This window comes from Erinaceus europaeus, chromosome 2, assembly GCF_950295315.1.
Source record: "Erinaceus europaeus chromosome 2, mEriEur2.1, whole genome shotgun sequence".
Taxonomy (NCBI): Eukaryota; Metazoa; Chordata; class Mammalia; order Eulipotyphla; family Erinaceidae; genus Erinaceus; species Erinaceus europaeus.
The window spans coordinates 99,826,184-99,895,768 of NC_080163.1; the positions used below are offsets into that span (position 1 = coordinate 99,826,184).

General features: G+C 37.3%; 1 pseudogene; it reads right to left on the reverse strand.

Annotated features, from left to right (window-relative positions):
• Window positions 1-39,482: 39,482 nt before the first annotated feature.
• LOC132537121 (small nucleolar RNA U3) lies at window positions 39,483-39,560 on the reverse strand (annotated as a pseudogene).
• Window positions 39,561-69,585: the final 30,025 nt, after the last annotated feature.

The following is a 69,585-nucleotide window of genomic DNA, read 5'->3' on the forward strand; positions in this document are numbered from 1 at the left end:
CTCAGGTTCAGTGCCCCAGTCCCCATCTACAGGGAGGAAGTTTCACAAGTGGTGAAACAGTATTGCAGGTATCTCTCTTTTTCCTTCTTAATCTCCCTTGTCCTCTCAATTTCTCTCTGTTCCAATTCAATAAAATAAAAATAAATAAAATACACATGTAAAAATATTTTTTAACAATTTGATGAGTAAAAGATACTACAGTGGTTTTACTTTGGATTTCTTCAAAGACTACTGAGTTTGTACATCTTTCTATGTTTGCTGACCCTTTAGTTTTCATTTTCTTGGATTCTTTGTTTATAGCCTTCAAGAATTTTCCTTTTTTCTATTTTTTTCCACTTTTGTTTTCTCTTGCTGCCAGGACCTTATTCTGGCATGATTCCATTGATCTCCATTTATTTTATATTTATCCTTATTAATTTCAGTTAGAAAAAGAGGGAGATCGTGGTCTGGTAGATGTCGCAGTGGATAAAGTACTGGATTCTCATGCATGAGGTCCTGAGTTCAATCCTGGCAGTGCATGTACCAGAGTGATGTCTGGTTCTCTCTCTCTCTGTCTCCCTCATATCTTTCTCATGAATAAATAAAAATATTAAAAAAAGAAAAAAAGAGAGATGGAGATATATAGGAAAGATATTCGTAGATATTCATATTTATGCATGGTGCTCCTGTGTGGTTCAAGGGCTCCAGTCTGGGCTCTATTGCCTGGCAAAATATGTATTCTACTAGATGAGCTCTCTCTGCCCCCAATAACTTTTTGATTATTATTTATTTATTTATTATTTATGTATAAAAAGGAAACATTGACAAAAACCATAGGAAAAGAGGGGTGCAACTCCACACAATTCCCACCGCCAGAACTTTGTATCTCTTCCCCTCCCCTGATAGCTTTAGAGACACAGTGAGAAAAAGAGAGTGCAAGAGCACTGCTCAGGTCTGACTTAAGGTGGTGCTTTGGATTGACTTCGGGACCTCAGACTCTCAAGCATAAAAGTGTTTTGCTTAACAGTTTATTCTTTCTCCAGACTTCATCTACTCTCCTGATTTTGTTATGCTACTTTAAAACTGATTGTTGAGAGTCTTTATACTACTTATCATTTGTCAAATACACATGATACAATTTTTAAAATAAATTGTTTTTTATTTAATAGATCTATTTACTGATAGCATGACAACATTATCCTATGTTTTACTTTTAAAGCTTTGTTATTTCACAGCTGAGTCTTTGAAAATAGTTTTATTTACTGATTTCAGAGCATGTTGTGAATTATAAGATATCTCGGGTATAATTTCACACTCAGACATGGCAAGTGTAAGCCACGGTACCCACCACCAAAGTACTTTGACTCATACTACCTTTTTCTGGGTGGATGATTATTAGATTTTGCATCTCATTTTATTTTGTTGTATTTCATGCCATTTTATTCTCTACATGATTTTAGATATTAGGTCAAGTGAGACCTTTTTTGATATGACAAGTGACTGCGACATTTGAATTTTGTTTGTGGGAAATGACAGTGCTTAGAGAAGTACATAGAGAAATCAAACCGTGTGGGATAGAACCTTAGTGAGGCTAACAGTGCCATTTTATTAGATGGCAAAACAAAACAAAACTAACAAAAACAAACAAGAAAAACTTGCTTATTTTAAGCAACATATTTTTTTCACTTTCCCTAGTTTTCTTTCTTTCTTTCTTTCTTTTTTTTGCAATTTGAGGCAAAATACTCTATTCTCCTCATTTCATCTCAGCCCTTCCATCTTCAAATCAACACTGATTTGATAAGACAACTTTAAAATATATTCTCTGATTCTGGAGACAGAGACTGGAAAGCTGGTATATTATATTTAGGAAAATATATTTATAACACTTATTCTTTGAAACTGATACACCTTTCTACTGTCATTGGGACAAGTATTTGTATTTTAGAAACAAACTCCTCTATACTGCAAAAGTATCTTCTATCTTATTTTTAAAATAAAAAATGCCTATTCTTCTTTAACAAATATTAACCGTCTCAAGAAGAAAAAAATGGACTGGGTCATTTATCTGATCCTTATTACTGTTATTTTAAATAAATATGTTTGTTTTGAGTCTCAAAAAAAATGCCTATTCAATGTATCAACTAGTTGAGAGTCAGAAAGTTTAGTTCCATCCTTTGAAACTAGTTAGTTTATCTAACTGAATTTTAATTTTTATTTATTTTTTGTGAGCAATCAGGAGCTATTTTTAAATATTATTTAACTTTAACCTATGAATTTTCACTAAGACAATATGTAAATCCAAAACCTACAATATCTTAGTATTTAGAAACTGTTTAGGGAAAGCACATTTCTTGTATCCTGAATATCTGTAAATGTCACCCAGTTTAGCAGGCACATCTAAAATTAAGAAGCAATCAAATGACTGTTTTTTCTCCACATTCACTGTGACTAAGAGGGAGTATTTTCATCTTCACAATAAGAGGAAATCTTATTTCTTTGGAAAAGATATCCACTGTTATCTCTACTAGCATTGCTTAATGAGAACTTTTTTTTTTTATATTTCAAGGATATTTTTTCATAATTTCACATATATCAAGGATAAATAACATGACATAAAATTAATCATATGAGTTTCTTTTTTTTTTTGCCTAAGTGAATTATATTATTTTTCTAACAGTAATTAATATTCACTTTATACAAAAAATGCAATTAAATGTGTACTTTTGTCTCTGGGGAGGTAATATAGTGGTAGAACCCATAATTTGCATATAGAAAGTTCTGAGTTCAGAAGGGGGGAGAGATTATTTTATTTATTTATTTATTTTTTCTCCTCTCCACCCACCTCCAGAGTCTTTTACTTTGGTGCAACATGCCAATTCCAGTTCAGGTTCTACTTGTGTTTTTCCTTTTTTTTTTTTTTAATTTTTTTTTTTTTTAAGAAAGGATTAATTAACAAAACCATAGGGTAGGAGGGGTACAACTCCACACAATTCCCACCGCCCAATCTCCATATCCCACCCCCTCCCCCGATAGCTTTCCCATTCTCTATCCCTCTGGGAGCATGGACCCAGGGTCATTGAGGGTTGCAGAAGGTAGAAGGTCTGGCTTCTGTAATTGCTTCCTCGCTGAACATGGGCGTTGACTGGTCGGTCCATACTCCCAGTCTGCCTCTCTCTTTCCCTAGTAGGATGGGTCTCTGGGGAAGCTGAGCTCCAGGACACATTGGTGGTGTCTTCAATCCAGGGAAGTCTGGCTGGCATCCTGATGACACCTGGAACCTGGTGACTGAAAAGAGAGTTAACATACAAAGCCAAACAAATTGTTGAGCAATCATGGACCCAAAGCTTGGAAAAGTGGAGAGGAAGTATTAGGGAGGTACTCACTGCAAACTCTAGTATACTTCTGCTTTCTTACTTTGGTGCCATACTCCAGACTCAGTCAATTTCTGCTTTGCGTTTCTACTTCTTCTTCCTTTTTTTTTTTTTTTTTTACATGCATAACATGTATGTATGGAGTATTACACCAAAGTAAAAGACTCTGGGGTGGGTGGGTGGGTGGGGAGAATACAGGTCCATGAAAAATGATGAATGAAATAGTGGGGGTTGTATTGCTAAATGGGAATCTGGGGAATGTTATGCATGTAATGAGAACTTTTAATAGCAAATTTAGTTTTAAAATAAGGATAAGTTGATGATATGCAGAATTGTTCTTGTTTTTAAAACCTCTGAGTAATATGATGAAGTTTAAAAAGCAACATCTATAATAATAATAATAATAATAATAACAATAACAAATAAAGCAATATGATCAGCAAAGCTTGAAAATTTCTCAGCAATCTATCTATGGAGTATTTGTAAAGGTCCCATCTTCATGCCCCATTATAGACTTAGAATTTGTGACTAATTGCATTCACTATCTGAATTTGCTGACATGACTCTCCTCTCTCTCTCTCTCTCTCTCTCCCTCTCCCTCTCTCTCTCTCTCTCTCTCTCTCACCACAGCACCAAATTTTCTTTCAGTGTGGTGGGGCTTGGGCTTGAACTTGGGTCACTTGCATAGCATAACAGCACACTATTGAAATGAATTATTTCACTGATACCTTTCCCTCCCCTCCACTTTCTACAAATTCTAGAGGAATCTGAAAACTTTTGTCTTTTAATACTCAAAAGAAAAGGTATGTTCAGATGCTGGATATTTTTTATCAGCAGAGTGTTTTTTTTTGTAGTGAATAGAATTAATAGGTTTAAAAAACTAAGATAACAGAAACAATTTCTTGGTTGAATGAATTTATATGAAAATGATAATAATTAACAGTTTCTTCTAAATGTTTTCTTCAAAATGGATAACAGTCAGACATTAATTATTGACATAGTCATAAGTAATGGTAAACACTTTTGCCTGATTTAACAGTAGAAAAAAATCTCAAATAGAATAGAACTGTTTTTTTCTTTTTATTTGTGATTTAATATTGATTTATAAAATTATAAGGTAACAGGGATATAATTACACATTTTCCCTTAACCAGAGTTCTGTATCCCCTTTCCCTCTACTAGAAACTCTATCACTTCTCCCAAATTCACATATATGGGATGGCTATTATTTCTATCACTATATATCTATATTTATGTATTTCTTTTCTATTTTTCCTATGGTCCTGCCTTTTCTTTTTCTTCAAGTCACACCTACTACTTCTGAATGTCCCTCCTTTCTTCCTTTCTTCCTTCCTTCCTTTCTTTCTTTCTTTCTTTCTTTCTTTCTTTCTTTCTTTCTTTCTTTCTTCCTTTCCTCCCCTCTTCCCTCTTCAGGTCCAGATACAGCTGGAGTTCAGAGACCTCTGGTCCTCTTCCCCTAACACTTACTGGGAGAATGCATCAAAATTCTTTAAGCAGTGCAGAAAAAACTATTTAATGTATATCCAGATTATATTTTGGGTAAGAAATTCAAATGAGGGAGTTGGGCTGTAGCGCAGCGGGTTAAGCGCAGATGGCGCAAAGCACAAGGACTGGCATAAGTATCCCGGTTCGAACCCCGGCTCCCCACCTGCAGGGGAGTCCCTTCGCAGACGGTGAAGCAGGTCTGCAGGTGTCTATCTTTCTCTCCTCCTCTATGTCTTCCCCTCCTCTCTCCATTTCTCTCTGTCCTATCCAACAACGACAACAACAATAATAACTACAACAATAAAACAACAAGGGCAACAAAAGGGAATAAATAAATAAATAAATATTAAAAAAAAAGAAATTCAAATGAGAGAAAATATGTAGACAAGCATGGATAAAGTGAATTCCAGAAACAGTAATATAATAAAAAAGTAATTGAACATTTTAAAATAGCCATAGGTAATATGTAAGATGAGATAAAAGAAAGTATATAGAAAAGATCAGTAAATCATTGGTTAAATTGAAAGTAACAAGACATTTGTTTGCTCTGTGATGTAACATGGTTGAAGAAGTCACTCTCAATACTTTAAGGTAATAATGTGATTTCCTGATTAGTATATTTATATCTTCAAACTTTCCTACAAACATTTATTTTTTTCATGTTCAAAGAAAAGAGGTGAAAAATTTTGAGTTCTCTTTGATAGTTCCCTTTTACAAACAGGATTAGCAATATACATTGTCAAAAGTGATAATATATTTGTGCCTCAATATTTTTTTCTTCTTCAATTGAAAGTTCATCTGAAAATGTCTATTAGTTAAACATTTTCAGAAGTTCATTTAGTTTTTATTTGCCTGATAGCTATTTCTGTAAACACTTTATTAGGAGTAATATAGGTTAAATGAAGAATTCCAGAAATAAGGACATCGGATTTCTGACCTTGGTTCACCTACTCGAAGCCTACTTGCGTGAATCCAAATGCCTACTATGAACCTTCATTGAACTGAATGGAGGCAAAATAGCCAGGCTTGCTAACCTCATCTGTGTCTTAGTGGGGCAAAATTTAATAGTAGGTGTTCAGTCATGTGCTGGGAAAACTGAAAGACACTGTAAAAAGCTAGAATTTTGCTATTGTTAGACATTCTAGTACCCCACTGCCACGTTAAGCTGTCTAAGTTATTTTTCAGTATTTATCTTGAAGAATTAATAAGATCTGGTATAAGATTATGGAGATAGACAGAAGGTGAAAGTGTTTTGCAGAAAACTGAGAACTTCTCACATGTACCCAAAACTGCATGTTCTATTTATTGTAAATCATTAATTCCCCCAATAAAAAAAATAAGATCAGTATTGTTATGAAATTTAGAGGTTTGTGGGTAGAATTCCTTGTGTTTGTCAATTCTAGTTAGACAGTACTTTAATGAAATTAAAAAAATGTTTATTGAATAAGAGCAGCAATAATTAAATAACACACAGATTTCCACTATTTTTTACCTTTTTTCTGATTAGTTAACAGAAGGTATCTGCTGTGAATTATGAGAATTACTGTATAAACAGTGAAAATAATTATCATTATTATTTAGTATGTTCATATGTCTAATTTACGTTGTATTATCTCATTTAATTCTCATATTAGTAGCATGAAGTAATTACTCCATAATTATCCCTATTTCTTGGGCTCTAACGAGCTTCTATAACTGTGGAAGTACTTGCTACTACCTCTAATTAACCAGCAGAAACCTAAACATTTTAGGAGATATAGATGATTATTCATTGTTTTTTATTTCCTACCCTTATTTTATTGTTTTAGTTTTCCAAACACTCTCTTCATGAATAGGAAAGCTATACAGCTGCCATCAATCCCCATAAAAAAAAAAAAAAAGATAATTCTAAAGCTTGGCCCATCCAACTCAAACTTCTGAAGCAACTAATAAGATTGTTATTTGCATCTATTGAAATTTTAGGAATTATACTCACAGGAAGAGCTTAACAAAAGATAATATTCCCTGTAAGAAGTAATTACTAGTCAGCATGGGAATAAAAGATGTAAATTTGATTTCCTTTATATGGAGAACCAGAACTTAGTATTTGACAACAGCCTACAAAGCAGCCAGTATAAATATAACCAATATAAGCAAAATAAAAGAAAATAAGAGCAATACTTTTAAAGTTTAGGCATTCTTACATACTTGCACTCTTTTTTTTTTTTTGCCCAGAAGTAATCCCAGATAACACTGAACAAAAATGTCTTAAACCTAATGATAGACATTCTCCAAGAGTAATGATGATACTCAACATGTTTAAATGACTTTTTTTTTTCAAATGAACACATAGAAATGGCACCAATAATTTTAGAGTAACTATATCAGAACTTATGGGAAAAATGTTTCTCAGGGTCATTAGCATTTAAAAATTAAATATTCAAATGTAGGAATAGAGTAGGAGGTTCATTGATGGAGTTTCTGTCTTTTATAAAAGAGATGTTGGGCACACTGATGGGTGTAAGGATCCAGGTTTGAGTCCCCGCCTCCCCACCTGCAGAGGGGTCAATTCACAGGCAGTGAAGTACATCTGCAGGTGTCTATCTTTCTCTTGCTCTCTCTGTCTCCCCCTCCTCTCTCAATTTCTTTCTGTCCTATCCAACAACAACGACAGCAATAACAACAACAACGATAAACAATAAGGGAAACGAAAGGAGGGAAAAGTAGCCTCCAGGAGCAGTGGATTCATAGTGCACGCACTGAGCCCCAGCGATAAGGTAGAGCCTATCATAAATTAATAAACTTTTTTTAGAACCTTGGACCAAAGGTTCTAAAATTTAGTATGAAAAGATTTGACATAGTATATGTAACACCAATAAAAAAAAAAAGAGATGCTGGATTTGATCGTTAGTACCACATGAAAGTTATAGATAAATAGAATGAGGGTGGGGAGAAAGCATGGTGGTATAAACAACAGGCTTTGATGTTGAGGTGCTGGAGGCCACAGGTTTGATCCCCAGCACCACCATAAACCAGAGATGAGCAGTGTTCTGTTTAAAAAAAGAAGCAGATGAACTTCATGCACAGTGGAGTAGTAGTTTTTCTATCTATTTATCTTCATCATCATTATCATCTATTATCAGTCTGTCTGTGTCTATCTCACTCCCATAAAAAGCTGAATTAAAATATTTAGAATATAATTCAGAAGCCATAATGCATAGCATTTGATTTACATTATTTTTATTTTGGATCCTGAACTGAAAAAAAAATGCAGTGTTTATCTATCTCTATGTTGAAATATTTGTAATATTTTTTCTTTAAAAGTTTTAAATGGCTTTCACTGTATGCCAAAGCAGAAAGCACCCTTTAATTTTTTTTTGTTTTGTTTTCCATACAATAGTTTCTGGAATTATTCATAGAAAATTTATCATAAATTAAGCATTTGTAACATGAGAGCTATGGCTGTAACGCAAATTATTCTTTTTTTTTCCAAGAGAAAATATTGTTTATAGCATTAAATATAGATAAATCATACCATAATATTGTCAGTAATCTTATCATGACTCAGAGGACCAGAAAATGAAGCTACTCAGTGCAATTTGGGCTTTAGGAGATTATTATTGTTGAAAATGAAGGTTCTTTGTTTGGTTAGAAAGAGATGAGACCCTAGGTACTATCACTCCTCATTTATTATAATAACCTCATGCAATTCTTCATTCTACAATTCTGTTATATTGCTTGGGGAGGAGGGCTTGTAATTGAAGATGCAAAACAGGAGCAAACTCTTTTGTTTCCATCTGCCAATGAAGCCAAGGTAGAGAGTTTCATACATTAATAAACATTTTTTAGAACCTTGGACCAAAAGTTCTAAAATTTAGTATGAAAAGAATTGGCATAGTATATCTAACACCAATTAAAAATAAGCCTTTGGAGGGGTGGGAGTGGGTGGGAGTGATGGGTCATAGTCTTTTGGTGGTGGGAATGGTGTTTATGTACACTCCTAGTAAAATGTAGTCATATAAATCACTAGTTAATTAATATGAGAGGGGGAAAATCAATTGTATGTCTTGAAGTTTTTTAAAACACAGACTGAGTCTTTTTAATATATAGGCTGTGTATTTGATATGCGGACTCTCTCAAAAGCCTAGACCAAGTATATCAGAAGCAACCACTAGCACAGCTATATACAAGATACTGGGTACTGTACAGCAAACCTTAACAAAAGGACTTTTCAAAGTTAACCCAATTACCAAATAATGTGATGATAACATTAACTATCGATTGTCTTTTTGAACCCTAAGACAGCAGAAACCTCACATCTCCACTAGAGAGCCTCTACTTCCCCCAGTCCTGGAACCCTTGGATAGGGCCCACTTTCCCGTATGCCTCTCCCAATCCATATCAAATAATATTGCATCTGCCGATCACAACCTAATCAACACAACGATTGCCACCTCAGCATGCTTCACTTCAGACTGTGTCCAGAGACTTCACGTGTGGAATGACAACCCTTCAGCTTCATTACTAGGGTGAGACCTTTCCTTTTATAGTATACTCTAGTTCCATCCCAGGTGGTTCACTTTGTAACAAAGTCCCAAAACCTAGATATACACCAGTTTCTGTGAGAGAGAGCATATCTTCACATGTATCCATAAACTACTGCAAAATATATACCTGAAAGCAGAAGTACACTAGAGTTTGCAGGGAGTACCTCCCTAACACTTCCTCTCCACTATTTCAAGCTTTGGGTCCATGATTGCTCAACAATTTGTTTGGCTTTGTATGTTAACTCTCTTTTCAGTCACCACGTTCCAGATGTCATCAGGATGCCGGCCAGGTTTCCCTGGACTGAAGACCCCACCAATATCACCTGGAGCTCTGCTTCCCCAGAGACCCACCCTACTAGAAAAGAGAGAGGCAGACTGGGAGTATGGACCGACCAGTTCAGCGGGGAAGCAATTACAGAAGCCAGACCTTCTACAACCCACAAGGACCCTGGGTCCATGCTCCCAGAGGGATAGAGAATGGGAAAGCTATCAGGGGAGGGGGTGGGATATGGAGATTGGGTGGTGGGAATTGTGTGGAGTTGTACCCCTCCTACCTTATGGTTTTGTTAATTTATCCTTTCTTAAATAAATAAAAAAATAGAAAAAATAAAAAAAAAAGAAATAAGCCTTTGAAAACATCTCATTGTGTAAGTCTTGATGTTTTCCAGCCTGATTATTACTTATCTTGGAATTTTCAGTTGGGATCCAAGCACAGATCTCTAATTATATCAGAAGTGACATTTTATATAAAGATAACATGAATTGATAGATTTGGGTTCTACTCCAGACTCTGATGTAAATTACCTTTTTACTTCATGCATGCTAGTTGGTCTCCATTTTTGTTGTTCTAAGACCTTAGTTTAATGAAGAGCTATGATGTGTTCACTCTGTGTCATTAGAGTAAACCAGCAGTATGGTTTTTCAGTCCATTAAATGACATTGTAGTTAGTATAGGGCTATGAAAAGAACAGCTGTAATGTGAATCATTATTTTCCTAGTAAAAATAATAATGATTAACTTTTAAAATGATTAAAGACAACTTAGTAATGGCCTAAGTATAAAATAGGACTAGAGATGTTTCTACTTAATATATACAGTAAAAGTTATTTCTAGATTGGAAAAAAAATGAATGTAGCAATTTCTGGTACACTGAGTGGGTTGCAGTGGAAACTTGGATTTTTGTAGTGACAGAATTATCTGCTGTCAAAAATTCCACCAAGTCCCCCCTCCCTAGTGCTCATACTAGTTTTCTGGAATCCAGCATTTGGTGCATATGAAACAAGTATTAGAACTACTGTTAGTTTTAAAATCTATAATGTCAGGAGTTATATATATATATATATATATACATATATATATAATTAATTTTAATATAGAAGCATGATTAGAATGTTCTGTACCAAGCATTTGGAAAATCATACTACTTGCACTTTATAGAAAGCAGGAAAATTTGTAATAATCTTTAGTTAAGGCAGAGTCTGTTGTGAAAGTTTTCAGAGAACACAGGGTAAGAGGCTGTTGGTGGGGGTTGAAGTGGGAGCTTAAATGGGGGAATAGAATAGACCAGATTATTATGGAATTAATTCATCCTTTTTGCTTAGTAAACTTCTGTCAACTAGACTTACAGATAGAGATAAAATGCAGGTACATAGGCCCTAATGATTAAATTGGGTCAAATTTTATTAGTCATGATGAGAACATTCTACCAGTGCGGGGGAAACTCTAAAAACAGGGTATAGTGCAATAGACCAATGGCATTTTAGCCCTTTGATTCTTGGACATGAGGCATTTCAGTTAGCAAGTCTCTCTGTTCTGAATTTTGTGCAGATTAGACTGGAATAAGATAAAGAAGAATTAACTTGAATGTTCTGCCTTTAAAAACATACAGACATCTTAGCGAGCATTTACTATCTTATTGCCATAATTTCAAAGTCTAGTTTTGGAATAGAATTAAAATCCAACCTCGACCCCATTTTTTCAGTGCCTCTTTGGAATGTTGATGAGCTGATTATTTTTGGAAGGAAACTTCTTATTCATTCTTTTTGTTTATTTATTTTATTAATTTTGGATAGAGACACAGAGAAATTGAGAGGGATGGGATAGAGGGCGAAAGAGAGGCACCTATAGTACTGTTTCACGGTATGTGAAGCTTCCCCCCAAACAGAAGGAGACTGGGGCCATAAATCCAAGTCCTTCCACATTGTATTACATGCAGTCTACCAGGAGCACCACCACCCAGCCCTGTGAGCTGATTTTCTTAACTAGAATTTCCTGTGATTCGTTAGATGAATTTAATGCAGGTAGGTAAGCTCATTTGGTAAGGAAAAGGTGCTAAAGAGACCTAGTTGGTTAATTTGGTTTCTGCCTCCCTGTGAGGAAGTAGAGTTCTATGCTTGTTCAGCAGCCACAGGTTGCAGGGACAGTGGAATGGTTATTTCCCATATATTGTGTTCCACAAAGGAATAAGGTGAGAAAGCATAGACTGACTAATCATGAAACTTCATCATCACTCCTGAGTAAGCAGTCAGACTTCGGAGTATGGGTCAAGACATGTATATAACCATCAATGCCTTTGAAATTCCAAACCTGGGGGTACTTTAAGTTCACTGTACTCAAAGTTGCTGATGGAGTCCAGAGTCTGTTAGAACATAAAAAGCATGTGGTTTGTATTTTAAAGACAGAAGACAGTGTATTTGTTTGAATACTTTTTCCTTTGAAATTTTTTCCTGTTAATGGGACTTTTACAATGGTAGAGCATGTGCAGACAAGGCACCTAGACAACTTCATCCTCCTGAATTAGCTGTAACAAGGCATGCAGTTATTTCTAGGTCCTCTAGCATGGGTCTTTCTAGATTCACAATCCAAAAAGGAATAAGTTACACATGAAGGCTACCATTATCTTACCTAGTTCAGTAACACTTAATATTCAGTAAAATTAAATAGACACAGTGGGGAATGGAAAAGCAAATGAATTTCACAATTTTAAGTAGTTTTTTTTTTTTTATAGTGAGAGACACAGATGAGTAAAAGATAATAGAAAGCAGACCATGGTCATAATTGAAATAAAGGTACAAGGTGCTGAGGTCACAGGGGAAGACATGATTAATTCCAACAGGAGAAACTGTAGAAGGTTTTCTGGGAAAGTATAAAAATTTAAAGAATGGGTACAATTAAATGCCTTTCGTTCTTTCCCTTCTTCTACCCCCTTTCCTTCCTCCCTTCCTTCATCCACGTCTTCAGTAAATATTTTTTGCTTTCCTAATATGTACCACTTTTGGTGGAAGGTGAAATACTAATGGATCATACAATTTTGTGGTGAAGACAGAATTTTACCCAAATTATAATAATATTTAATATTAACTGAGTAAGGGAAAATAACTCCTCACATGAAATTTATAGGAGGAACTAGACAAGGGTTTCAGTAAGTGCTTGATCTGAGATCTGAGAAAGAATATGTGCTGACTAGTGATACAGGAGCAAGTTGGTACTTGCACTCCAAATAGAGGAAAGGGAGTAAATCTTGATGAGTTCATGATGCAAGCTAATGGTAATAATAATTTTTTTCAAAGGTTAGGGTTAGAATGGAAGAAAAAAAGTTTGAAATACTGGTTTGTACATGGAGAGAAGATATTAGTTAAAAACACATTCTCTGAACAGGAGGAAACTCCAGTGGTGTGGTATCTTTCCTTTTTGTCTCTTTGTTGAATAAAAAAAAAGTGGTTCAGTTGTAGTGCACATTTGAGCTTGGATCTTATAAGCAACCAAAGATTCTAGGGTCAGATTGCCTATGTTCACTACTTAGTTCTACCAGCTACCACCTGTGTGATCTTATTATACCTAAAACTCATATGGTAAGAATTTAATTTAATTCATTTAACTTAAAATTGCTCCTTGACATATAGCAGATATAGTTGGGAATCTAATATAAATATGTTAGGATACTGTTGTAATTTAACTTAAAAAGTAGTTTGTGGCTGCAGCAGCACATAAAAGGAAGTAGAAAGAGAAAAATATTGGTAGAGTTACAGCAAAACAACTTCGGACTTACAAACTCTGCCTTTCTGCTCTTAATCAATTACAGGCTTCTTTGCAAGACTATTCCCAAAATCCTCCTCCTTCTACTTCCAACTCCACTTCTCCTTCCTCTTCCTCTTCTCAGACACAAACTGTTTCTGTCGTGCCTGAAACCCAAACGTTCTCCCATTTTTCTACTGGGCCTGTAGCTACCTTACAGACTTGCCCATACCTGGCTATGCATGGCTTTATAACAAAGAATAGGGGGAAAATGGCATGGTGCTACTTATAATTTATGGAAATCCTTTCTCCTCTCCTTGCTCCCCCCTTCCTCTAATGTTACATCTGATTCCTTAAAACTACCACCTTTTCCTACTGTGCCACGGGACTCACTCAACCCCTTCCTAGCCCTCCTCTTCCCCATTCTCCTTGTCTTCACCCACTACAGACCCAGATTTGCCTACCAGTGATAAAAACAGAAAAAGTCCTTTCAAAAGTACTTTTGAGCAACACCCTGAATTTAATGCTTTTATCATGCTCCCTACAGGAAAAGGAACTGAGATGGAATATAAAGTTTGTCCAGATCAGGTTCCCAGAGATATCTCACCCAGTCAGTTAGTGGGTGAAAGTACCATTATTTGTCCCAGTGAACATATGAACATTAGAAAAAATGACAGGCACCTTGCTGTGCAGTCAGCAGTCAGAATGAGTGACAAGTTACCTAGCACTCATGTGAAGTCTTTCAGCTCTATTATTCAGAAAGCCACAGAACCCTACAGAGAATTTGTGTACAGGTTACAAGAAGCTATCAGTAGACAAGTAGACTATGAAGAAGCAGCCAAAATTCTAATTAAGTGACTAGCCTACAACAATGCAAACCAAGAGGATACTACATTACACATATTCCTATTATAGTTTATATTTTCTTGATACCAAACTAAGCTATCTTTTCTTTTCCCTCCTTCCTTCCCTTCCTCCCTCCCTCCCTCCCTCCCCACTCTCTCCCTTTCTCTCTCTCTCTCTTTCTTTCTTTCTTTCTTTCTTTCTTTCTTTCTTTCTTTCTTTCTTTCTTTCTTTCTGTCTTTGCTAGCAAGGTTAATGCTGGGGCTCAGTGCCTGCACTACAAACCCACTGCTCCTGATATCTATTTTTCCACTTTTTTTTCTTTCTATTTTATTTTTATTTGACAGGGCAGAGAGAAAGTAAGAGGTAAGGGGAGACAGAGAGGGGGAGAGAAAGATAGACACCTGCAGACCTGCTTCACTGTATGAATGGACCTCACTGCAGGTTGGGAGCTTGAACCCAGATTCTTGGTCATGGTGATATGTGTGCTTAAGCAAGTGTACCACCTTCTAGTTACAACCCCCCAAATTGAACTTTAATAAATCTAAATTTGACTTTCCCAACCTCAACTGCTTAGTTATCATCATAAATATTTCCAAAAAAGATGAGATTTTGTTATAGCATATTGTACATTTTAAATGGAACCCAGTTGCTTGTATTTTGAAAATATAGTAGGTTAGAAGATTATCAAATGGGCTAAATGGGTTAGGAGAATATAAAACAATGATGAGATAATGCACTTTTACAGCAACTAAGTCCTATGTGTGATTGCGGTCATAAAATTATATTTTATGAAAGTATCAATCTGCCACATCAATTTACTGTCAGAATTTGTGCAGTATTTTTATTGCTAAAACCATTACCTGAAGGTAAAAGCACAAGATTGAAAAGTGTCAGCTCAATCATTTGGTCATCTAGTACTTCACTCTAACAGTTTACTGAAAATCACTATCAGGAAAATTTAATCATCATGTATAGGTAACATTATTTATACTTGACTTAGCAAATTGATTTAGCTATGGAATAAATATTTAATTGTTCACCTACATTTCTAATCGGTGAAATGTTTTCCAAGTTCTATATGTAAAAAAAATTACTAGAAATTTATAGTTTTAGGTTGTATATACTGCATACTTTGGGTAATTTAAAACTACTTTTTGTTTACTTTTAGTGACATACCACATATACCTACATATACCTTCTGTCTTAATTTTAATTATCTAAATTTTTATTGGTGATTAATAGTAGGTTACAAGATTGTATGATTACAGTGTATAGTTCCATACCATATCTACCACTAGAGTTCTGTATCCCCACCCTTCTACCTCTCTGTAGTTCTCACAAGTCTTAGAAAGATAAAAATCACATAGTCATATCGATTGTTGCCAAAAAGGCATTTGGCAAATTCCAACATCCATTTATGATAAAAAAAAAAAACCTTCAGAAACTGGGGGTAAGAGGACAATTTCTCGGCATAATAAAGAGTACTGATGGCAAGCACACCGCTGACATCATAAAATCAGGAACCAGACGAGGATGACCACTATCTGCACTATTATTCAACATAGTCCTCGAGTTTCTTGCCACTGTAATCAGACAAGGAAGAAATATCAAAGGTATACACACATATAAGGAAAGGAAAAAAGCAAACTATCACTATTTTCTAGTGACATGATAATATACTTAGAGAACCCCAATGACTCCACCAAAAGGAAAAAAGAAAAAGTACTGGAAATAATACATTCAGTAAAGTAGCAGGATACAAAATCAATGCACATAAATCTGTGCATTTCTGTATGCAAACAAGTAGTCAGAGGAAAGATAAATAAAAGATTCAATTCCACTTACAACTGAACCAAAAAAAGATATATCAGTTTTTTTTCATGTCTACATCAGTTTATTTATTTATTTTTAATTATTTATTTAAGAAAGGAGACATTAACAAACCGTAGGATAGGAGGGGTACAATTCCACACAATTCCCGCCACCCAATCAACACAAGGAGTGACACCCCAGCATGCTTCACTTCAGACTGTATCCAGAGACTTCAGGTGTGGAATGATAATCCTTCAGCTTCATTATTCGGGTGAGACCTTTCCTTTCATAGTATTCTCTAATTCCATCCCAGGTGTTTCACTTCCTATCAGTTTATTTTTATGTACTTTGGTTTGCACTGAATTGATATTTTGTATATACTTGGGATCAAACAAAGTATAAGTAAATCTAGCTGTGGAAATCCCCCACAAAAGAGATGAGAATATAGGTTAAGATACAACTTTAACCTCAGCAGAACCACATTTTGAGAAAATTTTCTTTTTTTTTTTCTTTATTGAGGGATTAGTGTTTTACAGATGACAGTAAATACAATAGTTTGTACATGCATAACATTTCTCAGTTCTCAGTTTTCCATATAACAATACAGCCCCCATGAAGTCCTCTGTCATGCTTTTCTAGGAACTGTACTCTTCCCTTCACCCACTTGAGTCTTTTACTTTGGTGCAATACACCAAAAAAAAGATATACTAGTTTTAAGAGTATGATTTTACACTTCAATATATGTACATAAATCACTACATCAACCACCAAAATTTTAGTATCATTCAGTACTCTTTAAGTTTATACTCTCTACTCATTCCCCTCACCCTTCCCATTCACCTATAATAACTACCATTTTTTTTAAGCATGTAAGTATAATTTTAGATACCAAGTTATTGTGAGTAATCCACAGGGGGGAAAAAAAACCTGTGCTAAAAATCAAAGTTCTTTGAATTTTCCTGTTTGGTTTCTAACTTAAGCGTGTAATGGTCCGTCCACCATATGTGTTTCTACTTCTTATTTACTTGCATTTCCACTCAGACTTTTTTCTCCTTAGGAAAAATATCCTCAAGGGGCCGGGTGGTGGCACACCAAGTTGAGCATACCCATTACAGTATGTGAGGACCCGGGTTCAAGACTCCAGTCCCCATCTACAGGGAGAAAGCTTCACTACTGGTGAAACAGGGCTACAGGTCTCTCTCTATTTCTGTGTGTCTGTTTCTCTTTATCTCTCTCTCTTTCTCCTCACCCTCCCTCTTTCGTTCTTTTTAAAAAATATATATTTATTTTTTTGGTATTATCTTTATTGGTTGAGACAGCCAGAAATTAAGAGGAAAGGGGGTGATAGAGAAGGGGAGAGACAGACACCTGCAGCCCTCCTTCACCACTTGTGAAGCTTTCCTCCTAAAGGTGGGGACCAGAGATTTGAACCCGGGTTCTTGTGCATTGAAACATGTGCTCAAGCAGGTCAGGTGTACCACCACCTGGCCCCATAAGAATTAGTTTGCATAACCTTCATGCTGTTACCCCTACTCTTTTTCTTTCCTCCTTTCTACCTCCACTTTCCCTTTAAATTTTTCTCTTCTCTATGAAACAAACAAATAAATAGATAAATAAATAAATGAAAAATAAAAATATCCTTGGGCCAGTGAAATAGCTCAATTGGATAGTGTGCTGCTTTGTCATGTATGCAATCCAGGTTCAAGCCTGGCCTCCACTGCATTGAATGAAACTTTGGTGCTGTGAATTTTTTTTTCATTCTCTCTGTCTATATCATATCATATCATATCACATCACATCACATCACATCACATCACATCACATCACATCACATCATATCATATCATATCATGCATATCCCTTCTCTTTCAGTAGAGTTGAGGCTTTGGGAGGGGGCAACAGAAAGCAAACCTAATGTGAAGAAAAAAAAAAGCACAAGACAGTATGGGAGGTTTATAATGTTTTGCTTGCCTTAAAGGGCAATCACATTAAGTAAGAATGAAAAGAAAAATAGGTGAATATTCCAGGCTAAAGAAGGCAGATTTTTATATTGTAGGCAACTGGAAGTAAAGAAGTAGAGCTAATTCTGCATTAACTTTAATGTTTTTGCTAATGTGTACAGAATTTAAATGTTTATATTATGGTCATATATTTGACAGTTTTTTGTTTGAGCATTATGAAGCCAATATTTTAATTATTCATCAGTTTATATTTTCCCCTTCTATTTATTTTTATGACACAAACAAAATAAGAGAGTAAATATTTCTGCTGAATTTCTAGGGAAATATTTTCTAAAGCACCATGGTTTTTTGAGAGTATATCATAATGCTAAAGAAGTCACTTTCTATATAACATAAATAATCCCAACATGCCAGTCTTCCAAAGACTAAGACATATTTGAAAAACTAGTGTAGAATGAAACTGAATCACTAAAAGCTATAGTACATTCTAACTCGCTGTGGAAATTTGTTTTGCTAGGTAGTATGGTTGATAAATAAATATACCTTTCCCTGATTGTGCTGCAAAACAGATGATACAATGACTAGTCAGACCAGATTTATTTGATCTTAAGAGGAGATAATAGATTGTTGAGTCACAGCCAGAAAGTCATTCAGGCTAATCTCACTACCAGACTTGAACTAATTAAGTCTCTCCATTGTACAGGATCTCATATCTGGCTGATGAATTGAGTTTAATGTTTTTCATACTTTATTTGTATTATGCCCTTGATTATGGCTATCTGGGCAGTAATAAATGGCTTCATTAAACAAGTAACTAATTAAATAACTGCCTAGATACCAATAAACAGCTGTACATAGAAACCCAAAGATATTTAATAGAATTTAAATAAAGGTACAGTTGAACATTGTTGTTTCCAGTTTCTTGTCAAACATTCATTTTCTCTTTTAGGTAGACAACTGAGATTACAGTGGAGCCATTTTAAAACTAGGCATAATATTAACTGAAGTGTTCAATGGTGAAATCACTGGCAAAACTATCATTAGTGACTATTAGTTATATAAACTGTACTGAAGTCATCTTCTAGTTTCCTCTTTACTTGGAATTATATCTCATTTAAAAAATTAACTCTTATATTTTCAATTGTATCCACTAGGCTACAGGTCACTAGCACATTAACTGCTATTTTCTTAATGACTAGGGAGCAAGACTGGTGAAAAAGCTCACTTGAATAGTGTGCTACTTTGCCACATATGTGGGCCCAGCACCAATTGCACTGAAGAACACTGTGCCATGGTTTCTTTCACTCTCTCATCATCTCTTTGCCTTTATCTTAAAAAAAAAAAAAAATCAAGAACTAGGATATACTTAGTAATCACTTAATTTCTTTTTACACTTGTCATCATTACCCAAAGACGAAATTAAATCTTGTTCTGGGGGAATTGGTTGACTTGTTTCCAACTGCATCAACTGTTTTTCCTTAAGAATTAAGGTGCAGGGAGTAGGGCGGTAGCACAGCGGGTTAAGCACAGGTGGCGCTAAACACAAGGACCAGTTGTAAGGCTCCCGGTTCGAGACCCTGGCTCCCCATCTGCAGGGGAGTGGCTTCACAAGCAGTGAAGCAGGACTGCAGGTGTCTATCTTTCTCATCCCTTCTCTGTCTTCCCCTCCTCTCTCCATTCTCTCTGTCCTATCCAATAACAACGACATCAATAACAACAACAACAATAATTACAACAGTAAAACAACAAAACAAATATTTTTTAAAAAAGAATTAAGGTAGCAAACCCTAACAAAAGGACTTTTCAAAGTTAACCCAATTACCAAATAATGTGATGATAACATTAACTATCGATTGTCTTTTGGAACCCTAAGACAGCATGAACCTCACATCTCCACTATAGAGTCCCTACTTCCCCCAGTCCTGGAACCCTTGCATAGGGCCCACTTTCCCGTATGCCTCTCCCAATCCATATCAAATAATATTGCATCCGTCGATCACAACCTAATCAACGCAACGATTGCCACCTCAAGATGCTTCACTTCAGACTGTGTCCAGAGACTTCACTTGTGGAATGACAACCCTTCAGCTTCATTACTGGGGTGAGACCTTTCCTTTCATAGTATACTCTAATTTCATCTCAGGTGGTTCACTTTCTAACAAAGTCCCAAAACCTAGATATACACCAGTTTCTGTGAGAGAGAGCTTATGTTCACAGGTATCCATAAACTACTGCAAAATATATACCTGAAAGCAGAAGTACACTAGAGTTTGCAGTGAGTACCCCCCTAACACTTCCTCTCCACTATTTCAAGCTTTGGGTCCATGATTGCTCAACAATTTGTTTGGCTTCGTATGTTAACTCTCTTTTCAATCACCAGGTTCCAGATGCCATCAGGATGCTGGCCAGGCTTCCCTGGATTGAAGACCCCACCAATGTGTCCTGGAGCTCAGCTTCCCCGGAGACACACCCTACTAGGGAAAGAGAGAGGCAGACTGGGAGTATGGATCGGCCAGTCAACGCCCATGTTCAGCAGGGAAGCAATTACAGAAGCCAGACCTTCTACCTTCTGCAACCCTCAATGACCCTGGGTCCATGCTCCCAGAGGGATGGAGAATGGGAAAGCTATCAGGGGAGGGGGTGGGATATGGAGATTGGGTGGTGGGAATTGTGTGGAGTTGTACCCCTCCTACCCTATGGTTTTGTTAATTAATCCTTTCTTAAATAAAAATAAATAAATAAATAAATAAGAATTAAGGTGCATAAATTAATTAATTAATTAATTTCTTCTATAATTGCTATCCTGTCCACCATAAACTCCTCAGAAGAAAAAAAAAGTCTTTCTTTCTTTCTTATTTTTTCAATATTTATTTATTTATTTATTGCCTCCAGGGTTATTGCCAAGTCTCAGTGCCTGCACTACAAGTCCACTACTCCTGGAGGCTATATTTTGTTGCTCTTGTTGTTGTCATTATTATTTTTTTATATTGCCATTGTTGTTGTTAGATAGGACAGTGAGAAATTGAGAGAGGAAGGGAGACAGAGGGGGGAGAGAAAGACAGACACACCTACAGACCTGCTTCACCATTTGTGAAGTCACCCCATTGCAGGTGGGGAGCCAGGGGACATATGCACTTAATCCTCTGTGCTACCACCAGACCCCCCACAAATCTTTCTTTCTAACTGCAGTTTCAAGGTTAACTCCTTATCTTGGTTTCTGTCTCCAGTAGGATGCACATTTATTAACTCATGTATTACTTATTCACTTAGTAGTTAAATGAATCCACAAGTACATGAAGCCAAGGATATAACTTAGCTCAGTGGTAGAATACATACTTAATATGCATGAGGTCTTGAATTCCAGCAAAAATAAAACAAATTAGAAAACAAGTAAAAAAAAAAACCTCAAAACTTCACAGACATATAAAATGGTTTTGGGGATGGAGAATTAAAGATTAATAATGCTTTGTCCTGAAAGAGCTTCTGTATATGTGGAAAGTCATTAAATAATGGAAATGCAAGAGGTAAGTGTTTAAATTTAAACGTAGACCTTTCTCAGAAAAAAATGGCATCTAAGATACACTTTGTAAAGCATTTATTACTCATTTTATAGCAAGAGTGTGTTGGGAGAAGATATTATTGTTGATGCAACAGAAGTTAAGAAATCAGAAAATAAAAAACTTTCATGCCAACTTCCTGTGGTTGAATTTTTTTTTTCCTGAAAATTAGTTCACAAATTGGAAGGAATCGTCTAAGTGATTACCAATAATGTCACAATCAGGTTTGAATTTTCTTTATTGTGGAAGAATTAGTCTTACATGCAGACAGTTTTATTGCTCCTGTTTGTTCATTCAGAAACAGGAGAGACACTAAAGCACTAGATCTTCTCCCAATGCCGTGGCACTCCCATGAGGTGTCTGAGCTTAAACTTAGGCTGCACTCATGGCAGGGCATGTACCCTTTTCAGTGAGTTATCGCTCTGGAGGTAAAATTGAATTTAGAATGATTCAAAGACTCACTGAATTGTAGTTAATGTGTATCAGTTAATTAATCCTATGTTTAGATGATTGATTGATTGATTGATTTAATCACTGCTGATTCCTTTGACCTCACTCTAACTCTAAAATTATAGTTAACTACATCCTCAGAGCTTATCAAGCATCGTATGCTCCCAGCATCAATTCATTTTTCCAGGTTACTAATTCAAGAACTCAAATCTTAATCACTGACTCTTTGATTTCTTCAGGATCTATAATCTGTTGATGTCACAAGTTTTACATTATCCCTCACTGCTCTAACTTCTCTCCTTGCCTGTTTATTTTAGATGATGCATATATCTCTTCTTCTCCATCTGAAATAACTCAATCTGCTGAAATCTGCCTGGTGTTTGTACTTACACCTTGGCTGTTGAAGAAAAACATATAGCTTTGCTGTTTTAATTTTATTTTCAATTTTTCTTCTTAGTCTCACTTTCCCTGAAGGAACCACCTTCCTTATATGTTAAAGCTACTCACTGTATTCGCTATGTCTCTTAAATCTTCCCATTCATACTTTCAACCTTTTGTATCTTTATATTTATTTTTGGATAGTTCCTTATTTGTCATTTAGTTCACTAACTCTAAGTAATCTGCTATTAAACCCACATATTGACATTTAAATTTTGTTATCATTGACCATTTTTAACACAACTTTATTATCTTTCATATTTTCCTCTTTTTAAATTTTTTAATATTTATTTATTCCCTTTTGTTGCCCTTGTTGTTTTATTGTTGTAGTTATTATTGTTGTTATTGATGTCATTGTTGGACAGGACAAAGAGAAATGGAGAGAGAAGGGGAAGACAGAGAGGGGGAGAGAAAGATAGACACCTGCAGACCTGCTTCACTGCTTGTGAAGCGCCTCCCTTGCAGGTGGGGAGCCTAGGTCTTGAACCGGGATCCTTATGTGGGTCCTTGAGCTTTGTGCCACGTGCGCTTAACCCACTGTGCTACCACCCGACTCCCATTTTCCTTTTTTTTGTCCAATTCCTCAATTCTGACTTTCATTTACTAAAACTTAAGGAGCAATTACGGAAGCCAGACTACACACCTTCTGAACCCCATAAATGTCTTTGTTCTATACTCCCAGAGAGATAAAAAATAGGGAACTTTCCAATGGAAGAGATGGGATACAGAACCCTGGTGATGGGAATTGTATGGAATCATATCCCTCTTACCCGCAATCTTGTCAATTATTATTAAATCACTAATAAAAATTTAAAATAAATAAATAAATAAAAAGAACTGGAGGTTTTTGCTTGCCTTGGAATATTGTCTTCTATTGGGGTCCTTACTATTACTTGTATTTTTTTAAAAGCCATTTGCCATACTCATTTTTTTCTTTCTCTCTCGTGTACTGCTTTTTCTTTTCTTTTCTTTTCTTTTCTTTTCTTTTCTTTTCTTTTCCCTTCTTTTCTTTTCTTTTCTTTTCTTTTCTTTTCTTTTCTTTTCTTTTCTTTTCTTCTCCAAGCTCATACTTCAGCACCCTCCATCTCTATCCTCACTCAATTATTAGTGGGTGTCTGTATTTAGTTTCACAGTTTCAAAAAGCTTCCATGTGTTGACCACTTTCAAATGTGTGTCTAGTTTAGTTTTCACTGCTGACTTTCAGAGTTATGAACCAAACTGATTATGTAGTATATTTATTTGGATGTAAAGTAAACATTTTGGTACTTAATTTGCCCCAAACTGAGGTTCTAACTCTTTACCCTAAACTATCAATACTTACTGTCCAAGCCTCTTCTGTGTCAGTCATTGGTAACTCTATTTTTCTAGTTATTTGGGTTTATAAACTTGGTATTATCCCTAATTTTTCATTTTCACTTATACTCTACATCCACACTACCAGTAATTTTATTACTATGACCTTCCAATTATATCCAGACTACTCAAGCCATTCCTCCAAACATATTTTATAACACTGTGGATTATAGTAACAAACTCCAATTGTCCTTGTTTCCCCCACTTCAGTTTTTCTACTGGTCAATCTATTCCATGCACAGTAATCAGAGTAATCACTCTGAATATCAATAACATAACTGGTAACAGTTTTAATGCTTAAAAACAAAGAGTTTCTCTTAACTTATTTATTTATTAAATATTTATTTATTTCACAATAGAGAGGACAACAGGGGCAGGAGGGTAGAGGGAGGAGACAGGCCAGAGTACCAGTCTGGGAATATGCAGTACTGGGAGATCAAACCGAGGAGCTCATCTATGGAAAGCATGCACTCTACCCACTGAGCCATCTCCCCTGCTTTTTTTTTTTAAACCTCTCATAACCCTATCAAATGGTATCATTAAATCTTCTCATATTACAGATAAAAAACTTAAACAAATTAATTTGGAAAATTTAATTTCTCAAATGCCATATAGTTGGAAGTGGTACAGTTAACAATCGGCCTGTCCATCTTAGAATAAATCAACACTTTCCTCCTTTCTCCATAGTCTGTGGGGTTAGCTTCTGCTCTCTTTTCAAACTCATCTCTTATCACTGTCTTCCCAGATGGATGTGTTGCATTCACGATGCCCTCACACCAGGATCTCAGGATCTTTGTATTGGTCCTTTCCTGCTCTTGTAATGCTCTACTCTCAGATAAACAGGTGAATTGTATAAAATCACAACATCTTCATGACGCCCAATACCCCTTTGTTGATTTAATTTTCTCCATGGCACTGATAGCCCCCTATTGTAAGGGTCTTCAAAGATAGCAAAGTTGTTTGGTTTGCTCTTTACTGTATCTCCTGTACTGTACAAATACTGTACTCCTACGCAGTATTTGTTACAGAGAAGCCATTGAAATATTTGTTGATGTGGCCATAAGTGAATGGATAGCCATTTATTTAAGTATTCGATGATAGGTGTGTATGTACATAGCACAGAACAGAAGATGTGGCATCGCTTTACTAATTAATTTATATGATGGAGTACATGTGAGCAGGGACAAGTGATGAAATAAGGTCTAGTCCTGGCTTGGTTATTGAATCATGTCATTTTGGCTAGTTGAATTCATTATCTTGAGTTTTCTTTTCCTTATCTTTAAATAAGGAACTGTAGCAATACTGGAGATTTCTTTTTTCAATATACCCAGTTGGGGTGCGGTGGGGTGGAGTGGGGTGTGTGTACTACTGGAACTTTGTGGATAAAGGCCATGGATGTCATTAAATAATCCTACAAATGCATATACATATACTGCAATTAAGAAGCCTAATGCCAACTGACAGGAATGACTTAGTGGTTAATATGAGACCCAGAAGGAGAAGCACATCTAAAAGAGACAACTTGAAGACAGGGTCTGACCAATACAAAGTAGAAATAATGTCTTACTCACATATTAGAACAAATACTACTATCTTCAGGGACATTAATAACAGGAATATCAACACATTAGTGGGTGGCATCAAATGTGGACTTAGAATACAATGACTACAGATGGACAGTTTTATCTGAGTTTGCTTCAAAATATTTTCCCTAGGGCATTTAGAGATTACGCACATCCCACATCCGGCCCTTATTTGTTTCTGATTGCAGTAAAGAACAGTGCTTTGTGATAGCATTAAGGTGAAATATCAAGTGTTAGAGGAAGTGAATTCACAAGATGCTCCACAAAAGTAATCCCTACTTCTTGGCACCCAAATCTACTAAACATTGAGGAGGCAAGCAGGAAACCTAATGAAAATAATACAAGGAAATCTTTTCATCAACACCCATCCCTAATGTCTCTGCTATCAGATCTTTGTTTTTGCTTCTCTAGGTGGATTCTGTATTTAGCAGCCAACATAGGAAGCTCCGATTTTAAACAAGCATAAGTAGTCATTTCTACCCTATGGCTAGAGCCGGATAAGCAATGCCAATCCTGCCTCAATTAAGAAATATAGTTTTTTTAAATGTGCTTATATTATAGCTTATCTCTCAAGCACAACAGAAACACACACTTAGGCACTTGAATAGAGACCATCAGTTTTTGTAAGGTAGCCATCTACATTTCTCTCCCCCAAAGAAACATGCACAGCAATTTAATATGAAATTACATACTCTTGCTTTTACAATGAGGAGAATAATAAAATTAATTTGATGTATTACAGTTACCCCACCCCTCTTTCTTTCTCTTTAGATAAAAAATAATTTATTATTATTATTATTTTTACCATTATATTAATTTACTCTATCAGGAGAGTTTAAAATTGATGCAGGCACCACCATGCGAGCTGCTTGACATGGTACCAGCTTGGCAGGAAGTTGAGCACGGTTGGAATCTCCAGGCCAAACTGAAACCATCTTGCCTTTTGCCATGTATAGGGGTTGGGATTAAGCTCTGTATGGTTTTAATAATCTTTACCTATGGCTAGGCTCAGAGTCTGATCAGTAACAAAATAATGACAAAACCTGCACTGCATTCTGTAAGATTGATCATAATGGAACAAGCAATATCAGTAATGCTGAATTTTTTAGGAGACTCCAAGAAGAAGAAATGTTTCCCCCTTTATCTACACCAATTCCTTTAGCTTTCCCTCTAAAATATAGAGAAATATTGGTGGTTCCCACAGTGGAGGGGCCACCTTACATAGCATAACTAACAAATGGAAAGTTATGGTCCCACCTAGATACAATGGGCATTATTATTATTATTATTATTACTATTATTATTTATAAAAAGGAAACACTGACAAAACCATAGGATAAGAGGGGTGCAACTCTACACAATTTCTACCACCAGAACTCCGTATCCTATCCCCTCCCTTGATAGCTTTCCTATTCTTTAACATTCTGGGAGTATGGAACCATTGTCATTGTGGGATGCAGAAGGTGGAAGGTCTGGCTTCTGTAATTGCTTCTCCGCTGAGCATGGGCTTTGACAGGTTGATCCATACTCCCAGCCTGCCTCTCTCTTACTCTAGTGGGGTGGGGTTCTGGGGAATCAGAGCTCCAGGACATATTGGTGGGGTCCTCTGTCCAGGGAAGTCTGGTTGGCATCATTCTAGCATCTGGAACCTGGTAGCTGAAAAGAGAGTTAATGTAAAAAGCCAAACAAGTTGTTGACTAATCATGAACCTAAGGGCTGGAATAGTGCAGATGAAGAGTTGGGGAGGGGTCTCTGTTCTGTAGATAACTAGTAGGCATATTTTAGTTTATTTTAGTTATATTCCAAAGGGCCTGTGGCTACAATAGTTTTGTTTTTTTGTTTTCTTTTTTTCCCTGAGCCTGAAATCTGATATGCAGGTGGATCCTAGTTATTGTCTGGGAAGATGATGTCATGGCTGGAAAAAGGATCTGGGAAGAGAGTAGCTCCCAAATATGGGAAAGGTGTATAAATATTGTTGACTGTTAAACCCCATCGATTTGATCTGATCTGGGGCCCATATTCAGCTTAGGAGCCTGTGTGACCACTACATCCCTGACAGTGGGCCTTTTAATCTACCACCCACCACTATGCTCTCCACTGCCTTATTCAGGAATAGTACATGAGAACCTAGGTTACACAGTAAGCATACACAAAAGATGGATTCCATTTAGAGAGCTTAACTTTATGGAGAGGCTGGCCAGGTCAGCACCACTTTGGTGCCTTCTCAGTAAGGAACAAAACTCCTTGATCAAACAATGGAACAAATTTCATGAAAAATGGGCTGTTCAATCTGTTTAAGGCCCCTAGAAACATAACAAGCTTGAACTTTTTTTTTTTTTTTTTTACCAGCTCTGGTTTATTATGATGGATTGAACCTGGGACTTTGGATCCTTAGGCATGAGAGTCTCTTTGCATAACCATTATGCTATCTACCCTCCATCTAAGTTTGAACTTTCTATGAACCATGGCTTCTGATGCATACAAGAGGATGGCATAAATATACAGGTAGAATATTAATCTTAATCAATCTGCCTAGTACATAGATACAAGAATAGCAAAAGATATAGAAACTGTGGTGTGATCTTTAGGGAGAAAAGTGCCCCTGGAATGTGAGTATTCCACAAAGCAGGAGGTGTTCCCTACTTGTGCTGCTCTTACTTGGTGATTTTTGTTTTAATAATCAAAGCCTTGGTGATTTATGTATTAGTGACCAAAGCCTTGGTGATTTTTGTATTAATAATCAAAGCCTTGGTGATTTATGTACTAGTTGCCAAAGCCTTGGTGATTTTTGTTTTAATACTCTATACTTTGGTGATTTTTGTTTTAATGATCTAAGCTTTATGAGACTATAAAAATAAAGTTCTGCCTGAGCACAGCAGATGTGCCTCTCTCCTGCTCCCGAAGCAGTTGACGTGTCTCTCATCTCATTCTCGTTGACGCCCCTCATCTTTCAGGATACCCTAATAACCTGCTGGGCCTGGACCCTGGCATAAAAAAGAATTAAGTTTTGTTATACCTTCTAAAATATAGTAATAAAGTTAATAGAACTGAATGAGAAAGGATGACTCCCAGGGACATGAATCTCATCAGGGTGTGTTCCTTGAGGTAAGCAGAGTTACATGATTGACTTGTGGAGATAGGGTTGGGACAGGATATCCTTTCTCATCAAACATTATACATTACTTTCCTCATTATTAATGTAGCAGAGTCACAAAAAATTATCTTGGCTAAAACATTCAGAGGAACAAAAACTGAACCCACCCTTTCATTAGGTTCAAAGTAAAATAATGATATAAGGAAACTTGTAATGTCCTGTCTAAAGAATGTGGCTAGATAATGAGAATTTTAAAAAAGTGGTCTGATGGCATATGAATAGGTTAAAGTACTTCTGCAAGGTGCACAGGAAACATAAATGATCCAAAGGCTAGAAGAAAATAAAACTTAGTTGTAGGATTGTTTATATTAGAGCAGACTCATTCTTTTCAAACTCTTCAAGCTGCATTTCCATCTGCTTCCTTGGGTAGAAAAGCAAAACTAGACAGACATAATCTCAAAATATAAGCAGGCATTTTATTGGTGCTTGGTTTAATAATCTCCATTTAAAAAAATAACTTTATTAGAAATAAAGATAGATATATGTATATATGAATATATATAAAATATAAAAATAAAACAAGGACATGATTTCTAAACTCCAGGAATTTAAAATGAAGTCAGAAGTGATAGATACACAAGTTATAGTTTACAGAGAGTTGGCAGTGTAGGGTCCCTGGACAAATTCTGGCCCACCTGACTATTTTTATAAATGAAATTTACTGGAAAAAAGTAATGACCATTAACTTATGTACCCTTTATGGTTGTTTTCCCACTACAATGGAAGAATGAAATGTTGCAACAGAAGTCATAATGTAAAATACTTAAGCTCTGCTCCTTTATATATTTTTAAAAGAAGTCTGTTGAAACATGACTTAAGCTATCTATTATATACATGAAACTAAATACTTTGCAATCATTGTCTCACAACTGATTCTCAACATTGTTTATGAAGGAAAGTACTATGTTGTCCATATATATATTTAAAATGTACTGTAATGGTTTTAAATTTTCATTGCTACTTCAATAATAATTTGTTGAAGTCAAATTTGAAAGGTGATATTCTGACCTTTATATCCTATGTTATTAGTAGCTGTATCTTATAAACAGGTATCTATCTATCTATCTATCTATCTATCTATCTATCTATATGTTCAACAGTATACTTTTGGAAAAATATATGTATGTTTACTAGAGCACTGCACTGCTCAGTTCTGGTTGATGGTGGTACAGAGGATAGAAGCTGGTACTTTGGAGCCTCAGGCATGAGTCTCTTTGCATAACCATTATACTATCTTCCCCTGCCCACTTTGAAAATATTTCTATCAATGTCTCAAAAAATTATATCTTTTAATGTATTTCACACTCATATTTCCTCTTTGGAAAAATTTTATTTGGTATCAATTGTTTCTGAATCTTCCCTCTTTTCTCTGATATGTTGATTTTGGTTATGTTGGTGTAATAGCAATATGCTTCTAGTTTTTCTACCTGACTATAACCATGGACTTTATTAAATAACTTTGTAGTGTATTTCCAAATGTGATGGTGTGGCCTTCTTCCCCTGATTTAGTGCTTTTCCTTGTTTTGATCAATTGATAGTTAGCAGGCATGAGAGACAGAAAGAAATGGTAATTTCTCGGGTGGCTAGATTTGCTCTTGGGTCTCTGCTGCTGCCATAAGAACATGACTGTGCCTTATATTACAGCTAATTTCAAGTCAAGTGAGACAGTTTAAGAGAAAAATAAACAGTGAATTCTTACTGTTGAATTTTACTGGAGGCTACAGTTATTTACTGTGTGACAACATTTAACAACAAGTATTAAGTAGCAGGACATTTATAACATAAAAATGGTTCTATCCACCTGTTATTACTATTTCTGAATAAGATCTTCTGGGAAATGTATCATTTTCTTAGACATTAGTGAAGAACATTCCTCAACTTTAGAGTTTAGAGTTTAGAGAAATTGGAGTCATGGGATGCAAAAACACCAAAGAAAAATGATAAAAAATAGAACGTTAGGGGCCAAGTGGTGGCGCACCTGGTTGAGCACCCATGTTATAGTGCTCAAGAACCCAGGTTTAAGCCCCCAGTCCTCACATCCAGGAGGAAAGCTTCACAAGTGGTGAAGCAGGTCTACAGGTGTCTCTCTTTCTCTCTCCCTCTCTATTTCCCCTAACCTCTTGATTTCTGGCTGTATCTATCAAATAAATAAAGATAATAAAAAATTAAAAAATAAAATAAAATAAAACTTTAACTTTTAAATAAAAATGCTCAGTTGAATTGGAAAAGCAGAATGGGCATTACAGCAGTAACATTAACTTAATGAGCCAGAAGATCAAGTCGAATATTTTTCTTTAGAAAACAAATTATGTAAAAATAATTCTTTCAGTGAGACAGAAAACAGGAAAAAAGATAGTAAGATATGAAAACAGCTCCAAAGGTTATAACACCTAAATCTCAAGAACACTAGTACTGAAAATAGAAATAAAAATTTAAGAACTTACAAAGGTTATAAAAAAAAAAGACATTTTCAAGAACTGACACTCATCACTCAAAACACTCCTCCTATGAGGAAATGTGATTGTCACACTTGCCCAGATAAGAAGGTAAACAGATGAAGCAACATCTAGTTAAGTCATGATTTTTTTTTTAAACTGAGATGGAAGAGAAAAATCTTAAAACAAGTGAAAAAGAAATTAAGCATACTACCTACAGGGAAGAAAAAGTAAAAATGGCCACAGCCTTTCAAAAGGAATAGAAGTCAGTAGCCAATTAAGTAATCATTTTAAATTTCTAAAATAAAGTCAATCTAGTATCTAGATCTGACAAAATAGCTTGAGAAATTAATAATAAATACATTATTTATAATAGAAAAACTCTGAATTTTTTGTAATGAAACATGCATGTCAAGAAATATTAAAGTGTTTTTTTCTAACAAAAAGGAAATGATAACAAAAAGAAACAGATATCTGACAAAGAGTGAATATAGGGGTAAATATTTAAATTCTTAAGAAGACAGTTGAATATATATATATATATATATATATATATATATATATATATATATATATATAATTTATTTATTTATTTTTGACCAGAGCACTGCTTAGCTCTGGCTTATGGTGGTGCAGGGGGACTTAACCTAGGACTTTGGAGCCTCAAGCATAAGAGTCTCTTTGTATCACCATTATGTTATCTATCCCGATTTTTCTTAAAATTTTTAAAGGTCTAAGTTTCATAACCCAGGTAGAAGCATGGTGTGATCTCATTTATAGATGGAACTGAAGAAATAGGGACAGAAAGGGAAAACATAAGGTGAAACTTGGACTGGCTGTGCTATATTGCACCAAAGCAAAGGCTCTGGGGAAGGAGGAGACTGGAGATGGTAGAGAGACCATTGGAGTCCTGGGTATCTTGGTAGAAAAAGGACCTACTTTGGGAGTGAGAGTGTTTTATAGACACCTATCATAGAGAAATGAGAAATTGTGTCCAAGTGTTAGAAACTGTACTGTAAACCATTAGACTCCCAATAAAATAATACCTAATTAAAGCTGCTTAAATGTAAATTCTAGTGCAACCATTAAAGATCTTAGAGATAGTATAACTAATAATGCAACAATAGAGAAGGATCTTGTAAATAATATTCCTTTGATAAGACAGTACTGAAATTATACAACAAAACCAAAAATGGAGAGGAGAACCAAGGAGATTTAATAGTTGTGTAACTGCTTTGCATATGTGAGGACTTTAGTTTGCCCCACTGCATTGTTTGGAAATAGCAAGGGGGAGCTCTATGAATGGTGGAGAAGGTCTTTTCTCTGCCTACCCCCTTCTCTCTCATATTCTAAAAATGAGAAAATGTTAGCACAGGAAGGTGGCTCAGTTGTAATGCCTGTGGGTGAGAACTTAAATTTGACCTCTGGAAGCACATTAAAAAAAAATTAACATCCAAATAAGAAATCCAAAGTAAATGAGGCTGGGGGAAGGGGACAAAAGAAAAGCATGACAATGTTCACACGTATCCATAAACTAGTGCAAAATATATACCTGAAAGCAGAAGTACACTAGAGTTTGCAGTGAGTACCCCCCTAACACTTCCTCTCCACTATTCCGACCTTTGGGTCCATGATTGCTCAACAATTTGTTTGGCTTCGTATGTTAACTCTCTTTTCAGTTACCAGGTTCCAGATGCCATCAGGATGCCGGCCAGGCTTCCCTGGACTGAAGACCCCACCAATGTGTCCTGGAGCTCAACTTCCCCAGAGACACACCCTACTAGGGAAAGAGAGAGGCAGACTGGGAGTATGGATCGGCCAGTCAATGCCCATGTTCAGCGGGGAAGCAATTACAGAAGCCAGACCTTCTACCTTCTGCAACCCACAATGACCCTGGGTCCATACTCCCAGAGGGATAGAGAGTGGGAAAGCTATCAGGGGAGGGGATGGGATATGGAGATTGGGTGGTGGGAATTGTGTGGAGTTGTACCCCTCCTACCCTATGGTTTTGTTAATTTATCCTTTCTTAAATAAAAAATAAATTAAAACAAACAAACAAACAAACAAAAGAAAGGGGAAACACAAAAAAAAGAAAAGAAAAGAAAAAAGAAAAGAAAAGCATGACAAACAGAAAATAAATAGCAAGATGGTAGACTTCTTTCCAACTTCACTGGTAATTAACTCAATTTAAATGGTCTGAGTGCTATAGTTAAACCAACGATAGGGTGTTACCTGAAATGATTATTTCTTAGAGCACCCGGAAGTCATATTTGCTTTGTTTTCTTCACTCTTCCCTCATGTCACTGAGATGCTGAGGTTTAATCCAGATTGGGTTTATCTGGATGAGACATTGCTGCAGAAGGAGGAACAACAGTAACCAGACTGACTTGAAAGAAATGTAGAAATACACAGCACAGTGCCAGACAGACTACTGTGAAGGGAGACTATTTAGACGCAAAGGCTTTTCCCTAAAAACCAAATATGGGAAGGGAAAACAGGGCAGGGATGGTGAAAATTGTAAAGAAGACAGAAGATGTTGAAGATGTGTAGGACATGGATGAGATGGAAAATATAATGAGTCTCTTAATAATGTACTCTGGTGAGACTTTTCCTGGTTCATAGGACTCCTTAATTCCAGTTTGGGTGGCATACTTCCTAGCAAAGCCATAGAACCTAGACATAGAGCAGGGCCCATGAGATAGAGCACATGTGCACATATATCCATAAGTTAGGGGAAAATACATATCTTCAAGCAGAAGTGTACAATAGTTTTCAGTGACTCAATAAACGCAGCAAGTAGAAAGACCTAAAAAATATACCATAAAGTACTTAATCAAATAGTTTCTTAGATACTTGCTCACCCACTTCTTCAATTATTCTAAGGTTAACCTAATCAGATAAAGTAGGGACTACAAAAGCTGTATCAGGGCAAGAGAATGGCACACTACAGTAATGGCTCTTTTTATTGCTACCAGGCCACCCCATTATCTAGGGCCCTAGTCAGGGAGTCCTGGGATTCCCACATAGACATGATGGACCTAGACCTCTAACAGATGCCTCTCTCCAGTGTCACTAGTCATCTCCATTAGGAACAGATTGTGGATTTTCTTGTGGGACTTTACAGGACCTTGCCCTTAATATGGAAAATGGTAGGGATTGCCCATTCTCTGAAGAGAGGCTGGGTCAAAATATTCTGCCACTTGAAGAAGATGGATCCTGAAATGAGTGCAGGCTAGATTGTTCCTAGCTATGACCATAGAATATGAGCTCAGATCTACAGGGTGCAGAGGTTACACAGGCTCCTGTGCTGAATATGGGCCCCAGATCAGATTGATGGGGTTGACAGTTAATGGTATTTATATACTTTTCCCAGATTTGGGAGCTACTTCCTCTCCTGATTCAGCTTTCTAGTCCTATTTCCAACTCTGACACCATCTTTCCAGACAATACCTTTAGCCTACCTGCATGTTAGCTGTAGGCCTCAAAAATTACTAAATACATGGGTCCCTTTGGAATATACCTGAAAAAGACTTCCTAGCTTTTTCCAAAATGGAGACCCCTCAAATCTCATTTGCTATATTCTTACCTTTAGATTCATGATTATTAAACTTTTTTTTTTTGCTTTATATCTTAATGCTTTTCAGCCACCAACTTGCCGATGCTACCATGATGCTAACTTGACTGCCCTGGGCAAATGACCTCACCAATGTGTCCTGGAACCCCACCTCTCCAGAGCCCTACCCCACGAGGGAAAGATAAAAACAGGCTGGGAGTATGGCTAGACCTGCCAACGCCCATGTCCAGTGGAGAGGCAATTACAGAATCCAGTCCTCCTACGTTTTGCACCCCATAATGATCCTGGGTCCATACTTCCACAGGGATAAAGAATAGGAACGTTTCCAATGGAGAAGATGGGATATGGGACTCTGGTGGTGAGGATTGTGTGGAATTGTGCCCTTCTTATGCTACTGTCTTGTAGATCATTATTAAATTAAAAAAAAATGACATGGAACATCAGAGAAAATGAACTGCAAAAAAAAAAAAAGTGAATGTAAAGTTCCAATGAAAATTTCATTTAAGTAGTGTGATGCTTTGTTTTTCATGTGTGCAACCCAAGTTTGGGTTCTCCCCTGCAACCCTCTCAGCTCATTGAAGGAAGCTTCACTGCTGTATTATTCTTTCTCTATCTATCTAAAACAAAACAAAACCAGAAAAAAAGTGAACACAGAAAGGACATGGTGGGACAGAAACTTGACCAGGGCCAAGGAATGATCAAGGAAAGGGTCTAGCAGACAAGGTTCCATTTTATCCAGTCCATCAAATTTAAAATATTTACTATCTGTCCCATCACAGAAAATGTGGCAGAAGTTACCTTCAAGCAGTTCTCAGCCAGTTGGACACTTCTGTGCTCCCTCTGGTCACCTAGTGTCAGAACTGTTTCTTCTGAGTGGTTGCAAGGTCCTGACATGCTGACAACCTGCCTTTAAATTTTCTGAGTCCCACTCTATCATTTTCTGTAGTGCTGGGGATTAAACCCTGGTCCTCATATGTGCAATTCATTTTTAGCAGTCATTTATATTAAAGGATATGACTGTGAAACGCATGTCTCTCTAGTGCTTGAGTTTAAATAATGTGTGTGTGTGTGTGTGTGTGTGTGTTTGTGTGTGTGTGTGTGTTTGCCACCAGGGTTTATTGCTAGGGTTTGATGCTTGTACTAAGAATCCACTGCTACTGAAAGCCATCCCCCCACCCGCTTTTTTTTTTTTTTTTTTTGCTGTCATTGTTCTTATTGTTGGATAGGACAGAGAGTAACTGAGAGAGGAGGGGAAGACTGAGACTGGGAAAAAAAGATAGACACCTGCAGACCTGCTTCACCATTTGTGAAGCGACCTCTCTGCAGGTGAGGAACTGGTGGGTTAAACCAGGATCCTTATGCCCATCTTGCACTTCTCATTGTGTGCACTTAAGCCAGCTGCGTTACCGCCCAGACCCACAATGTATCTTTTTATGGCATATTATATCTATATATCATTGCTATAGTTTAATCACAATTATCAATTCAATGATACCAGCAAAACAACCTCCCCGAAGAAACTTTTGAGGATGAAAGTGCTAAGATAAGTAAACTCAATTGAAATGAAGAATGAAAGCAGACAAAATTGAATTTTAATAGTAAGAAGGCTTTCTGCAGGATTAATTTTATGTGACTTGATTATTAAGTTAACTTAAAAGGTCCATTATTGAGCTAGGAGCTGGGATTGTCTTAACTCTGTGTTCTCATCATGATGGAGGTTAAGAGAATTCTTTTTTTTAACAGGAGAGTGATAATAGAGGGCAGCCCTCTATGTCCCAAGAGAACTAACTAGTCATTATCATCTAATATTCATGTCTGTTACAGTTTAAACCATAATGTTCCAATGAGATATTTTAAACACATCTGAAGGGAGCTGACACAATATATGTTTTTTCTGATTTTCTCGATTTTTCCAATGGATGGTATATGAACATTTGCCATGACAGTTACTTTAACACTGGTTTTCATTTTTATAAAAACATGGTTTTGCATGAGAAAGGGAGAGAGTAAAAGGGAAAAGTTCTAGGACAAAATGGTGCTAGAGACTGAACCTGGGGCTGCTGGGTCTCAGACATACAAGTCCTAGCTTCTAACTGTGGGTTATCTTCCCAACCCTAAAAACATGTTGTTTTAATTACCTGATCATTAGCTCATGAGATGTATCCACACAGCTTAAAAGGTGAAATGTAAAATGTATTTCAGCCTGCCATTCTGTTTCCTATCAATACAACCAAAGCCTATGATCTTTCCATGAGATTTGTTTTAAAGGACTAGGGCATTGTCTGCAGAAGGCCAGATAAAAAGCAAATGTAGAACTTGATGGGCAAAGGCATATTAAACACCACTCACCTAAAACTCTATGAATGAAAAGCAATAGCTTTCTCAAAGGGGAAAAGAGGAAATCATCACTTCCTTGAATTCCCTGAAGAGTCAGGTGCTGTTATGTGGGAACATACTGGGGCTTGGGGAGTGTCTGGGAGAAAGAGAATGATAATAACAAGAATAGTTCTGAAAAACTTCAGAGCATTTCTCCACTCAGAAATTCCTACCACAGGCCTAGTTGATAGATGGCAACTATCAGTTTGTCTGGGGCTCCCAGTTCAGTCCTGGCACTTAACGCTGTAGTGCTGCTCTGGTTTTTATCTCTCTGTTTCTATGTAGCTATCTTTCTCATATAAAATAAATAAAATACCCTCCCACTTTTAAGTATATCCCAGGTAGTGGGAATAGCATAAAGGTTGTGCAAAAAACTGCTTTCATGCCTGAGGTTACAAGGTCCCAGAACCCAGTCAGTTCTCAGTACTACCATAAACCAGAGCTGAGCAGTTCTCGCGAGGAGAATAAAGTCCCTACATTTTTAAAAGCTCTCCAATGGCACAAATAAAGGATTCCAACAGAGAACTTTTGCAGAATATGAAAAAGGAAAAAAAAAACTAATGTTTGGGCCATGATGGAGGGGATATGAGTTCAGACTCTGGGGTGCAGCCCAGGAGCACAACACACAGAGAGAACAATGGTGTTGTGGCATTTCTATCCAAAAAAATAAAAACAAACAAACAAACAAAAATCAATTAAGACACTAAGGAGTTGACTCAGAGGGTAGAGGACAGGACTTGCATGCATGAGACCCTGAATTACATCTCGGTAACACGTAAGCTGTAGTGATGTTCTAGTCTCTCACTCTTCTCTCTTAAAAATAAATACATTTTTTTCTGAGAAGGGAAAAAATTGTCCTTACAGCCTGGAATCCTTTCTAGTACATTTCTACTACTCCTTTCCAAATCCATGTGGAAGCTTTCTTTTCCCCAAAAGTTTTCCTTAGTGAAAAATTTCTCATCCTATTTTATATTTAACCACAGAGCATCAAGTTTTTAAGCAATTTTTTCTCTCTGTCCTATCCAGCAATGAACAATATCAACAATGGCAGTAATAATCACCACAACGAGGCTACAACAACAAGGGCAACAAAAGGGGGGGAAAATGGCCTCCAGGAGTAGTGGATTCATGGTGCAGGCACTGAGCCCAGCAATAACCCTGGAGGAAAAAAATAAATAAATAAATATGTGGATTTTTTAATTAAATTAAATTAAATTATTTATTTAAATTTTTTGTTTGTCTTTTGCCTCCAGGATCATTGCTGGGGTTCTGTGTGTATGAATAGCATTTCAGTAAATCTGTTAACCAAAAGAAAAAACAAAGGTCAAGGCAACACACTATTTTTGTGTAGAATCACAGATCACATCGGCTAATTTCTGAATCCAGTCAGTCTCCACTCGAGGAGGCATTGAAAGTTGACCCTGGGGAATCAGGTGGTGGTGTGCCTGGGTAAGTGTTTACATTATAGTGTGCCAGAATGCAGGTTCAAGCCCTTGGTCCCCACCTGCAGGGGAGAGCTTCACAGTGGTGAAGTTGTATCACTCTGTCTCTCTCCTTCTCAACTTCCCCCTCCTCTCTCAATTTCTCTCTGTCTCTATCTAATAATAAATAAATATTTTTTTAAAAAAGAAAATTGTCCCTGTGTCAAAGTACAAAGCACACATGACCATGCAGGCACCCTCCCGGATGACCTGTTTCATGGAGCTCCCATGAGTCATTTCATTCAAGCTGTTCTTAGAAGAGTTTGTATGTTAACTCTCTTTTCAGCCACCAGGTTTCAGATGCCAGCAGGATTCTGACCAGACTTCCCTGGACAGAGGACCTCACCAATATGTCTTAGAGCTCCACTACTCCAGAGACCCACCCTACTAGGGAAAGAGAGAGGCAGGCTGGGAGTATGGACTGACCAGTCACTGCCCATGCTCAGCAGGGAAGCAATTACAGAAGCCAGACCTTCCACCTTCTGCATCCCATGATAATGTTGGGTCCATACTCCCAGGGGGATAAAGAATAGTAAAGCTATCAGGGGAGGGGATGGGATATGGAGATCTAGTAGTGGTGACTGTGTGGAGTTGTAACCTTCTTGTCCTATGGTTATGTTAATGTCTCTTTTTAAAAATAAATAAATTAATTAATTAATTAATTAATAAAAAGAATGGAGGCAAAATGTAACATATCCATGTCCACCACTTCTCTTCATCACTTCTTGTTCACTTCTTACATAGAGAGCAGAGGTATATAACTCTACCTCCTCTCCCAAAGCATAAATTATGAAACCTTTTTGCTCTTCTTAAATTCCTGCAAATGTGTCTAGCGCTCTTCATAAAAACCACTATGAACATGATACTTGTTGTCTTTCACAACAAATCAAATGCAAGAAAGTTCTCAGTACCTTGTTATGTTAACTCTCTGTAGATCCTATTTTCTCTGTTTTGCATTCAAAGTAGATATTGATTAGAAATAGTTATATTATTCAACATTTTCAATCTATGATTTTGTATAGGCCATAGATTATAATGTTAACTACAGTATTTTATTTATTTATTTATTTATTTATTGCCTTACACGTCCAGAGGAACTTCCTTAGTAACATACTATAGAAATGATCCCTGAAAGTATAGTCTTAACTAAAGTATTTTATATAGTGTTAGTTATTATCATAAAGTTCTATGCAATTCTATATATGTGGAAAAAGAATGTTTGCAACCTAGATTAACTTTCTAATATTTCTTCTTTTACCGTGAAGACTGTTTACCATAAGAATCCTGTGAGGTCAGCATGAATTCTGTATGCTAATATACTGAGAACAATCATTGACATAAAAAAGGAACATTTTCTAATTTCTCCCTTTTGTGAATTTATATTTTCAGAGATCCTTCTTATATTTTCTGTGTTTTTTTTTCTCTTCAGAGAACAATTGTACATTACTCTGGAGATACAATTTTATCATCACAGATCTTAACATATTATAAAGTTGAATTAATTTTAGTATTTAAATATTATCAAAGAAAATTAATTGAATATTAGTTATTTGGTAAAGTCAACAGCATTTTTATTCTCCAAATCTAGTAGATCTGTATTGCCATCATTCTCATAATTGTGCTTGCTAGTACGAAGGACAAAAACGGTGAACACCATAAATATCCTTACCCCTATGTATCTTTCAGCCTAGAAAAAATAAAATGCTGAAAGTAAAAATAAAGCATCACTAAAGCATCAGTGTAAATAGGATAAGTTTTACAAATACATTGATTAAGAAATATCATCTAGAGAAGTTTATATTAAGTTTATGGAGTGAAATGTATAAAAAGGCAACAAGGGGGTCCGGCGGTACTGCAGTGGGGTAAGCACACAATGCACAGGCAGTGAAAGGACTGGTATAAGCATACCCGTTTGAGCACCGGGCTTCCCATCTGCAGGGGAGTCGCTTCACAAGCGGTGAAGAAGGTCTGCAGGTGTCTATCTTTCTCTCCTCCTCTCTGTCTTTCCTTCCTCTCTCGATTTCTCTCTGTCCTTTCCAACAACAACGAAATCAATCGATTGCAACAATAACAATAACCACAACAAGGACAACAAATTGGGAAAAATGGCCTCCAGGGCAGTGGATTCGTGGTGTAGGCAACAAGCCCTAGCTATAACCCTGGACACAGACACACACACACACACACACACACACACACACACACACACACACACACACACACACACACACACGTAACAAAAGGGTCCAGGCAGTGACACACCTGGTTAAGCACACACAGTGTATTGCACAAGGATCCAGGTTCAAGTTCCAGGGGGAAAGCAGGGCTGCAGGGGTCTCTCTGTCTTACTCCCTTTCTATTTCCCCCTTCCCTCTCAATTCCTCTCTTTCTCTCTCCAATAATAAATAAGTAAATAAATAAATAAACAAAACAAAAAATTTTAAAAATATAACAGAAAATGTTTCCAGTAGATATTTAATCTGTTTTTAAAAAACCAGTTTGTTGTGGTCTGAGAGGTGGTGTGGTGGTAAAGCTTTGGACTCTCAGGCTTGAGTTTGATCCCCTGCAGCACGTGTGCCAGAGTGACATCTGGTTCTTTCTCTCTCCTCCTATCTTTCTCATAAATAAATAAAATCTTAAAAAAAAAAAAAAAAGCAGTTTGTTGTGAACATCTCACTTGAATCCTCTGTTTTTCAAAACCATTATTTCATAATTTTGTTTGGCCATCTTCTGAGAATTTAGGAGATTCTGCAGTACCCCCGACTCCCCCGCCCCCCATACTCTGGTGTACTCTACTATTACTTCCTGAGGAAATATTAGGTACCCAGGTATCTCAATACTTATGGAAAACTGTTCTTTTCACTAAGCCTTGCAGAAAGTGGGGGTGCTTTGTTTTTTTGTTTGTTTACCAGAACACTGCTCAACTCTGGTTTAGGGTGGTGCAAGGGATTAAACCTGGGACTTTGAAGCCTAGGAAATGAGAATCTATTAACATAACCATTATGCTAACTACCCACACCCTGTTGTGAAGTTTTCAACTATGCTCACCAACTTTTTTTTTTTTTTGCCTCCAGTGTTACCTCTGGGGTTCAGTGCCAGCTCTACAAATCCACTACTCATGGTGACCATTTTTCACTTTCACAGGATAAGACAGAAATTGAGAGGGGAGAAAGAGGAGAGAGACAAAGAAACACCTGCAGACCTGCTTCACTACTTGTTAAACGACCCCTCCCCTCAACCCCCTGCAGGTGGGGAACCAGGAACCCTTGAGCATGTCCTTGGCTTAATACTATGTGCCTTTAACCTGGTGCACTACCTCCCAACCCCCACTCACCAACTTTTTAGGTCTAGGCATAATAATAATTTAGACATCACAATAACTAAATTTTAACTGATCACATATTTTGCTTCAAGAACAAATGCTTTAAATAGCATCTCATGTCAGTCTCATTTAATTGTAATACACATATGAGGAAGACACAAATAGTATCATTTTATAGATAAAGAAACGGAGGTACCAAGATACTATGTTAACTTTATAGGTCTGGAATCACTACCTTGTGACTTCATCTACTAGTTTTGCAAAGTTTACAGTTTTAAACCTTTCACTGGACTGATTGATAGAAATTATACAGCAGATTGACTCACTGAGAAATTAAATTTAGGGCGGGGGTAGATAGCACAACGATTATGCAAAGAGACTCTCATGCCTGAGTCTCCAAAGTCCCAGGTTCAATACCCTGTACCACCATAAACCAGAGCTGAGCAGTGCTCTGGTTAAAAATAAAACAACAACAACAACAAAGGAGAAATGAAATCTAATTATCACACTTTTTTTTAAATGGCCCCTTAGCTTGCAGGTTTCATTGCCAACTTAATAAGTTTACTGTCTTAAATGACAAGTATATGGCATAAACTCCTAAAAAAGAGGGGAATGGACTGCAGAGAACAGCTATTAGGTCTGCTGACAGCTTTAAAGCTAAACTATTATTTCACATATGAACAACCCATCTGGTGTCCTATAATTCTTATTTCACTTGGCATAATCACCTTCAGTTCTATCTATTTTGTTCCAAATCATCCTTTTTGATTGCAAAGTAGTGTTCCATTGAATATATAGCCCATAATTTTATGTAGTCCTCTGTCATTGGGCATGTAAGTTATTTCTATACTTTGACTATTATAAAAAGTGCAGTTATAAACATAAGGATTTAAGATAATGCACTTTTTAAAAAAAGGTATCCAAATAATCTTGGACTTCATGAGAACTATGGGGTTATGGAGGTGGGGGTAGTGTGAGGGGAGTATAGAACTTTGATGGAAGGTGTGGTGACTTATACATGCCATATATGGGTATGAATATACTCCTGAAATATTTTGTTTTTATTAGTGATTTAATAATGATTGATAAGATTGTAGTATATGAGGAGCACAATTTCACACAGTTCCCACCACTAGAGTTCCATGTCCTATTCCCTTAATTGGAAGCTTCGCTGTCCTTTATCCCTCTGAGAGTATGGACCAAAGATCTTTCTGGGGTGCAAAAGGTAGGACATCTGGCTTCTCCACTGGACATGGGCTTTGGCGGTTCGATCCAAACTTCCAGCCTTCTTCTATCTTTCCCTAGTGGGGCAGGGCTCTGGGGAGGTAAGGTTCTGGGACAGGTCGGTGAGGTTGTCTGCCCAGGGAATTCAGGTTGTTGTCATGGTAGCATCTGCAGCTTGGTGGCTGAAAAGTATTAAGATATAAAGGAGAACAATTTTTTTAATAACCAGGAATCTAAAAGTAAGAACACAGCAGATGGAATGAGGGGTCTTCATGTGGGAACAAGCTAGGGAGTCTATTTTAGGTATATTCCAAGTGGCCCATAACTTCAGCAATTTTTGCCTAAGAGCCTGACAGCTAACATGCAGGTGGGCTAAGTATTGTCTGGGAAGATGCTATCAGAGTTGAGAATAGGACTAGAAAGCTGGATTAGGGCAGAAAATACCTCCCAAATATAGAATCTTATCATTTCATCAAATACTATTTAGTCATTGATGAAAATGTTTTAAAAGCTGTAATTAAATGTAGTATAGCATTTAAAATTCTCAGTCATTTTAATACATATAGACCCAACACTAAACCAGAATTTTTATTCCTGGCAACAAACATGGAACCATCAATGGCATTTAGGGTCACAATATTTCACTTGAAATACTATTTTCTGTGATAGTGAGTAAAAATTAAATAGGATACTGAGGTAGATCTAATAAAAATCACTAGATTTTTCTGCACACACATTCACTCAGTCACACTTTTATTATATCTGAGAAACCACAGTTTGACTTTCTAGTTGTGGTAGTGAGGCAATTAACAAAGGATTATAATGCAATACAGTTGTTTGCATCAGTGTTATCATAATAATTATTTAATGCTTATTAGCTCTGCAGACTGGTCTACTATGGATACCACATCTTTCATCAAGTTTATTGCCACCAAAGAAATATAATGTAAAGCCTTGGTTACTTTTTTTATGACTGATTACTTACCTGCCTTTTTTTTTTTTTTTTTTACTTCCACACTTATGTAGGCTAAGCCTTCTGAAACTTTAGATGAAATATCTGCCTTGTTTCTGAAATGATACCACAGGGTGTGTGGAGATCATTTCAAGGGTAAATTGTAAGTCACTTGGCTTATATGTGAACAGTGATTTTTCCTTTAAAGTAAGCTGGATTTAATTGGAAGAAAAGTACTCAGACATATCCATACAAAGAAGTGCAACACTATTTATAAAGACAATATACAAGAAACAATCAAAATAGCCAACATTATGATGCTAGATGAACACTTTACACAGTCCTGTGATTTGCAATGCTGCAATGGAATGAAGAACATATTTATAACTGTCATATGTGACCTTTGGATGTATTATTAAATTAAAAAATCTAAGATTGAGAATAAGTCATGATACAATAAATTTGACATGTGTGCAATATACACACATTTATGTATATGGACACAATTTCATTTCCAGAAATAAATACTGTAAGTTTACTTGAAGAGTAAGAAATGCATTCACTTGTTTGAGAGGGAAGATTCAAAGAGAGAAGCAGTGATAGAAACTGAAACTCTCTCAACGGTTTCATTTTTTTAAACTTAGAATGTAGAACCAGCAATGCAATGTCTTACAAGATAATAACAGTAAAATGCAATAAACAAACAAAGCTATTTTCTACCCCAAGAAAAATCCAAAACTAAAAATGATGCTGGCTGTTTGGAAACAAATCTTCATAATAATATGGCAATAAAGTATTAAACAATGCAGACAGTTAGATAGATGAGTCAATTTACTTTTATTGAGAAGAATTATCAGGAGGAAAAAGTTAGCCTTTTCGCTATATGTCATTAGTTTTTTAAATCAATTACTGAGGTTTTGATATTTGCTATGAATAAGATCTAATATTGCAAAATGTCTTCTTGTCCTCTGGGTATAGAAAGAAACTGAACAGCATATGAAAATTAGACCAAAATATTTACAGGTTGATCAAAGTAGAAAAGGAGTGATCCTTGTTCCTGTTTGCCTTCTACTGACTTCTGAAGTTCTTTGCTTGTAAAGGTTATAAAATCTATTGTGGCATTAGATTTCATGGATTTTTTTTTTCAGTGATGACCTCAGTAAGTTTCCCCTTTGTCTGGTGTCCCATACATTTGGTCATGCCTGTCACACACACTTGTAGCTTGAAGTCCTTCTTGTTCACTCCTGGATATGTTCATGGTGGGAGGTAACTTCTGGGTACCCTACTTTTCTTCTAGATTTTGCCTTCCTATATTAGAAATAACTACCAGTGTGAAGCAACCCAGGTGTCCAACAACAGATGAGTGGCTGAGCAAGTTGTGGTATATATACACAATGGAATACTACTCAGCTGTAAAAAATGGTGACTTCACCGTTTTCAGCCGATCTTGGATGGACCTTGAAAAAATCATGTTGAGTGAAATAAGTCAGCAACAGAAGGATGAATACGGGATGATCTCACTCTCAGGCCGAAGTTGAAAAACAAGATTAGAAAAGAAAACACAAGTCGAACCTGAAATGGAATTGGAGTATTACACCAAAGTAAAAGACTCTGGGGTGGGTGGGTGGGTGGGGAGAATACAGGTCCATGAAAAATGATGAATGAAATAGTGGGGGTTGTATTGTTAAATGGGAATCTGGGGAATGTTATGCATGTAAAAAAAAAAAAAGAAGTAGAAACGCAAAGCAGAAATTGACTGAGTTTGGAGTATGGAACCAAAGTAAGAAAGCAGAAGTACACTAGAGTTTGCAGTGAGTACCTCCCTAATACTTCCTCTCCACTTTTCCAAGCTTTGGGTCCATGATTGCTCAACAATTTGTTTGGCTTTGTATGTTAACTCTCTTTTCAGTCACCAGGTTCCAGGTGTCATCAGGATGCCGGCCAGACTTCCCTGGATTGAAGACCCCACCAATATGTCCTGGAGCTCAGCTTCCCCAGAGACCCACCCTACTAGGGAAAGAGAGAGGCAGACTGGGAGTATGGACCGACCAGTCAACGCCCATGTTCAGCGGGGAAGCAGTTACAGAAGCCAGACCTTCTGCCTTCTGCAACCCACAATGACCCTGGGTCCATGTTCCCAGAGGGATAGAGAATGGGAAAACTATTGGGGGAGGGGGTGGGATATGGAGATTGGGCGGTGGGAATTGTGTGGAGTTGTACCCCTCCTACCCTATGGTTTTGTTAATTAATCCTTTCTTAAATAAAATTTAAAAAATTTAAAAAAAAGGAAAATAAATATAAAAAAAAAAAGAAATAACTACCAGTGTGAATGTTTGTCATTGCAAAGCTTCACAGCTGCAGGCTGACTTCTTTGTTCAGATAGAATTAGAAAGACAGACAAAAAGACACACACACACACACACACACACACACACACACACACACACCTAAAGTTTCCTCCAATGTATTGGGGGCCCAGATCAAATGTGGGTCAAGAGTATGGCAAAGCTAGAGCTTCATTTGATTGAACTCTTTTGCCAGCCCTCACTTTGAGGAATGTATATATTTAGATATATACATATATATAGGAATATATATTATTTTTTATTATACTTATTTATTTATCGGATAGAGACACAAATTGAAAGAGAAGTGGGAGGTAGGGAGTGAGAGAGACAGAGAGACACCTGCAGCCCTGCTTCACCATTTGCAAAGCTTTCCCCTGCAGGTGGGGACTGGAGGCTTAAACCTTGGTCCTTGCACATTGTAACATGTGCTCTCAACCAGGTGTGCCACCACCTGGCCCCTATTTTATATATATTTTTAAGTCAATGTGTCATTTTTAATACTGCAAGATGTCCAAGTGACAAAATGACAAAGGAAAATAATGAAGTATTTATTAGAACTAGAACATATGAAAACTGTGATACTGTAAATCACATGATTGTAAAGTTGAAGAATAGCTGGAATTTCATGATAATTTAAAAGAGGTAAACTAGGGGCTAAGTTCAGGTCTCACATCCAACAGAGAACATATATTACCGAGGACAAGGACCCAGGTTGAAGCCCACTATGCCACCTGCAAGGGTGCAACTTTCCTAGTGGTGAAACAGTGCTGCCTTCTTTCTCTTCAATTTATCTTTGCCTCTATAAGAAAAAAAGGGTGAGACAAAGCAAGAGAAGGGGAGAAAGAAAATGGCCACTGGAAGTGGTAATATTGTCAAGCAGACACTGAGAAGTGGTAATCCCGATCGCAAAATAATAATAATAATAAATAATAATAATAACCAAAATAAAAGATTTTTTTTAAAAAGGATGAACTATACTGAAGAAAGTTGTGTCCCAAACAGTCACCATGTGTAAATCATTCTGCCTCTAGGTTGTCATTGGGAGAATCAACTACATACAAAGACCATTCTTTCTCCTGTTTCCCCTAAACGGAATGGAGTGACAGAAGATTTGTTGAAGGTTTCTGAATGAAATTGACTAGAAATTCAACTGTTCTCTATGAATATGTAGCTGCTGCCATATTTTAATACTTTCACTTGATTTTTTCCCAAGATAAACAGCAGTTGATTTTTTGACACATTACTCTGTACTAAGGAACTCTGATTTTAGCTGTCCTTAAGAAAATGGCCACAAAAGGTAAAATACTGTACTGTTGTTCTATTCCATAACCATGGAAACTTCTAAAATTCCATCAAAAATTAAAATAATTGTTTGGTCTGAAAGTCAAAATAAAAAAAAAAATAAAATAAAAAAGTGGTCCAGGAGGTGGCGCAGTGGCTAAGGCACTAGACTCTCAAGTATGAGGTCCTGAGTTCAATCCCTTGCAGCACATGTACCAGAGTGAGGTCTGGTTCTTTCTCTCTCTCCCCTATCTTTCTCATAAATAAATAAATAAAATCTTAAAAAAAAATTAAAAAATTAAAAAAAAGTTGTAATCAAAAAGATGCTGATAGTATTTTTTAAAATTTATTTATTTTAAAAAGGAGACATTAACAAAACCATAGGATAGGAGGCGTACAACTCCACACAATTCCCACCACCAGATCTCTATATCCCATCCCCTCCCCTGATAGCTTTCCTATTCTTTATCCATCTGGGAGTATGGACCCAAGGTCATTGTGGGGTGCAGAAGGTGAAAGGTTTGGCTTCTATAATTGCTTCCCTGCTGAACATGGGCATTGACTGGTTAATCCATACTCCCAGACTGCCTATCTCTTCCCCTAGTAGGGTGGGTCTCTGGGGAAGCAGAGCTCCAGGACACTGGTGGGGTTGTCTGTCCAGGGAAGTCTGGTCAGCATTCTGCTAGCATCTGGAATGTGGTGGCTGAAAAGAGAGCTAACATATAAAGCCAAACAAATTGTTGAACAATCATGGACCTAAAGGCTGGAATAGTGCAGATGAAGTGTTGGTGGGGTACTCACTGCAGACTCTTGTGTACTTTTACTTTCAGGTATATATTTTGCCCTAGTTTATTCATACATGTGAACATATGTTCTATCTCAGGGGACCTGGTCTATATCTAGGTTTTGGAATGATAGTATTTCTATTAAAAAAAAAAAAAAACTTCACAGCATCCCTGTAGAAATATTTGAAATTTGAAAACCCTTGGCATATCTCAGACTGTTTACACATTTTGTTATTAGACTGCAGGAAAAGGTTAGTGGAAGGAATCACATACATTTCAAATTAAACATGTTTTCTTAGATATCCAACATCTAACTCTTTTATTTTTTTTTCCAGTATAATGCAAATAATATGGTGAAGGACAAAATTAATAAACTTTAAAATGTTCAATGAAAACTTGATTCCTGATTCACTGTCAGTGATTCTCTGTTTTTAAGTGAAAAGTTCAAAACCTTTATTATCATATTGTTACTTTTAATATCACCTATCTTCCTTTGTTTGTGGGATTTAATATGCTTATCACTTCCCATAAATCTCTTAATGCATTTCTAATCCCAGAGCTTTAGCTACAAGAGCTAGCAATTTGATAAATATTGCATTCTTCTTACCCTTTAAAGATGCTGGTACTATATATTCGAAGAGCACTTAATATAGTGAGAAAGCATTCTCTAATCCTTTTCTGAATTTTTTTTCTGCCACAGAAGTGATTGACCTAGAACATCAATATTTTTATAACAGCTTTGTTTTTATAACAGCTTTGTTTTTGTCTTTGTCTTTGACCTTGGCTTATAAGGTTATAAATAACTTAGAAGTACCACTTCACACCTTTTTTAAATGATCCTTGAGCTTTGAGCTATGTGCCTTTAACCTGCTGTGCCACCACCTGGCCCCTGAGTGTTCATTATTTTATTATTTTATATTCTTGAAGAGCTAGATTAGTATTAGTGAATTCCTTGTCTGTCTGCCTGAAAAATTTTTCATCACTCCTTCAAACTTGATTGATAACCTAGATGGAAAAATTATTCATGAGTGGTGGTCTTCTGCATTCAAAATGAAAAATATCAGAATATTTTCTGTCAGCATTTCTGTTGAGACATCAGCTGGTAGTCTTTTTTATTTTAATCATTTTTGGGGGGGTTAATGGTTTACATGCAGTTGACACATAGGTACAATTTCTCGTTTCACCATGATAGATGTATGCAAAATACTTTCACCCTCACTTAGATTCTTTTCCATCACCATTCACCAGGATTCAAAAGCCCTCCCACCATCCCCATCTCTGCCCTCCTTCCCCAGAGTTCTTTGCTTTGGTCAGTACACAAAACTCAATCCAAGTTTTCTTGTTTTCCCTTTCTGTCTTTGCTTCTTAAGTTCTGCCTTTGTGAGAGACAATCCATTATTCATCCTTCTCTTTTTGGCTTATCTCACTTAACATTATTCCTTCAAGCTCCATTTAAGAGGAGACGAAGAAGATGAAGAAGTCTACCACTGGGAATGCAAATTTGTCTAACTCCTCTGGACATCTGGTAGTCTTAGTGGGACATTATAGGTAATTCTGCTTTTATCTAAAATTCTTTTACTTTTGCCATTTTAATTATCACATGCCTGGTGACCTTTAGCTTGGATTTAATTTGATTGGAACTTTTAAAGCCTGCTATTTAGAAGTAGAAAGATTTAGAAATTTTAAAAGGCTAAATTGAAGGGTCTATTTCTTTCAGTTTGGTGAAATACTAGACTGGTGTTTCTTGAAATATGAATGTCCCTTTTCTCTTGTTCTTTTGGCATCCATATGCTGTGAAGTTATTCCTCCTGATGTTTTCCCATTATGTTATATTATCATCATACATTTTAGTTCTTTTCCTATTACTGATGATTTCCTCTACTCCATATACCAGATTACTTTTTTCAAAATTTGATTTCTGTCTTTCTGCTGCTGGTTCTCTCTCTATATATTTTTGATTAACTACCAGATTCTTTCTCTCTAGTTCTGCTGTGACTTCTCTATATATATTTTAATTTTTATTTATAAAAAGTAAACACTGGGGTGGGGGGATATAGCATAATGGATTTGCAAAGAGACTTTCATGCTTGAGGACTCAAGTCCCAGGTTCAATCCCCCACACCACCATAAGCCAGAGATGAGCAGTGCTCTGGTAAAAAAAAAAAAAAAAAGGAGACACTGACAAAAATCATAAGATAAGAGGGGTACAATTTCACAGAATTCTCAGCACCAGAACTCCATATCCTATCCCCTCCCATGATAGCTTTCCTACTCTTTATTCCTCTGGGAATATGGAACCAGGGTCATTATGGGGTGCAGAAGGTGAAAGATACATGTGAACATATGCCCTATCTAATGGGATCTGGTCTATATCTAGGTTTTGGGACTTTGTTAGGAAGTGAACCACCTGCAATGGAATTAGAGAATCCTATGAAAGGAAAGGTCTCATGCCAGTAATGAGTAATGAGCCTGGACACAGTCTGAAGTGAAGCATGCAGAGGTGCTTGATTATGTTGATTACATGCTGATTACGTTGAGATCTGCAGACGCAACATCATTTGGTATGAATTGAGGGAAGTATGCAGGAAAGTGAGCCCCAACCTAGTGGTTGCAGGACTAGGGGAAATATAGGCTCTATAGAGGAAGCTGGAGGTTCCTGCTGCCTTAGGGTTTAAGAAGGCAATAGATAGTTATTGCTATAATGAAATTATTTGGTAATTGGGTTAACTTTGAAAGCCCCTATGTTAGAATTTGCTGTATCATACGCAACATCACCGTAATTTATGTCCTTTACGTTATTTGTATATTACTGTGGCTTACAGAGTAATGCCACTGGTTGTTTCTGTTCTCCCTGGTCTAAGCTTTTAAGAGTCAACATTTCAAAGACTCAGCCTATGGTATGTGCATTAAAAAGTTTGAGACATTCAATCAATTTTCCCCTCTCATATTAATTAAATAGTGATTTATATGACAAGTTAATAGGAGTGTACATAAACATCATTCCTACCACCAAAAGACTGTCTCCCATCACATCCTCTCCCCCACCCAGTTAAGCCTATCATCCACCCTCATCCTCAACCCAGAGATGCTTACTTTGGTGCCCTACTCCAAGCTTAGTCAAATCCTGCTTTGAGTTTCCCTTTCTATTCTTTCTCAACTTCTGTTGATGAGTGGGATCATTCCATACTAATCTTTGTCTTTCTGACTTAACTCACTTAACATAATTCCTTCTAGCTTCATCCAAGATGGGGCAGAGATAGTGGGTTCATTGTTCTTAAAAGCTGCATACTATTCCATTGTGTATATATACCAAAACTTTCTCAGCCACTCATCTGTTGTTGGACATGTGGGTTGCTTCCAGGTTTTAGCTATTACAAATTGTGCCACTATAAGCATAGGTGTACACATTTCTTTTTTTTTAAATAATTTATTTCTTTATTGGAGAATTAATGTTTTACATTCAACAGTAAATACAATAGTTTGTACATGCATAACATTCCCCAGATTCCCATTTGACAATACAACCCCCACTATGTCATTCATCATCTTTCATGGACCTGTATTCTCCCCACCCACCCACCCACCCCAGAGTCTTTTACTTTGGTGTAATACTCCAATTCCATTTCAGGTTCGACTTGTGTTTTCTTTTCTAATCTTGTTTTTCAACTTCGGCCTGAGAGTAAGATCATCCCATATTCATCCTTCAGTTTCTGACTTATTTCACTCAACATGATTTTTTCAAGGTCCATCCAAGGTGTACACATTTCTTTTTGATTGGGTATTGTGGAGTCCTTGGGGTATATCACTAGGAGAGGAATTACTGGGTCATATGGAAGGTGCATGTCTAGCCTAGTGTGACTTCTACAAACTGCTATCCACAGAGGTTGGATTAATTTACATTCTCACCAGCTGTGTGAAAGTGTTCCTTTGTCCCCCACAGCCTCTCCAATATTTGTTGCTGCTGTCGTTTTTGATGTATGTCATTCTTACATGGGTAAGGTGGTATCTCAGTGTTGTCTTTATTTGCATTTCTCTGACAATTATTGACCTGGAACAATTTTTCATGTGTTTGTTAGCCTTTTTTTTAAATCTCTTTTGTAATGAATATTCTGTTCATATCCTCTGCCCATTTTTGGATAGGATCATTTGCTTTTTTGTTGCTAAGTTTGCTGAGTTCTTTGTATATTTTGATGACTAGTCTCTTGTCTGATGTATGACATGTGAAGATCTTCTCCCATTCTGTGAGGGGTCTCTTTGTTTGTGTGATGGTTTCTTTGGTTGTGCAGAAGCTCTTCAATTTGATGTCTTTATATTTTTTAAATAATATTTTCACTAATATTGCTTCTGTTTTCTTCCATTGATCATTTAATTTCAATGAACATTGTTAGTATCATAGCTTTGAAATTTTCCGCTTAACAATTTTTATGGGAGTTGGGCAGTAGCACAGTGTTGGGGCTCTGTGTAAGCTTGACAGAACTTAGGGAGAACTCCCCCCATCCTTGGATGGAGGTCTGAGACGATACCCTCTTGTTAGTCTCTCTCAACTGAGGTGAGCAAAGGAGAGAAACCGTCTCTCAGACTAAGTTCTTCCCTTCTTGACTCTCAAGCCCACAGAAACCTCAATACCCCTTTCCATTAACTGCTGGCCACATGGCCATCTACTTTAAGATTCATTTACTCAGAGTTCACCTCACCTTCTGATCACAGAGAACACACCTTATCACACACTCCATCATACACCTCAGACCCCAGACAAGAGAAATTCCAAACTATATGGCCTTTTGATAGCCATCTTCTCTCTGTCTCACCCTATTGGTTTAACCCCTATGCTTCTCTCAAATACCTTTGGATAATTAAGTTGCTTGTGTCATGGAGAATAACTGTCTTGTATCTCATCAATTCCTGTCATACCAGCCCCCTACCATAGGGGCAAGCTGACCTTTAAGAAACCTATAGTTTCTGACATGTTTGAAATATGTTCTTTCTTTGGTTTTCTATTTAAACTCTTGCCCACCTGCTAATAAATGAAATTTTGAGAACACATCATTTTCTCCCCGGTGTCTCTGCTTCGTTTCGTCCCTTGAGTGAGCGAGAGAGAACTGGTCGATTGCCATCCTGCTGGTGTCACCCCGCCAGAAAGCCGACAGCGCAGTATGTTGCAAAGCTCAAGGACCAGTGTGAGGATCCAGGTTTGAGCCCCCGGCTCCCCACCTACAGGGGAGTCACTTCACAGGTGGTGAAGCAGGTTTGCAGGTGTCTTTCTCTCCTCTTCTGTGTCTTCCCCTCCTCTCTTCATTTCTCTCTGTTCTAACAATGATGACATCAATAACAACAACATAAATAGCTACCACAATAATAAAAACAACAAGGACAACAAAAAGGAAATAAAATATTTAAAAAATTATTTGTGGTTACTAGTACATTACAATATTCCTAGATTACAATATATAGTTGGTATAGATCTACAAAAGAAACAAAAACAACCTAATAAATGTGGACCAAAGAACTAAACAATTTTCTAAAAGAAGAGATAGATAGATAGACATGGCCCCCAGACAAATGAAAAAAATGTGGATAGCATAATAGTTATGCAAAGAGACTCTCATGCCTGCCTGAGGCTCCAAATTCCCAGGTTCAATCCCCTGCACTACCATAACCAGAGCTGAGCATTGCTCTGGGGAAAAAAAAAAAAAGGAACTAGAGCTGAGCAGTAAGTTCTCTGGTAAAAAAAAAAAAAAACAGATGAATAAATGCTTCACTTCACTTATTAGATGAGACCAGGAATGCTCATGGTGGTATGGATATAAACTACTTCACTTATCATTAGGGAAATACAAATTAAAAAGTATATTTTGAAATCTTATTTAAAAAATGTATATATCTCTGTTGAATTTGGGAATTTCTTCAAGCTTCTACCTTTGTCCATCAATATGAGTGATTACCTTCCTTTTCCCATTATGTCTGATGTTACATAAGGACAAGACAAGGGGTATGTGTTTGAATATTCTTGGGCAGTGATCAGGAGTTCATGGTCACAGTTGTCTGGCTAAGGTCAAATCATCATGGATAGCAATCAAAGACTTTGGTTCTAGTTGTTCCACAGGCTGGTGGAGGGAAGGACCTGGCAAGGTCTTACAAGTTATCAAGAGAACACTATTCCCAGAGCCTACCACAGGGCCTGTAACTATGAAGACTGAGTTCCAATATGACTGAGTCCATCAGGGATATGAAGATTGCCAGGAATGCTACTGTACCGTACAACCTGGCTTATTGCTTATAATCCCCTATTTTGTGTGTGTGTATGTGTTTTTTTGTTTTGTTTTGTTTTGTTTTGTTTTGTTGTTGTTGTTTGGTTTTTTGCCTTCAGGGATATTGCTGGGGCTTAGTGCCTGCATCACACATCCACTTCTGGAGGCTATTTTTTCCCCCTTTTGTTGCCCTTGTTGTTTATCATTGCTGTTTTATTGTTGTTGTTATTGCTGTCGTTGGATGGGACAGGGAGAAATTGAGAGAGGATGGGAAGTCAGAGATGGGGAGAGAAAGATAGATACCTGCAGACCTGCTTCACTACTTGTGAAGCAACCCCACTGTGGAGAGCCTGAGGCTTGAACCGGGATCCTTACACAGGTCCTTGGGCTTTGCACCATAACCTGCTATGCTACTGCCCAACCCCCTCCTATTGTGGTATTTTAAACATCTAACTAATAAGCTTGGGGTTCCATGATTTTGGTTCAACTTGACTCCCATTTGCTAAGTTATAGTCCATAGTTTAGCAAGCTCTTTTCACCATGGTACCATATCATATGGAGCAGAGATTTGTTTTTTCCCCTAGAGGGAAGAGTTCTTTGTTACAGTTACCTGAGTCTGACTTTTCTTCTCTTGCTGTGAAAGCTTGTTTGACATTAGATCTGTTTCGATGTTGGCATTTCCACCGATTGTGTGACTTTGCTGCTGAGGGTAAAGAAAAGCATAGATCCTCTTACTTTGCCATCTTGATCCTGCCTCTTCAAATGTAACATGTTTAAATAATAGAAACTTCAAATCAGCTAAAAGGTTAAATATTGACAACCTTTGCAGATGTAAACAGTACACAATTTAAAAGAACCAAATGAGAGGTAAGTTGTTATGTATTTGGCTTTACAAATACAACTGATGACAGGTATAACCTTAAAATCACAGAAAAAAATGTTTCACTCACAGGAAAGCTGAAATGAATCACTGGAGTAATGCAGGCCAAAGGTTATGGTTGCATTCTAGCTCTGAACCAACATGCTTGGGTAGGATCTTCTCCTTACCTACTCTGCCACCAAGAGAGAGAAATGTTAACTGAAAACAGAATGACTTATTCTAGGTGAATTTAGTAAAGAATCAAACTGAGGGCTCAACAAAGACTTGAACCTGGAGACAAACCTCAGATACACTGAGTGATTTACTTTGAATTCTGCATCCTAGAGTAGAGTATGTTGGTTTATTTATTTATTTTTGCCACCAGGGTTATCTCTGAGTTTTGGAGCTTTTATTATGAATCTACCACTGCCAGTGGGCATTTTTTATTTTTCTTTACAAAGGGGCAATAATTGAGAGGGAGGAAGAAGATAGGAGGAGTGAAAGAAAGAGAGACACCTGTAGTACTGCTTTACTGCTCTCAAAGCTTTCCCTCTGCAGGTAGGAATCAGGGGCTTGAACCCAGGTCCTTACACACAGTAATCTGTGTGTTCTACTGGGTACCTGACTCCAAGTTAGTTTACAAATTATATGGGGCTTGAACCCTAACAACATAGGAGAATTCTAATGACACTGGGAAAAGCTTCTCTGCTAAGGTAGAGTCTCTCCCTCCCTCTTTGTCTACTTGAATGAAAATAACACCCAGAAGGTGAAATCACATAAGAACAAGGCCCCAGCTCCCACCCCCAAACTGAAAACAACAACAACAACAAAATATTCTTAACAGTGAATGCTAGAAAGCATGTTTCTTGATTCAATGCTATCCATACATTGAGGCAAACAAGTATAGTCATTTATTTTTCTCAATCTGCTGTTTATCCTTTTCTTCTTGGAATTGGGGATTTGAACAACACAAGACTCTTGCTTTACTTCAGATTTCTAGATGAGAAACCTTATGTCTCAGATCATTCCACACTTGCTTTTTTCATGGAGAAGCAGATTTCTGGTACACAGAATCAGACCAGCTGCATTAGGAAGATGGTGGATGTTAATTAGTTTGCTGGTACAGGTTTTTTTTTTTAAGTTTTATTCTTTTTCTGAAATATTTATTTTATGCTAGAAAGACCAGAACACCACTCAGGTGTTCATGCATTCAAATCCTGAACTTTGTCCACTGGGATATCGCCCTGGTTATAAGTTTTAATGATCCCTTACTTCTTTGCTGTAAACTAGACACAATAAGAGCAACCTTTACTGGGTTTATTAAGAGAATCAGTGATTTAAATTATGTGCAGTTAAAAAAATGCCCAGGACATCATAAATGCCCAATAAACATGATCTAACACTCCTGTTTTTCATGAGAGGTGATAGAAATGTGGCCTATTACCAAAAAAAATGACAAAAACTGGTACAGATTCATGAAAAGCTACCTTTATTGTTGAATAAATATGCTTTATAATGAATTAAAAGTGATATTAAACTAAAATATCCAGTCATAAAGATAGACTGTAGTTTATGAAAATTAAGAAAATAGCTTTAGAAAGCTATCAGAAAGAACTGATGCATATTTTTAGAGATATGTTCTGATAAAAAAAGTTAGTTCAAGAAAATTTTTGGCCTGGGAAATACTTAGCTGGTATAGTCTAGGGTTTGCTTGCTGGTTATATCAGTTCCAACTGTCCAAATATGCTGGAGTGATGTTCTCACTCTCTCTCTCTCTCTCTTTCTTTTTCTGTGTGTGTGTGTCTCAGATAAAATAAATAAAGCAAATTCTAAAAAAATAAAATAGTTCCACAAAAGTGGGAGTTTTTATTTTATTTTATTTTTTTAATACATGGTTAGTGGGAGCTATTGGTCCTCTAATCTATAATCTAAGGACCTTTTCATGATGCTAATGCTAAAACATTCCTACTACAGTCAACTATATATCTCTACCTATGGACTTCTTGTAGGAGACAACTTAAGCCTTTGATATTAAAACCTTGGGAATAGCCCCTAAGTGATAACATAGAAATGCAGAGTGACGAGGAAGACTGGTCTTGAAATGAGTGCTGCCGGGCTAGCAACGCGCGAGAGATGACCCAGGAACCAAGCTGGTGATGGTGAGGCATTACAAAATCTTTATTCTTCCATGCACCGAAGCTGTTCGAGGCCAGACAATGGAAGTGGCAAGTCAAAAACGAAGTGGCTTGACAATACCATACATGGTTAGGAAAGGGGCAGAGAAAGGCAAAAGGGACTGGGAAAGGTAGGAATTTCCTTAGCAACTGTTGAGGGGGGTTTAACTGGTAGGATTAATAATACCTTGCAGGCAGGGAGAGTCTTGAGGGTAGAAAAAGAATATATCAAATGAGCAGAATGGGTGGGGAAATAGGGAGGAGATCTTAAGTCATTTGTTAGACAAAGTAGAACATTGATATGTAGATAATAAGAGAGCAGGACATTATATTAAGGAATGCAGGGTGAAGCAGGGGAGCTGGCTTAATGTTTTAAAGAATGACGAGCCCCTGGAGGCAGAAAACTGCAGGGTCTCTGGAGACAGGGAATAAGGTAACAGGGAGGCAGAAACTGAGGTCCATACCTCTCCAAAGCTCAACCTCAGAAAGAGAGAGTCTGACAGGGAGAGATTCATTTCCTCAGTTCCCCATTTTTCAATGGGAAAAACCTCACCACACGCAATCTGGTTCTCACAGTATTCCCAGCAGAGTGCAGCCAGTTCCTAGCTATGATCATGGAATCTGAGTTCAGACTGACAGGAATGCAGAGGTTATATGGGCTCCTGTGCTAAATATGAATAGACACGGGCCCTAGGTCAGATTGATGGGGTTTATAAGCAAAGGTATTTATATACTTTTTTCCATATTTGGGAGCTACTTTCTGCCTGACCCAGCTTTCTAATCCTATTTCCAGCTCTTTACGCCAGTCCTTGTGTTTTGTGCCATGTTTGCTTAACCCTCTGTGCTACCGCTGACTCCCCTATTTTCAGTTCTAATACAACCTTCCCAGACAATATTTTAAGTCCACCTGTGTGTTAGCAATCAAGTTCAATTACTAAAGGCAAAATTACTGAAGTCATAGGTCCCTTGAAATATACCCAAAATAGACTTCATAGTTTCTTCCAACATGAAGACCCTTAGTTAAGTCTGCTCTAGTTTTATGTTTAGGTTTCTGATTATTAAAAAAAAAAAAGTTCTACTTTATATCTTACTGCTTTTCAGCCACCAAATTGCAGATGCTACCAGGACACCAACCTGACTTCCCTGGGCAGACAAACACACTAAATATGTCCCAGAACCTCACCTCTCCAGACCCCCACCCCACTAGAGAAAGATAGAAACAGCCTGGGGATATGAATTGGCATGCCAAAGTTCATGTCCAGCAGAGAAGCAATTATAGAAGCCAGACCTTCCACCCTCAACACCCCATAAAGATCTTTGGTGCACACTCCCAGAGCGATAAATAATAGGGAAATTTCGAATAGAGGGGATGAGATAGGGAACTCTGGTGGTGGGAGTTGTATGGCATTGTGCCCTTTTTATCCCACAATCCTGTTGATCCTTATTAAAATCACTAATAAAAAATGCAGAGTTGAGGTAATCCAGGCTTCTCTCCTCTGGGATAGAAGTACTTAAGAGTACTTCCACATTCTGTCCCTAGGTAATCATCTTTACATTAGCATGCTAATGGGAGCATCATCATTCTCTTTTCCATCTCACTTTTTCCTGCCCTATTTTCTCCTCTAGACATTCCCTTCTCAAATAAATAACTTACATATGAATACTTATCTCAGTATCTGTTGCTGGCAAGATTAAACAAATAAAAAAATTTAAAGATCTAAAGAATTCTTGTAAAATGATGTATAAATGTCTCAGGGACTATGTGTGCATAAGGGTGTCTTGACAAGTGATGAAACAGTGATGCAAGTGACTCTCTCTTTCCCTTTCTACCTCCCCATTGTCTCTCAATTTGTCTCTGTCTATATCAACAAAAATGAAAGAGAGATAAAGAAGAAAAACAGGCTGCTAGGAGCTGTGGATTCACTGTAGTCAACTAGCCATAGTGATAACTCTGGTGGTAGTAAACATAAATAAGTAAATATCTACATATTGATAGTGTTCTCTCAGAGACAGGAAGATAACCTAAGAGACAGAAAAATTATCTTTAACTACAATATCCTATCTACAAATGTATGTCTCTGCATAATTTCTAGTGGGGTTAGGTGTGACTCTGAAGCAAAAGGAAATAAGAGACCCAGATGGAACCTAAAATATTGAATTCTCCAACAGCTACCCAGTGCAGGTCAGAATGTAGAATGAATTCAAAGAAAAGATAGCCAATTATTACATTGTAACTTACTTCAAGTCTTCAGCTCTAAGCACTTGGCTCTTGTAAACTGAAACACTTTAAGAAGAAAATACTCTTTTTTCCCCTTTTATCTTTTTTTCCCCCCCCATAAGAATGACATAGTTTTGAATAGTTAAGGACACTCATTTAAGCTGTGTTTGCTAGGAGTGATGATTTATACGAGAAGGAAACATTATCTCCAGGTTTGTCATGTGAGCAGCAGACCTCTACATTTTGTTACTATATTGAGTTCCAAAACACTAGTTTGAGGTATAGAAGCAAAAAAGCAGGCAGGCTGATCTTGGTTTAGGAATATTTAAAGCTAACTAGCATAAAAGAAAATGACAACAGCAGTAACAATAAACAAACAAACAAAAAAGACCCCTCCATATCATCAGACAAACTTATGGGGTTCTACTTTGGCAATTCCCTTAGCTAATGAGAAGGTATTATACTTCCCATTGTGCACAGAGGGTCTTTTGAGGAGGAAGCATGCCTGGCCAAGGGAGGAATCAGGGGATTTGAGTATTCTTGGAATTCCCATCTTACAATGCCCTACATAAGCTCACCCTCTCATTTGCTGGAAACTTAAGGGAAAGAGTGACTTCATTTGTATAGACTAGACAAAGTTTTAAGGGAGTCTCAGCTAAAAATAGACTTTATTTACTCCTGCTTTTTTATCCACATCCAAATCTTGGCCACTAATAGACCACTCAGATCAGAAGAAGCAAAGGAAAATAAACCTACCAAAAATTACACCAAGAGAGCATTTTACTCTAAAGTTGAGAGTATAATAGGTATCAGCTGGAATGGGCTGCTACTGTCTTCTCAAAAAGAAGTCTTTGTTATTCATCTCAAGTACCTACTGAACACCAGAAATTTCAGTGGAAACTATAAGATAAAGTACTTGCCCTTATGAAAGCTATCCTAAATGAACTGTGTGGTGCTATTTTCATAAAGATTCCAGACAGAACAGAAATTGAAATTTCTACTCCAGCATGTTGTTTCAAGTATTAAGGGTTACTTTTAAGCAGTTTCCACAGTTACAAATGAATACAGAGATTTATCTTATTCATAGGACAAAGAGAAAGGAAGAAAACTGTTCTAGCCTTCTGCTTAAATTCTTAGTTCCTAACACAGGAACCAGAAAAATCACTGGTTTTTGCCCATGTGATCTGCTTGCTTGTAGCTGGCACATATCCTAGAGTCTTGAGGCAAAATAGCTTCAGGCTGAATCAGTACTGGGTGAAGCAGAGAGAAGAAACAAATAACCTGAGATCTAGTTGACATCTCAGTTTTGTGGACTAAAGGATCTGAAACTCCAACTCCTTATGGATTCCCTGTCAACGAAGAAAATACAATAGTTAACCTTTTATAGGAAGTTGCTGTTCTTTTTTTTTTCTTTCCTCCAAGTATCAGGTTTTTCAATGTGATGCCAGGGAAAGAACCCAGCATACTGTGTATATGCAATGCTGTTGAAATAGCTCCCCAACCCACTTTTTTTTTCTATATATATGGGGCATAAGGGACAAAGGATGCCTTACTGATTTACTTGCATTTTGTTTATCTTATAAGCTATAAAAGATAAAGTGGTAATATGGGAAAACACACATGTGCTTGGGTTGAACATTCCTAGACATAATGTGTAAAGCATTGCCAGTCTAGGATGATAAATACTATCATTAGAGTTTTTATTGGGGAGTTAGTGGCTTATAGTACAATTGCTGACACCTGGGTAAAATTACTATTTGCACCATACTAAGTGTCTGTAAAACACTCTCACCCCCATTTTAGTTCCTTTTCCACCATCATGCACCAACCCATCTTTTTTATTTATAAAATGGAAATATTGACAAGACTATAGGATAGGAGGGGTACATTTCCACACAATATCCACCATATTCAATCCCCTCTATATCCAGTCCCCTCCCTTGATAGCTTCCCTATACTTTATCCCTGTGCAAGTATGAACCCAGGATCATTGTGAGGTGCAGAAGGTGGAAGGTCTGTAACTGCTTCTTGCTGAACATGGGCATTGGCAGGTCGATTCATACTCCCAGCCTATCTGTCTCTTTCCCAACCCATTTTTCTTCTCTGCCTCTCTCTAAACATATTATGAATTGAACCCAGGGCCTGATGCATGACAAGGAAAGCATTATACCTGCTGACCCATATTCCAATCCTTCTAGATACAGATGTTTTAAAGGATTTAAAAGTTGGTATTAGGAGTAGCTAAGGAGTAAATCCTCCAGGAAACTGAAAATTATTTAAAATGAAGAATTTGGTCAGCAGAAGTTGAAGGCAGTAGACGATTAGTATCAAGATATAAAAATGTGATGCTCAATGTTGAATGAGATAAATAAAATATCACCTGAGGAACCCACTAAAGGCAAGCATTTGAAGGGTTGAAGTGTCACCAACTAGGTACAGCATGTGTGCCCTGCTTCTATTAATTCTGAAAAGATAAAACAGTGACCTCCATTTGTAAAACTTCTTCACTCAAGCTACTGAATAAACTTCAGGGATTTTCTATGATTGCTAAATGAATCTTATCTTTTCACTTGTGGAATTGAAATAGTTGAAAAGCAAAGGACTTGATGTTTCTTTAAAAATTTTAAAAATATTTATTTTCCCTTTTGTTGCCCTTGTAGTTATTATTGTTGTTATTGATGTCATTGTAGTTGGATAGGATAGAGAGAAATGGAGAGAGGAGGGGAAGACAGAGAAGGGGAGAGAAAGATAGACACCTGCAGACCTGCTTCACCACCTGTGAAGCGACTCCCCTGAAGGTGGGGAACTGGGGGCTGGAACCAGGATCCTTGTGCAGGTCCTCGTGCTTTGCGCCACATGCGCTTAACCCGCTGCATTACCGCCTTACTCCCAAGGACTTGATGTTTCTTTTAATTAATTAATTTATTTTTATTTAAGAAAGGATAAATTAACAAAACCATAGGGTAGGAGGGGTACAACTCCACACAATTCCCACCACCCAATCTCCATAACCCACCCCCTCCCCTGATAGCTTTCCCATTCTCTATCCCTCTGGGAGCATGGACCCAGGGTCATTGTGGGTTGCAGAAGGTGGAAGGTCTGGTTTCTGTAATTGCTTCCCCGCTGAACATGGGCATTGACTGGTCAGTTCATACTCCCAGTCTGCCTCTCTCTTTCCCTAGTAGGGTGGGTCTCTGTGGAATCAGAGCTCCAGGACATATTGGTGGGGTCTTCAGTTCAGGGAAGCCTCGCTGGCGTCTTGATGGCATCTGGAACCTGGTGATTGAAAAGAGAGTTAACATACAAAGCCAAACAAATTGTTGAGCAATCATGGACCCAAAGCTTGGAATAGTGGAGAGGAAGTGTTAGCGGGGTACTCACTGCAAACTCTAGTGTACTTCTGCTTTCAGGTATATATTTTGCAGTAGTTTATGGATACGTGTGAACATATGCTCTCTCTCACAGAAACTGGTGTATATCTAGGTTTTGGGACTTTGTTAGAAAGTGAACCACCTGGGATGGAATTAGAGAATACTATCAAAGGAAAGGTCTCACCCGAGTAATGAAGCTGAAGGGTTGTCATTCCACAGGTGAAGTCTCTGGACATAGTCTGAGCTGAAGCACGTTGAGGTGGCAATCGTTCTGTTGACTAGGTTGCGATCGGCAGATGCAATATTATTTGATATGGATTGGGAGAGGCATACAGGAAAGTGGGCCCTATCCAAAGGTTCCAGGAGATAGATCACTTGGTAGCATACCTCTTGCTATGCTAGGTTCAAACTTCAGCACCACATTGGAGTACCACAACACCAGGTAAAGCCTGGAGCAGCAGTCTCTGTTTTTGTCTCTCTTTGTCTTTCCATCTGAAACTTAAGAAAACAAAATAAAATTTGACCCAAGAGTGGTGGACCCTCACATGTGTAAAGCCCCAGTGCTGGAAAAAAATTGTGTCAGCTTTATAATTCTTATTAGGGCAAGTCTGGGAAATATATCTGTTATTACTGATAGAAAGTGGGAAAAATAAAACAACTTAAGGTTGGGCTGAATTTATCTGATTACCAGAGCTCTGGATTCAGTGTGACTTCCATAGCTGGAATTAATGATAATTGGTCAGTGACTGAAGTCTCAGGTGGCTCTCACTAAATCAAACTGAGAGGCAGAAAATTTTTGGAATAATACAGGAAAAAAAGTCAAAGATGACAGAGAAAAAATAAATTGGAGACAATTTGCCATAGGTGACTGACTTCTTCCTGCCTCTGTCTGACCCAGAGTGGGTTCTGAAAACAGAGCCTTCATCCCTGCTCTGCTGACAGGCAGGTCAGGTCAGCTTCTCACACAAGTTCTTCATCCCTGGTTGTCTATAGGCTTCGGCTTCTGGAGGAAGATGCTGCAATGAAAATGAATCCTTGATTTCAGGGAATAAGGAAGATTTCTGGGGTAACAGAAGCCAAATAGTGACACTTACTCACCAAAAGCAAGATTAATATGATAGCTCTAAAAACCGCAGCCACTGTGCAGCTAATTAGAGGGTTTGGGTTTGTCTGTAAAACACTGGTGGTGGCGAGGTCATTTGGTAGCGATTTTTTTTTTTTTTTAGATAGAAACAGGTGGTAAGCCCATTATACTTGATTTCTACACCTAGTTAAGAACAAGTCTGGTCAGAAAAAGTCTGCTGCCTTGGATATAGTAATGATAATACCCTCATTTGACTTGTCACTCTTTGGAGTCCTGTGAGCAAAGGCGTGCCAGACATACAAAAGAACTGCGTTATTCATCTTAATGGTCTCTGAATGTGCCTCTTAGCAGTCTGCAAAGGCTTCTACCAGTTAATTGAAGAATAATTGTGAAAAAGGAGTTGGGCAGTGGCAAACTCTGTTGTATCTACAGGTTACCACTCACAAGGACCTGCTTAAAGCCCCACCTGGAGGGGGAAAGTTTCACAAGCAGTGAAATAGGGCTGCAGATGTTCCTCTCTTCTTTCTCTCTCCACCCCTCTCTCTCTTTCTAACTCTCCTATTTGTCCTATAAAATAAATAGGTAAATAAACCAATCAACACATTTTATTTAAATTGTGAAAAGGAGAAAGGAGACACCCAAATCTTTAATATATTTTTGAAAGTTTTTAAAAATATTTATTTATTTATTCCCTTTTGTTGCCCTTGCTTTATCGTTGTAGTTATTATTGTTGTCGTCGTTGTTGGATAGGATAGAGAGAAATGGAGAGAGGAGAAGACAGAGAGGCAGAGAGAAAGATAGATACCTTCAGACTTGCTTCACTGCTTGTGAAGTGACTCCCCTGTAGGTGGGGAGCTGGGAGCTCTGAGATCCTTACACCGGTCCTTGCGCTTTGCGCCAAGAGTTGCCATTTCATAGGCCAGATGCCTTGAATACATATATAACAATAAAAGCTGGTAGGCTGCTAAGAAAGTTAACTCAAAATTAACTCAGGCTACCCAGACCCTAACCCCAGAATCATAACAGGAGAGAAAGTTTGGTGGCTAAAGATTTGCCTTGTGATAGAGCCTTAAGTTTTAGGTTTTAACTCGTCATAGGACAGACTGGTATTATCCCAATCTTGCAGTTTAAAAGTCTCAAAGATTTTTAAAGAAAAATGAAGTCACAAGGGATACTTCTTTCTACCATCCACCTCTGGTCCTCTATAATTCAAAGGTCACAGGAGAACAAAGTTTTTTTTAAAAAATATATTTTTTAAATATTTATTTCCTTTTTGTTGTCCTTGTTTTTATTGTTGAAGTTATTATTGTTGATATCGTCATTGTTGGATAGGACAGAGAGAAATGGAGAGAGGAGGGGAAGAGACAGATAGACACCTGCAGACCTGCTTCACCGCCTGTGAAGTGACTCCCCTGCAGGTGGGGATTGGGGGCTCTAACCGGGATCCTTACACCGGTCCTTGCGCTTTGCGCCACGTGCGCTTAACCTGCTGCGCTATTGCCGGACTCCTGAGAACATAGTTTTGTTATTGCTTTAGTCTTTGTGTATTTCTCCAGTTGAAAAACCTGATTTATTTCTTCAGCTGAAAGACCTGTTGTTATTTGATCCTTCATCTTTATTTGTTAGACAGTGGTGTTATCCAACAATTGTTCTTGACTGATTAAGGAAGCACAAAATTCTAATGAAACCATTCTTCCAAGAATGGAGCTATTGGAAGCCAGCTGGTTATAGGATTTTACCAGAAGATACAATTAACCTGTGATTATTTCCTTAGTTTGTGAATGCAAACTTAAAGTACAGGCAATTCTTGTTATTCATAGATTTGTATTTATGAATTAATCTTCTCCCTACATTTTATTTGTAATTCGCAAATCAATACTGGTAGCACTTTTGTGGACACTCATGGACAAGAAAAGCAGAGACAATCTGGACTTTTCTACTGCATATATTCTCAGTTGAAGTTCATCAAGGATAGTTTTAGCTTTTTGTTTAAACACTCATTCAGAGATAACCAAGGATGGGAGATGTGGAAGTAGTGGGAAACATGTCTGGGGTTAACTGAATGGAGTTTAAAACCCAACTCTGCAGTCTACTTGGTGGAAAAACCTTGGATATATCATTTAACACTTGCTACTCATGTTTCTACAGAGTTTAGATTCTAACAGGATGAGTTTATGTGTGTATATATATATATATATATATATATATTTTTTTTTTTTTTTAATTTATCAGATAGAGACATAGAGAAATTGAGATGGAAGAAGGAAATAGATAGGGAGAGAGAAAAGAAACATATGCAACACTGTTTCACTGCTTTGAAAGCTTCCCCTCAGGGGTCGGGCGGTAGCACAGTGGGTTAAATATGTGGCGCAAAGCGAGGGGACCCGGTGAAGGATCCCGTTTTGAGCCCCCCACCTACAGGGGAGTCACTTCACAGGCGGTGAAGCAGGTCTGCAGGTGTCTTTCTCTCCCCCTCTCTGTCTTCCTCTCCCCTCTCCATTTCTTTGTCCTATCCAACAACAACGACATCAATAACAATGATAATAATAACCACAACAATGGTTAAAAAAATAAAAAGCTTTCCCATCCACAGGTGGGGACTGAGAGCTTGAATTTGGGTTCTTACACACTGTAACATATGCACTCAATAAGTGCACCACCACATGGCCCTTCAGGATGAGTTATATTTAGGTTTCAAGATTAAATTCCATGTGATGCATATATGCACACAAGTATAGTTCTCTGAGAGCAAAGGTTCCTATTCACTGATCCAGTGTTGGGGTCACTTTTTCTTTTTCTTTTTCCTTTTGCCTCCAGGGTTACCACTGGGGCTCATTGCCTGCACTATGAATCCACTTCTCCTGGAGGCCATTTTCTCCATTTTGTTGCCCTTCTTGTTATTGTTTTTGTTATTGTTATCTTAATGGTTAGATCATGTTGTTATTGTTGGATAAGACAGAGAGAAATTGAAAGAGGAGGGGAAAACAGAGGGAAGAGAAAAAGATAGACATTGCAGACCTGCTTCACCACTTGCGAAGTGACCCCCCCTGCAGGTGGGGAGCCAGGGGCTCAAACCAGGATCTTTGTGCTGGTCCTTGAGCTTCGCGCCATGTGCTCTAATTTCACTGCGCTAGCACCTGGTCCTTGGGGCAACTTGATATTACATAATTACTATGAAAAGCACAAATGAACTATAGGTGTTTCGATCAATAAATAGAAACCGCATCGTCTTCTTGACTGGCAATAATTCCTACTGTGAAGGGATATAGGCTTATCCCCTGGCCCCCACCTGCAATGGTTAGATCTTTTCTGCCCAATATCAGCTGATTATTATATGACTTACTGCATCATACTTTTTGGTTACTGAGTTTTATGTTTAATAAATCTAGTTTCCTATTTGTGCTTTTGTTTCCATATTAACCTGAGGATAATGACAGTGAATATCCTACAGTGTTTTGATAGGACTTGAACGGGAATAACACGTATGGAATTCTTATGACTGTATAGAACATAGCAAGGGAGTAGTAGTAGTAGCGGTGGTGGTAGTGGTGTAGTAGTAGCAGCAGCAGCAGCAGCAGCAGCGGCGGCGGCGGCACCAGCACCAGCACCAGCACCAGCTCCAGCAGTAGTAATATTTAAGGTATAACATAGAGCATAACCAAGGGATTCACATATGTAAATAATATTCTTTACTGCTGAGGTGCTGAGGAATCCCCCCATCCATGCAAGTTTTTTTTTTTTTTTCAAAAGGAAAAGGGAAAAATTATGTAGTAGAAGAAACTCTGAGGCCATGAAGCCCAGATCTGACAAAATCTATGCTGGCCCATGGGACAAAGCAGAACACAGTTTCTCTGTCTGAGATGTTCAGGGTTAGGCAGAAATGAGGATATCTTTGTAATTTTGTCTTGCTCAGATATTGCCTGGAGCAACCCTGAAAATCGTGTCTTTGACTTGAAAATTGACAGCTAGTCCTACTTTTCAAATGGACTTCTGTATTGAAAAAGAATCTGATAGATTTAGCTTCACTTTGTTTACAATTCAAGTAGTTAGGTAAAGTGATGAGACTGACTGCAGTTTTTGGAATGGAGTCAGAATATTTCTTCCCAAATGGAAAACTTCCTCAAGCCAGTGGTTATTTAAAAAACAAAATGTACTACTGGGGTTAGGCAGTACTATGTACAAGGTTCAAGCCCGCATTATCCACCTGCTGGGCAATGCTTCATGTTTAGGGAAGCAGATTTGCAGGTATCTATCTTTATCCCTTTCTACCTCTACCTCCCCTCTCAATTTCTCTGTGTTTTATCAAATAAATAGAAAGGAAAAAAAAGTCATTGGGAATGGTGAGTTGGTGGTACTGCTATCAAGCCCCATGATAGCCCTAATGGGAAAAAATAGTATTTTATTTTTTTTAATTATTACTATTAGTGATTTAATAGTAACTACAGGATTATAACAGCACATGCTCAATCCAAAGTTTTGTGCCTTCAGTCTCCAAAGATAGTTATCCCAAGGTCCTAGACCTTGGCTACTGTTTTTTTTTGTTGTTGTTGTTATTTGTTTGTTTTATACATCCATGCATTTCAATTCTCCAAATTCCATATATGAATGAAATCCTGTAGTTGTCTTCCACTTCCCTATTTAATTTACTAAGCATAATCTGCTTCAGTTTTATTCATTTTGTACCAAAGAACACAGTGCCATCTTTTTTAATTGTCAAGTATGTCAATTAAAAAGTATGTCTCATATATATATTTTTTATCCAGTTACCTGTCAGTATACATTTAAGTTGCTTCAATATTTTGGCTATTGTGAATAATGCAATTGTGAACACAGAACAACATTTGTCTGTTTGAATTAGTGTTTTCATGTCTTTTTTTTTCATTATCTTTATTTATTGGATAGAGACAGCCAGAAATCGAGAGGGAAGATAGTGATAGGGAGAGAAACAGAAAGACACCTGCAGCACTGCTTCACCGCTTGCAAAGCCTTCCCCTTGCAGGTGGAGACTGGGGCTTGAACCTGGGTCTTTGAGCACTGTAACATATGCCCTCAACCAGTTGCGCCACCACCTGGCTCCTTTTCATGTCTTTTGGATAGATGTCTGGGGTGGTATTGCAGGATCATATGACATTTCCATTGTTATGTGTTTAAGGATTCTCCATACTGTTTTCTGTATTGGCTGCACCACTTTGCATTCCCACCAGCAGTGTAGAGTTTTTCTTTCTCCACATCCTCAAAACACATCATTTTATGTTTTGTTGAGGTAAGCCAGTTGCCTGGTGTGAGGTGGAATCTCAATGTGC